Here is a 72,089-nt window from a genome sequence, read left to right on the forward strand (position 1 = left end):
ATAGAGGATATATCTTCCGCATAGAAAAAAGATTTATCTTCTTACATATGAATCTCCCGATGGATCCTACGATGGTCATTTTAGGATCTATGCGTATAGATGATTGAAATGGTTTGAAATATCTTGAGAGTCGTGTAGAATACGATCCAAAAATCGACGTTGTGAAAGATTAATTATTTTTTTACGCGAAAGGCAACCTAAAGCCTCCTCCTTATATCCAGCAAACCTCATCCAAGCTCGAGTACGGATCTTTGAGCAAACCAAGCCACTAATTATAAAACTAGAGCCTAGCATAATGATGATCCAAACGAGGATCAACGCCATGCAGAATCAAACCCCCACCTCCTGTCTAAAATGGCAAGGTTTCGTGCTATCCAAACTAAAGGTCTATGCTTGCTAGCAGCAGGGATGAGAGGCACCTTTCATGCTACATGAACGTTGATGTAGCCATGTGGAAAGCATCTAATTAAGTTTTGGATATAAAAGCGCCTAATTAAATTCTGAATATATATATATATATATTCACAAAGGAAAGGTTAGCAAAGCAAATTTAGAGGAAAAAAATTTACTACGTCTTCCTTACTCTCCCAATTTTACAATCTAGATTAGGAATTTTGACCTTCTCTAATTCATTCACTACGCATGCAATGGCTCCCCACGAGAGTATTCAAAAAAATATTTAAAACTATTTGATCGTTGAAACCTCAGAATTTCACTTATAAAAATATCTAAAAGAAAAGTTAAAAGGATGAAAGATCAAATATTAGGGAAGATGATCCCCTTAATAGGAAAGAGGACACAAACAGAGCCGGTCCTGGGGCGGGTCAAACTGAGCGACCGCCCTAGGCCTTCGATTTTTTTTTCTGGGTAAACCAAATGTTGTTCTCTCTCTCCCGAGTCCCGGCACCCCAATGGCCCCCAGCAACAGCTTTTTAGCCCTCGTCATCTCGATTTTTCTCTTAATTTTTCATCATCTCTCATCACCTCGCAATGCCTCCCCTGATTTATTCCTGTTTTGCTGTTCATCGGTGATTCTTCCTTGATTTGGACATAAAAAATCAGATCAAAATCCATCAAAAAGTCAAGTAAATCTTTTCAATCCTCCTCTTTCATTCTGCTATGAATTTTAAACTTGATTTTTTGCCGATTTATTATCAGAAAAATTTTTGAAATCCTAGTTCAGCAAGTTCTCCTGTTTTCTCTTTTTTTTTATCTTTCCGGCACCATTAGGCCGTCATCGGTTACCAGAGCCTGTGATTGTTGTTGTCCGATCGTCGAAGACCGCCTCTTTAATTGTGGGTGGTGTTGGCTGGGGAGGAGGATCTTCCTTATGGCTTCGCCTCAGGAACAGGGATGAGTCCTCTGTTCCGTTAAAAAAAAAAAAAAGAGAGAAAGGGTCCATGTTTTATCGTGGAAAAAGAAGGAAAAAAAAAAGCTGTGATGACTGTACTTGTGCGACTTTTTGTAGTTTGTTTACCTATTATCCGTTTGGTAGGCTCGTGGTTTTGTTGTGGACTTGTGGTTACTCTGTTTGTCTTTTGGTAATTGATCCCTTGGATTGTTTGAGTATTTCATAGATATCAATTTAGTTTTGGTTTGTATATTAATGGTTTTGGTACTTTCGTTATTACTGCTTTGCTTCATAGATTCTTGAATCTGCAAGCACGGTCATAATTATCTATCTTCTGAAACTCTAATATCTTCAATAGCTGTCCCTTTGAAGACCAAAATTTTTCATGGTTGGGATACTAGAACAAGCTCCATGTCAAGGCTATCCCTCATGAAAAGTTAAATACTTATCGACCACATGATGTTAAATGCCTGTTTTCTTCTGACCATCTGATCTTGTATTTTTGACTCTGTTGCTATTATTCGACCACTATTTGCTAAATTAAATTTTTTGATGTTTTATATATGAGTTTTTTTATTTTTATTTTTAGATCCTTGAATATGTTGTACTCTCAGCTTCTCTTGTTCTCAGCTCATTGAGTCTTCCAGATGAACTTTTTCTCTAACCATTCTCTATGTGCATGTAACAAATTTAAAATTAAAAGAAAAAATCACCGAAGCCTGTGGTTGTCGTCATCCGATCATCGGGGACCGCTCATTTAGTTGTGGGCGGTGTTGGCCGGAGAGGAGGATCTCCCTTACGGCCTTGCCTCAGGAACGAGGGATGAGTCCTCTATTCTGTTAAAAAAAAAAAGAGAAAGGATCCCTGTTTTACCATGGAAGAAAAGGAAAAAAAATGATCCACAGTCCACATAATAAAAAAGAAGAAAAAAGATGATCCACACTGTTCCATTAAAAAAATGAAATAATAAGTCCTCTATTTTACTATGAAAGAAGAAGAAGGAAAAAAAAAAGATGGTCCGCAGTCCACACAATAAAAAAAATGGTTCACACAATATAATTACATGGATTTGTTAATTATAATCCGATGGGTTTAGGCATATGAAATTTGGTCCGTATATGTGAGAGTCTCAATCAATAGGTCAGTATTCTTGCATATGGTGGAATATATTTAATTTTGTACACCTACGACTTACTTTTTTAAATAAATATAATTATGATCTTTATATCCATCTTATTTTTTTAGATAGCTTGTGGTTTCACTTTATTTTTTTATTATATTTTATTCTTAAAATAATTGATTAATTATCATATTTTATTTTTTAGTTTAAATTCTTATTACAATTACAGTAGCTTTTGCTCAAATTTTGTTCCATCAAAAAAGTCTTCAAGCAAGTTCTATTGTTCTATTAAAAAGTTTTAAATCAGATTCTATTGTTCTAAACTTCAAATTTATTGATTATTAATTTTAGCTAATATTTATTATTTTATTTATAAAAATGATACCTAAAAAATATCCTTCGAGTCATGAAAAATTTAAGAAAAAAAGAAAACAAGAACAATTGACTCAATCATTAAAAGGAGGTCTTGATAAATTTATTATAAGTAAAAAAAGTGATATAGTTGAGAATTCAAATAATATTGCTAGTGAATTTGTCAATGAAAATATAAATATTACTTGTGAATTGGATAATAATAATAATATTATTAATAATGATAATACTAATAATAATACTAATAGCACAGATGATCTCATTAGTGGTGATAAAAATTTAATGAATGAAAAATTAAGTGAATCAAATACCTTTGACATTTATGATCCTAGGATATGGGATAGTCTTGATACAAATTTTAAACATTTATTAATTAAAAATGATTCTAAAAGAGATATTAATATAAAGTTTCTTCTTGATCAATATAATAGATATTTTTCTTTAACACATTACGATCGAACTTTACCAAATGGAGAGCAACATGACCGAAAATGGTTAGTATATTCAAAAGAGTTAGATAAATTATTTTATTTTTGTTGTAAGCTATTTAAATCAAATGATAATAGTAGTAGAAGATAATTAGTAAGTGATGGCTTTAGAGATTGGAAATACTTTAGTGAAAGATTTAAAGCTCATGAAATTAGTAATGATCACATTCATAATATGACTACTTGGATTGATTTACTGAATAGATTTAAAAAAAATCAAACAATCGATAAACATATTCAAGAGCAAATTAATAAAGAGAAAGGACATTGAAAAAAGTACTATTAAGAATAGTAGCTGCTGTTAAATTTCTTGTTCAAAGTTTTCTAGCTTTTTGTAGAACAAATGAAAAGATTTATCAAAATAGTAATAGTATTTTTTTATGATTAATTGAAATGATTGCTGTTTTTGATCCAATTATGCAAGAATATTTTAGATGTATTCAAAATAATAAAATTCAATATCATTATTTTAGTTATAAAATTTAAGATGAGTTAGTAATTGCATTAGCATCTAATATAAAAAATTTAATAATTAAAAGAATTAAAGAATAAAAATATTATTTCATTATACTTGATTGTACTCCAGATGCAAGTCACCAAGAACAAATGTCTTTGATCATACGATGTGTGAATATTTCAAAAAGATCAATAATAATAGAAGAATACTTTTTAGAATTTTTAAAAGTAGATAATACATCAGGTTTAGGTCTTTTTAATGAATTACAATCTATTATAGAAATTCTTGATTTAAACATTGATGATATAAGAGGACAAGGATACGACAATGGATCTAATATGAAAGAAAAAATCTTGGAGTACAAAAAAGATTATTAGAAATAAATTCTAAAGCATTTTATACACTATGTGCTTGTCATAGTCTTAATTTAACACTTTGTGATATGGCTTTTACTACGTATATATAATGCATTTGGTGGTTCTACAAAGAGATAAAAAATTTTACTTGATAATGTACCTAATTGAACATTAAAGCCATTGTCACAAACACGTTGGGAAAGTCGCATTGAGAGCGTCAAAGCAATAAAATTTCAAACTCCACAAATAAGAGAAGTTTTATATCAATTAGTTAAAATTTGTGAGGATTCAAAAATAAAGAGTGAAACTGAATCTTTAGCACAACATAAGTTTGAAAATTTTTAAATTTTTATTAGGAATGATTATTTGGTATGATATACTATTTACTGTTAATTTAGTTAGCAAAAATTTACAATCTAAGGATATGCGTATAGATGATGCCATTGATCAGTTAAAAGAATTAGTTTCATTTTTTGAAAGATATAGAGAAACTGGCTTTACTTCTGCCATGATTTCAGCTAAGAAAATTACAAATAAGATGGGAATTGATCTTATATTTCGTATAAAATGTCAAGTAAAAAGAAAAAGATAATTTGATGAAAATATTAATGTAGATATTGAACAATCATCAAAAGAATTATTTAGAGTTAATTATTTTTTATATTTAGTAGATCAAGCTATCTTTTCATTGAAACATAGGTTCGAATAATTTCAATTATATGAAAATAATTTTAGATTTTTGTTTGATTTCAAAATATTAATTTTATTGGATGAAGAAAGTTTGAAAAAATCTTGTCTTAATCTTCAAATATTTTAACAAATGGTAATCAATATGATCTTGATGGGATTGATTTATTTTCATAATTAAAAATTTTAAAAATAATTATGCCAAAAGAAAAAAATACTGCTATAAATATACTTAATTATATTAATGAAATGAATTGTTATCCAAATACATCAATTGCATATAGAATATTATTGACCATACCTGTCACTGTTGCCTCTGGTGAAAAAAGTTTTTCAAAATTAAAATTATTAAAATCATATTTACCATCAACAATATTACAAGAAAGATTAAATAGTTTAACTATGCTATCTATTGAAAAATAATTATTGTCAAATATTGATTACAAAAAAATTATAAAAAATTTTGTATTACAAAATGCACATAGATTAATTTTTTAATAATAATTAATATTTAAAATATATTAATTTTTAATAGAATTTTTTTTTTTATTTGGGCCCAGATCTAAAAAATATGAGGATCGGCCCTGGACACAAATAAGATAGCAATCGTGATTGGTCCAAGGCTAGAAAAGAGCACATAAAATCATTTTATTTGGGCATCCAGTGCGCTATACCATCTTAAAAAATTAACAAGAAAAAAAAAAATCTCCCTTATGCAGCGCATTGAATTCTTTCAAGAATACAATTACCAATTTGTGGGCTATTAAGCCAACCATCATTTAACATGTGGAACCTTCCCTAACGGCCTAATATTGCATTTGTACAAAATTAGGGACTTTTGGCAGTACAATCTCCATGATAACATAGGAAAAACTTTTGGACATTAATTTTGATTTTTTTTGGGTTTGGTAATTATCACTATTTATATACAAACATTTAGCAAGTAGAATTATTTTCAGGGTTCCTATGCCTAAATCAGAGGTGACCAATAAATATTCACCCACATGGCTGCTACTTCCCCCAAATGGGGCCCTGACTTGATCAGAACCAATCTATCAGAACCCGTTGTGTGGCCCACTACTCCAAAGGTGGTCCAGAACTGTCCAACAAAAGGTGGCAGTTTGGCCTACCACTGAAGTTAAGCAGTTGAGATCCGAGGTTAGTTGAGCTCCTCCTCCAGCGGACCCTCAACAGAACCCAATGAACCTTAACGGATTCCAACGAGCTTCATTTATAAATAAGACTGCCTGGAGGCTCCAGGTATGCTGATCTAAGGCTAGTCTATCACTCTCTTAGATCTCTCTCGGATTTCCTCTGTTTCCAATATACTATGGCAAGTGGAGTTCTTCTGCCCTGTTTCAGGTCAGAGTTGGCGTCAAAATTCTCATCCAAGCACGGCAATCCTCATGTAGCTCTTCTTCCTCAAGCTCGGTGTTCAGCAAGAAGCCCACATCGACCTCGCCATTCTGTTCAGAACCTTCATCAATCTCTTCAACTCGGTGCCAACGTCGCGCCGGATTTCAATGGCAACAGCGGTCAAAAAAATTTCCTAGATCGTCTTGACTGCTGAAGCTATCGTGCCAAATTTTTTGGATCCCTGATTGCTCCTAACTTGCTTACTTGAAACAAGACCAACCAGGAAGAAAACTAGTTATGACAGGAAGGAAAAACAGAAAAAATGAAAGGCTGAGGGCAAATTAGCGAATTACGCCTGATATATATAAGGTTGCAGCCAGCCGCTGGAGAGACGCATGGAGTAGTTCACGCTTCTGTGACAAGGATACCACGACAAACGGAATTCTTCGGTGCTATGCATATGATAAAGCTTGTACGACTCTAGACCCAAGGGATAGTCGCAACGCATGGAAACCATACCACGAGCCCAACCTGTCGAATGGAGGATGGGACCGCAGGGCGTTGTTGCTCAGAGCACACGCTTGATGCTATGCATATGATAAGCATTATCCATGATTGCCCGGCTTCGATAATATTCAAGATAGGACTGGTACTCTTGGTGAGAATTTGGAGGGCCGATTGGTGTGCTACGACGAGCACACGAGCACGAATTGGTTTTCCAAAGGTGCTTTCAGAAGATCACTCTGCATACGATGAAAGTAACACCTTCGTTTCATTTATGATGGAGAGAGAAAAAACCAGGCAATGTATTCTCTCTCATTTCCTCCAAAAGGAGAGACCATCTAGAAAAAGAAAAGGATGCACTAGACCAAAAATCACATTTAGCTGCCTCGAAGTTGAAGGCTACAACAACAGAGAGGCTATCTAGTCATGACACTGAATGGAATTAGAATAATCCTCAACAAGAAAATCTTCATCTGCCGCTCAACTTAGCTACTCCTATAAACCCACTAAACGGTGCATCAAACGTCAGAAAACAGCAGCAGAAAAATGAGAATCGTCATGCTAAGAAGGGAAAGAAAAAACAAACATAACAAATACTTTAAACATCTAGAAATTTCGGTTTGCCAAGCCCACGTCTCGTAGCTCCCAAAGAGGCTTGCTTTCTTTTGCCATGTCCTGCTTTATGGCTTTCTGGATCGGTTTCACCACGAAAAAGTACTGAGATATAGACAGAAATCAGGAAAAATAAAATATAAGCTCATTTCTGTAGGAGAGATTCTATTGTTTCAAATTTCAATGATTTGATGTAAGATTGAAGCTGACCTGGAAAGCCAGGAGAAGAGGTATGAACAACTTTCCCCTTGCATTTGGGTTGGGGCCATCAATCAACTTCTGGTCAACTGTAATAGGTTTGCTCCCATTTGCGATAACAACTGTTAGTACTTCAACCAAGTTTGGAATCCATGGAGTACCATCAGGAAGAATCTGCCATTGTACAAATTACATTAAAGCAATGACTGAGACAAACGTGAAAGAGATTTAAAAGGAAAACAGCAGCGAGAAAGAGGGGAGGAATAGGACATACCTTCTCCCCATTCTCGTTAGTTTTGCATCTCCCACTGTTCTCAACCAAGACCACAGGAGTGACAGATTCCTAACATAAACAAAAGATATCGTATAATCAAGCCCCACATTGTACTGTAAACTAGTTTATATCATGAAATTATATTACAGCTCATACTTCAAGTAGAAGACATCAACAAATTCAAATACTTGAACTGTCACTCCTGTTTGAGGATGTAGAATCTTAATAGCAAAAATTCGTGATCCTTCAAAAAATAATACCCCACAACCAAGATCTATTCGAGCTAACCTCAATGTACAAAAACTGATTGAATAAAAAGGCTTTTCTTAGTACAGATATATGAGACTAATGGATCGATGTGGTTTATACATGAATGGAGCAATCAAACTTGAGAGGTCAAGCAGCTGTTCAGACTTGATAAGCACAAAATTTTAAATTGCCATCTTACTGAAGCAAGAGGTAGTTATAAAATTAAAAGAAAGTTCATACAAGATGAATGAAATTGGCTAAATGATAATTCCATCAACAATTGGTGGCATTTACCATTCCTTTGGAAAGGAATACCCAAATTCTAAGTGGAATAAGGGCTTATTCCACCTTATTCCCCCAAACAAGTGAAAAAGTGGTGGTGGGCCACCCTGATTTAGCAATTCCGATCAACCCTCCCTAATTCCAGTCAACCCTGGTTTGGCAATTCCATAGTGGACCATGGAATTGCTTATTCTAGGTCATTAATGAGCACCATCTAAGCATAGAAATAACACTGCATTAATTGCACTGGAATAAGAGCTGGAATACCAGATTTCCAACCAAACAGAAATCTGGAATAACGAGGAATAGCTATTTTCTGAGAATTCATATTCTTATTCCAAAAATAAAATTTGGGTATCCAAACACTACCTAACAGTTTAGGACACAGACAGCAAATTTAGTAACAATCACACCCTTGACATACTGGAGCAGGTTGTCACCAACTGTCGTGTTACACATGCTACAGTTAAGGACAATTAGAAGTTCAGTGATGATGTAATCAGACAGTATGTCTAGAGCAAACAACCATATACTGAAATGTCATTGACGAGGTTCAATGTTGTTTAGAGGGGAAAAAGGGGAGAGGAGGGGAAAGAAGAGGGTGGGGGACAAATTCAACATATAATTACAAAGTTACGCTCCAAATCCCTTGGTCATGTTTTTGGAACCAAAAATGCTTTTTTGGGTACAGTAAAATAGGTGCTTCAAGGATAAGTTTGAAGAGTCCCCTGCTGCCAGCTAAATGATATCTACATAAACATGGATATGGACGCAGGCATGCACCATAGTAGTGCATCATAGAATGTCCCTGACATCTTAACTTTGTATCACACTGTTGGGGATCCAAATGCAAGGGTCGGGCATACCCATCTGACAGGATGGGTTCAGGTTGTTCGGTCTCAAATCTTTATCCAAGGAACCTGAATTAAACTCCAACGACCAAATCTGACCCAGCCCAATAATCATATCCATCAACCTTAGAACTCCATTATCTTCCCTGTAAAGTTACCAAATAGGTAACAGGGCTTTTATCTGGCTGAAAATATTATTGGGCTGGTTTGGGCCCTGCAACAGTACAGATCATGTTACCATTGTTCAAATAAAATTCCATATTTTGCAACAGCAGGGAGTGCAATGGTTTTACATCCTACACATCAGATCACTTGCAACATTGCATTGCCTTCATAAAAAAAATTACGTCATCCATCATTGATCTCTTTCATTACCACATAAACATGTTATCTTCTACATGAATCAATATAAACCCATCAACGAAAAGGACTGCCATTTCACTACAAGTCCAATATGAGACAAATAAATCATCCACAAATAGGTGCAGGAGACTACCTAATTATTCCCTGATTTGATGTGCATAAGTCAAACAACAGTCTCGATGGCCATCTCAAAACTGGGTTTGACTCTAAACTGCAACAGTTAAGAGTGCAAAGACTAAATAGTAGAAAGAAATGAAATGTTGATGCAAGGATGGAACCTCGGGTTCAAATATTTTCCTGACTCACAAGCATGGCTTTCATATGGGAAAGAAGAACAATAATCACAAGGTAGCCTGATGTGATAAGGAAGAGCTGGAGTTCAACATCCTTGAACCTCAGTCATCCAAGGTCTTAAGCTCAACCTTCCAAGACCAACCAACCACATCAGATGACAAAGAATTTTTTTTCTGATTGAATGTGATTCTACATTCAAGTCCAGCACAAGAAAGTAGTATATTAGTGGAGAACGGGAATTGTACCAATTTTACTAAGTGACAGAAAATCCAAGAACAGTTATGTTAGTAAGTCCCAACAAATAAAAGTAATAAGATCCATTTCCAAGGGTCTACAAAAAGAAGTGAAACACCTAATCTACTGAGATAAATATTGTGAAAACAGGTTTGAAAAAGCTCGCGGTACAATGGAGATAACCTTAAAAAGAAATATCTGAGCGAACAGATCTTTATACTTATGCTCAAAATTTAAACACTATAAGGTCATTGTGTGTCAACTAAACTACAATTTACTTTATCAATGCAATTTGTAGATTATATCTACAGTCAAAAAGCATATGCTTGTGCTATAATATAATAAGCATGAATTAACAGAAAACGACAATAAAATCTTTCTCTAGCAAAACTAGATAGTAAGTTTAATAAATACCTAAACCGCAGGGGTACATTTAAACCATATGCAAACTGCAAACGTTTCCAGTTATTAAAGAAAGCTGCAAAATGTAACTAAATAACATATTGCAAGCTACAGCAGGAAGCAACATCAGACAAAACTGAAAAATACATGGGTGAAAGTTGATTGTAATGGACATACAAGATGAACAGCTTCATACCTGTAATGCCTGTTTCTTAATATTTGCACCCAAACGAATATATTTTAGAAGTGCTTCTGATCGTTTAGCAAAGAAATCATTATAATTCAGTCCATCTGGTGGTGACAGCTGAGCATGAGTTAATACAACCAGAGCCCTCCACCATATTCTTTTACCAAATGTATCTGTTATGGCTTTAATAACCTGTTTATCCAAGCTATCCACCCTATACGCATCTAACCGGTCCACATACAGAAGAACATCGATAGTCTTGTTCAAGAGAAACCTGGCAGATTATCAGAGTACATATTACTTCAAATTATATAAAGCCATATAAAGCAACCAAGCAGCATAAGCATAGCATTAAAATCCAATCAGAGGAATAATCTTATTCATCACATGGAACAAAATGCAATAAGAAAATCAGATAGCACTTTAGGAAGAGGGAGTAAATAATCTAGTTGCTAAAGGCTTTCAATTATTTCCCCTCATACATTAAGCTAGGAGGCAGCATCTTCTCCTATTCACGTTGCTGCCCAGTATTTCCAGTACATCATCAGCAACAATCATTAGTAGCTGACTTAAAAAAACCATGAGGTTGACCACAATTCCAGCACTATCCTGTTCCATCACCAAGTTGATCAGGAGGACAGACCTGAATAAGCAGTAGGCCATTTAACTTGAAGGACCAGATGAAAGCATGAACTGGAGAAGATCTAAATTCTTAGGAAACAGGCTAAAGATAGCCAACATTTTAAAATTTCACCCTGCCAAAAGAAGTCTTTCGGAGCTAGAACCATCTTAAGCTTTATTTATATTTTTCTTTCATTTTTTTTTCCTTTTTTTCTTTTTTTCTTTTGAAGATGGGTAGGTATAGTCGAATCTCATGGAATTAAATTTGCAAAACGCCCTCCCCCACCAACACAATGCTTACCGTCATCACATTATAACTTGGTTTAACATTATAACTTGGTTTAACTTATAGTACGCCTCCCTAAATCTGGCCATCATTTCTCATTTTACAGAAAAGATTGATAGACTACAATGTCTCTAGGACGAATCTCCGACAGATAAATCAGCTCTGATACGAACCGTTTTATGATTTCAAGAGCCTGTTCGTTGACATATCCACCTTCCACGAGCCCAGGAGTGTCAATGATATTCAAAGTGAATCCCGCTCGCGTGCGTGAACACATCATTGGTCGCAATCCTTCTGACTGCAACAGCAATAACTTATTAATGAATTAAACCAGTGACAATCAATAACCAAAATTGACTGCACGGCATTTAGAAGACAAACCTGGAAAGCACTGACAGCAGCCACTCTCTCGCCCAATATGGAGTTCACCGTGGACGACTTCCCAACACCACCCTTACCCATAACCAGAATTGTCAACGTGCTCACATTCTTAAAGAAACCATGAGTACAATAAATAAATAAGCCCCAAAAAAAAGGAAAAGAAGGAAAGACTGAGAAGGCCATAGATATTGCATTGTGGCAAGATCTCGCGAAGAAGAACACAGACCTCTTGCTTCAGCTTTCCCAGCAATTCGTGCAATTTGCTCTGGGTGGCAGCCGGGAACTGCTGGATTCCAAGCCACTCACGAGCTAATTGGGATGCCATCCTGCTGAATTCCTATAAAGACAGATCACACGAAAATTTAAAGTTTTTATTTTCAAAAAAAAAAAATGAACAGATTACAAACTTAGTGAGTTCCCAGAAAAGGGCAAAGCAAAAAAAAAAAAAAAAGGAAAGAAAGAAGGAAGCCCTATTGATTCATTAAATAACCATCCCAAAAAGAAAAAGAAATAGAAAAATCGCCCATCAGCAAGACGTTAAAACGAAATTTAACAACCTTGAACGGGACTTGAGATTATTAGATGCAAGGAAAACCTAAACCTACCAAGGCTCATGAACTTTTTTACAAAAATTAGAACATTTCAAACACAAAGATCACCGCAACATCCTATTTAAAAAAATTAGGGTCAAGTTTTGAATTAAAACAGATCATTTTGCATGAAATCGCAGTAAACTTGTGTGAATAGGAAAGGAGCGTAGGGTTTTAGCCCACAAGATCTTACCTGAAAGTAGAAGGGGCCGGTCTGAACCCCCTTCCTCCAACGCGGTGGAGGATTTCGAAGAGAAGGACTACGGAATCCAATCCAAAGCCAGGGTTTTGGAGGCGTTCGAAGATGGAGACTCCGAGAGGGTTTGGGGAGGGGGAGAAATGGAAGGGGGGTTTGGGAAAAGAGGGTGATAAGGTCACGTGAGAGACACGAGTCCAGGAGTTGAGTTTTGTCCCCGCCGGTAAGATGGTTGTTTGGCTTTTTTCTGGGGTGGTTTTATTCCTTTATTTGCTGCTAGAGCCGCTTGAACTTGGCACATGCGATTCACGTGCCTGGGAGAGCGGGGCCGCGCGGGTGCGGAGGGGGTGGGCGGCGTGGGGTAGTGGGGCGCGGGGCGTGCGGGGGTTGTCGAGGGAGGGTTGAAACAAAGAAAGAGAGAATATGATAGGGTGTTCTATAATTCTTTTTTTGGTAAAACTTTCAATAATTATTTATCAAAAAATAAAGGTTTAGAAAACAAGATAAAGGCATGGTTGAACTGACATGGTGCCCAGGTGGCGTTGTGCATGGTTATACTGTAACGGTCAATATGCCATTTGAGATGTTGTGCTTAGCATTGACTATACTAGATATTAAAATCCGTGCGATTGAGAGTGTCCGTTGGATCATGAAAGTTCAAACAACAAAAATATGACGGAGGTTCATCTAAACAACTAAGGTTTTCTGAGAGTTAGCTTTGCTTTTCTCAAATTAATATGAGACATTAGATAGGTATTTGTTCTAAGAATCTATATACCTGTTTGTCCTTGAGTCGCCACCAACGTAAAGTACGCTACTGTATTACATATATACCTTAATCTAAGAGGGGAGTAAGCACTAAATACTAAGAATGTCATTTGTCAAAAAATTATCCATATAATTTTTTTATTAAATTATAATAAATAATACTAAACACTCAAAATATCACTTATCGAACATTCAAAATACCATTTATCAAAAGATCACTAACATGATCATTTTTTTTACATTATATTAGATGTCAGTATGTATGTATGTATATGTGTCTATATATATATTATATATATATAATTTAATTATTTTTATTATTTATATAATTATATAATATATTATCTATTTTGAATGATAATTTTTAATTTTTCTTTTCCTTGGCATGTGAGAAGTGTTTGCTTGATGTTAAAGTAGCCGCATGGGTGCGTAAAAGGCTCCTTTTTCAGAAATTGGCATGTGACATTATATGGATGGAGAGTTATAGAATCAAATGAATGTTAGGTTTTGAATATGCAGTGAAAAATAATTTTTAAAAATTTTAAAATAAACAAATCAATAGTCTTATCAAATAAAATTATCGAGTCAAATCCAAAATCTTAGAATCACTTTGTCGATCATAATCAAAGTAAATTCAAGTATGCAAAGAGATAAAAAATTATACTTTAATCAATATAAAAAAATGGCATATTGGTATTCTCCATAAGATTCCAAAATAGAAGTCCTCCAATGATGATCCACACGAAAGTTGGCCAAAGTCCTTCCCAACTGATGCGCTGCCACAGCCTTGTCTTCTTAAGAATACTGCCGGCTTCGAACTTGCGTCACGATCGCACCAAAGTCCAGCTACTTTCAATCTCATTACCAGAATGACACCAAGAAGATACCCTTCAGATGTCATACAATCTAGGATTTGATTTTTGGCTCCAACATATGAAAAAATTAAATCCTAGGGCACTCAAGCAACACTTGCTGAAAATTTTATCACCCTAGTAGCAACTTTTGCCACTCAAATTCTCTCTTTTTTTCTCAATTTTTTTTTAATTTTTTTTTTATGTTTACCACGTCTATTCTCTTGGTCTCAGCCAAAAATCACCGCAAGAAACCATCTGGGACGTCCCCCATAAATAAGGGACCAAGGGATGTCACATGAGACCATGGAGCACCAACCTTTGGCACTCCAACTTTCCACATGCCAAATAAATTCATCAAGTAAATTTTTGATGATTTAAATACTTAAAACAAAAGGACTCTTAGTCTTCTACATGTTATAAAAATCTAAATTAAATTTGATGTCAAATTATAGGAGACCTGATCGAAATTTTAAGATAACGTGTAATAGTTAAGAGCCTTCATTAAAAAGGACTCTCCATTTCTCATGCCAATTTAAGGTAAGTGAAATTTATTTTTTACCGTGACTTCTGGTGGACGTGGAGGACTCCTTCTCCACTTAAAACTCTTCAAGTTGGATAAGGATCCAATCCAAATTGACCCAATCCCATTAGGCCAAAGCCAACTAGTCTAGGTTAGCTCAAACAATTTGATCTAAACCAATTTGGAAACTTGGGTTAATACAATGTGCTAGCATATCAAATTAACCCATAGAATTTATATTAAACTCTAATTAGATCAGACCAAAATCAAATCCCAAAGTGTGTGACCCATTGGGTTCCAAATTTAGCCAGCAGTGGACCAAGACTTTCGACGTAATCCTAATCCGATAAGATTAGATCACCGGAAGAGTCCCAATCAATTTGGACTCTTTCAAATTGACTCCAGAATTAAAATCTTTTAATTTTGACGAGCTCACAAGTCAGTCAAGATTGATGTCTAGCAACATGTCATGACTATCTGGAAGATTTGAAAGTTAGATAAAAAATTATCAAAATATCCTTCAGTGGCAAATTTTCGTGTAATTCAATTCTTCAGTCAAACAACATCTCAGATGAACTGTGGACATGAAAATATGTCAAACCCAATCACTTATCATTATGTATCTCAATCAGAAGATGATGATTTAATTGATGATATATTAAAAATTTTTTTCTAATTATCATCTTGCTTTGGTAAAAAACTTTCAAAATCATCATCCTATGAGATCACATAGGATGTTCGCTCTCCTTATTAGGAGTGACTGATTCCTTATTGATCACTCACAATCTCCATGCATACTTCATCATATCTAGAACACCCCACACAAGGATCAAAGAACCAAGTTAGGTAGTGAACCAAAATATGGATCCAAGTATACAAGGTACCATGGTGACTTCAGGTCTAAGAATTACTTACACAACTTCCACTAGAGAAACATCAGTTGACATATAAATAAGATTTCATCTGATATTTTTTCGTAGGTCAATTCAGTGAACTCATTCTCTAATGAGTATCCATATTCTCGTATTAGTGTCACCACACTAGTGGTTGTGAGATCAACCATTCTCATTTCTAGGCATACATAGGACATGCCAGTCTTATTGGTATCATTGATCTCCGACTCAATGTACCAACGACTAGAAATATTTTAGATCAGGACTATCGAGAAATTAGGTCTCACTGACGTGATCTCATCACGGTCCTAAAATCATTGTCCAGACCTATGGGGTTCATTATAATCTTAAAATTAATTAGATGCAGTATATAATGAATCAGAAATATTTATTTTATTAATTAAATATCAATTTATATGAGTTTGAAAGATAAATTATAAAAATATCCTATCGCATCCCACATGCGATTGGCTTGTAGGACATTATTCTTTCAATCTCCCACTTGCACTTAAAGCCAATCACCCCTATACTTGATACCCATGCTATCAAGATGGCGGTCAAACTGCTGCATTGACAAGACCTTAGTAAACTGATTTACTATATTGTTCTCGGTGTCAACTCACTCCACGATCACATCATATCTTTCGACTATTTTTTGAACGAGGTGGAACCATCTTATGATGTGCTTGGATTTATGGTGAGACTTTGATTTTTTGGCTTGAGCAACTACTCCAGTATTATCACAATAAAGAAGCACTGATTGTTCAATCTTCGAAACCACACCCAACTCTATGATGAATTTCTTCATCTAGACAGCCTCTTTAATTAGGAGCCTTACTTGCAGCAATATACTCAGCCTCAGTGACCAAATCAGCAACAGTTTGCTGTTTGAAATTTTTTCAACTTATTACACCATCATATAAGGTAAACACATATCCAGATATCGATTTGCTATCATCCGGATCAGATTGAAAACTAGAATCGGTATAACCTTTCAGTTTTAAATCAGATCCATCATATATCAAAAAAATATCTCTAGTCCTTCTCAAGTACTTGAGTATGTTTTTCACAGCTTTTCAATGATCCTCTCTGGGATCAGCCTAAAATCTGCTTACAATGCCCAAGGCATAAGTAACATCAGGCCTGGTACATAACATAGTATAAATTATGGATCCTACAGCTGAAGTATAAGGAATAGAACTCATTCTATTTCTCTCTTCAGGTGTCTTAGGAGACATCTTCTTAGAGAGTTATACATCATGACCTATGGGCAAGTAACCTTTTTTACTTCCCTCCATGTTGAATCTCTTCAACACAAGATCAATGTATCTAGACAGGGACAAGCCTAGCATCCTATTTGATCTATCCCTATAGATCTTAATAACAAGTATATAGGATGCCTCACCCAAAATTTTTATGGAAAACTTTTGTGATAGCCAAGTTTTTTGCAACATCGGAATATCATTCTCAATGAGCAATATGTCGTCCACATATAAGATTAAAAAAATAATAGCACTCCCATTAGTCTTCTTATACACACAAGATTCATCCATATTTTTGATAAAGTCAAATAATTTGACTGTTTCATCAAAACGGATGTTCCAACTCTTCGATGCTTGCTTCAATCCATAAATGGATCTATTCAGCTTGCATACCTGATTTGCTCTCCTACTAAAGATAAATTTCTCTGTCTGAGTCATATAGACTTCTTTCTCAAGATTTTCATTGAGGAAGGCAGTCTTAACATCCATCTGCCAGATCTCATAATCATGGTATGCTGCAATAGCAAGCATTATCCGAATAGACTTAAGCATGGCTACCGACGAAAAAGTTTCTTCATAATCAACACCTTATTTTTGTCTAAAATCTTTTGCCACAAGCCTGATCTTATAGGTCTCTATCTGGCCATCTGCTCTAATCTTCTTTTTGAAGACCCATTTGCAGTCTATTGGGGTCACACCCTCAAGCGCATCAACCAAAGTTCATATTTGATTGGTATACATGGAGTCCATTTCAGATTTTATGGTGTTGAGCTACTTGTTAGAGTCACTACTCATGACAGCTTCTGAATAGATCGTGGGATCATCATTCTTAATGATGTGGATTATGTTATCATTCTCAGTGATAAATCCATACCTGAGTGGTATACTGGCGCAGACAGCACCGTGCCATGCCTTGCTGCGCGGGAAGGGGGCTCGGCGCAGCATTGTGCGCAGGGAGGGCGCACATCTTCGGGACGGCACACCGAAGGAGTGCACGACATGGCGATGATGCGCGGCACAGGCACGCAGGCTAGGCACACCTCGGCCTGGGTTCGGGCAGAAGGACTCGGCTCTGTCTGCGGGCATGGGCGCAGCACAACTCGGGCATGGGCGTGGCACAGCTCGGGCACAGGCGCGGCACTGCATGGACGCAGGCGCGGCACTGCTTGCGGGCGCGGATGTGATTGCTCGGGCAGGGCACAGCTCAGCGCGGGGGCACGTGCGTAGGAGCCATGCGCGCAGAAAGCGGAGGTGTGCGCGCGGAGATAGTGGAGTCCAGCTGCGGCACGGTGCGGGCGACGTGCGCAGGAGACGTGCGCGCGCAGAAAGTGGAGGCGTGCGCGCGCAAGTCAAAGGTGCGCGCGGTCGGCACGCACGCATGCTAGGCTGCGGTTGCTGGCAGTTTCTTGCAGTTTCGGGGCGTGGCTGACTGGGACTCGCAGTTGCTGGTGGTTGGGCGGTTCGGCCAACTACCCAGCAAAGTGGGCGCGCTACCAGGGAGTGGGCGCACACTGCCAGGAAAGTGGGCGAGTGGCCCACGACCAGAGATGATATATAGGCCTGTCGGCCAAGGCTGAGGGAGGCAGCCGAGAGAGGGAAAATCAGCCAAGGAAGGGTGTTTCCATAGGCTGTGAGAGGCAGTCGAGAGAGGAAAAATCAGCCAAGGAAGGGTGTTTCCATAGGCTGAGAGAGGCAGCCGAGAGATGGAAAATTAGCCAAGGAAGGGTGTTTCCATAGGCTGTGAGAGGCAGCCCAGAGAGGAAAAATCAGCCAAGGAAGGGTGTTTCCATAGGCTGAGAGAGGCAGCCTACTTGACTTTCGGAGAGGAGGTGTGTGTAGTGGCTGTGCCTCAATAATGGACACAACTGGTTGAGAACTATTTGGTAAATCCTGGATGGATTGTAGATTTTGAACTTTCTCAAGTTCAACAGACCTCCCACTGCCTCCTTCTTGGATAAACTCTTTCTCCAAAAAAATGGCATGCATACCAACAAATACTTTTTATTGAGTAGGATTATAGAAGTAGTATCCTATACTCTCCTTGAGATAACCTATAAATCTGTATTTTTCTGATCTAGTATCCAGCTTATGTCCATTAACATTTTTCATATAAGCTAGACAACTTCAAATCTTAAGATGCTTAAGATTAGATCTTTTCTCTTTCTAAATTTCATATGGAATGCTAGAAACAGACTTAGAAGGTATTTTATTTAAGATATATGTTATAGCCTCGAAGGTATATCTCCAAAAAGATATCGGAAGATCCGTGAAACACATCATGGACCGCACTATATCTAATAAGATGCGATTCCTCCTTTTCGCAATTTCATTTAATTATGGAGTATAAGGAGGTATCTATTGAGACAGTATTCTATTTTATTTTAAATAATCGAGAAACTCACTGGATAAGTATTCTCCTTCTCGATTCGATCGAAGAGTTTTAATACTTTTATCAGTTTGTTTTTCGATCATTCTTTGATACTCTTTAAATTTGTCAAAAGCTTCGGATTTGTATTTCATTAAATACACATATCCAAACCTAGACCTATCATCAGTACATGGGATGAAGTAAGAGTATCTATCTCTGACTTGAGTCGATATTGGACTACATACATCAGTATGTACAAGGTCCAAAATGTCACTCGTCCTATCTCTATGTCCAGTAAATGGAGTCTTGATCATTTTTTCTATGAGATAAGATTCACAAGTTTCATATGATTCATAATCATAAGAATCAAAAAAATTATCTTTGTATAACTTGTTAATCCTTGACTCATTTATATGGCCAAGTTGACAGTGCCAGAGATATGTGACATTCACATCTTCTCTCTTTCTTTTCTTCATATTATCAACATGAAGCACATTATCATTAAGTAAAAAAAATATAAGATCATTATTAATAAAAGTACTTTCATAATATTCATTAAAAAAATAAATAGAACAACCATTGTTCTTTGCAATTATTTCACAATCTTGTTCCAATAATAATGGTACAGAAATAATATTTCTAACAATATCAAGAATATAATAACAGATCTTTAGTTCTAAAATTTTATCCAAAGGTAACTTCAAAATCTTAATTCCTACGGTTTTGATCTGAATGGACTCTTCACTAGCGCCGAACAGCTCGAAGTCACCTTTATTCAGATCCCTTATTTTCTGTAGATCCTGTAACGATTTACAAAGGTGTGAACCACAGACGATATCCAAAATCTAAGAATATAAAAATGAAGTACTTAATGATAAATTAGTTTGTATCATATACAAACCTTTAGCAATGCTTGCCGATTTCACGGTTGCAAGATACTCCTTGCAATTTCTCTTCCAGTGGCCCTTCTTGCCGTAGTGATAACAAGTACCTTTGACAGAGATCTTCTTCACTTTCTTTTTGGAGATGCCAGTCTTAGGGTTCAATTTTTTCTTGAAACTCTTCTTTGCCTTCTTCTTGCTGATTTTATCAATATGAAGAACTTGAGCTTTTTCACCCTTGAAATGGCTCTCTACTATTTTCAGCATGTTCAGCAGTTCTGGCAAGCTGATGTTCAGTTTGTTCATGTGATAATTAATGACAAACTGAGAAAAAGAGTCAGGAAGAGACTGCAGGATCAAATTCTGGCTCAGTTCACCATCCATGATAAAATTCAGTTATCCAGACGAGTGATCAAATCAATCATCTTTAGGACATGCATTTGCACAGAAGAACCTTCAGTCATACGACACGGAATAATTGCTTTGATATCTTATATCGAGCAGTCTGACTTTATTCCCCATATAGCTCCTTAAGATTAAGGAGAATAGAGGAAACGTCCATATCCTCATGCTGCCTCTGGAGCTCGTTGCTTATTGAGGCAAGAATGATATATTTGACAGTCACACTGTCATCTTTTCACATCTTGTATGCGGCTTTATCCTCCTCGAAAGTATCTTTCTCAAGAGAATCTGGAGTAGGTGTATCCAGAATGTAGAAGACTTTCTCCTGAGTGAGAATAATTCTCAAATTTCTTAATCAGTCGACATAGTTAGGTCCAGTCAACTTGTTTGCATCTAGAATATCTCTAAGTGAAAGTGAGGATGCCATGTGGTAGTTAATTTATAATAACAAGAACATAATATAAGCAAACAACTCATGATGGCATGCACAACTAGACTAGGACTTTTATTTAATTATGTCTTCCACTATTTTATCAAACTTCATAGCCCTCAAGTATGAAAATCGAAAAATATTTTAATATTTTTTAATGGGGTTGAGATCTCTATTCTTCACAAATATCTTGTGGATAGCACAACAAGCATTTATGAGTTCAAGAGTAGATTACTCTTTACCAATTGTATCTTTATAATTCTCAACATCATTCACTCTGGCCTCTAGATCACATATAGTCTTGTGGATAGCACAACAAACTATAGTGTTCTAGTTAAGTTGATCCTTCAATCCTATATGGTCATACTTAAATAATGCTTCCTTGTGCATAGCGCAACAAAGCAACACCATTCAAATATGCCATAAGCATCAATATGCACTTGATCAACATCATATCAATTTCTATAGTAAGCCTTGTGGATAGCATAACAAGCTCACTAAGATCTTGACATACTCTATCGACCAAGTTTGAAGGAAGATCCTTGTAATGTCTACATCACTAATCAATCTAAATCCAAAAATCAACAAGATCAAATTGATCAGGTAAGTAGGTGGGAGGCTTTCTGTAGCTTTTTTAGACACCAACAGAGTTGGTCAGGTCAGCATACGGACCTAATTAGAAAATTACCTTTGATACTTTTCTCGATATCAATTAATCTTAAGAATTTAATTTTTGATTAATAAAATAAATCTTGATATTACAACTTAATCTAATTTTTTATGAGAAACTTTAAACTGGTCTCAGCACATCCTAACTATAACTACATAAAATGTACACTACAAATTATACAATTTGATATGCTTCTACTATTCTAAATAGTAATCATATGACATACTAAAATCATATAAGGATGCAATGGAAATCAAAATATATATCAAGCATATCGAAGAAAAATAGTAAACCCTAATCACATTAGGCATGCTTTGCACCCTTAATAATGCATCAATTTGAGCATCACACAATCATGATAATATAAATTTTAAAATTATCATAAATTAATAATTTAATAATTAAAATTATGTATCATGGCATATATAAAGTCAAAATAATTTTTGAGTTTAAAGAATTGATGCTCTAAATCAATGCAAAATTTTTTTGCAAGATATGCACAAGAAAGATTCTATGCACAACTATTGTACTTGTTTGATCGAATCAGATAAAGATGACTCTGATACCACTATTGAATTTTGGCCATGCAGTAAAAAATAATTTTTAAAAATTTTAAAATAAGCAAATCAATAGTCTTATCAAATAAAACTATCGAGCCAAACTCAAAATCATAAAATCACTTTGCCGATCACGATCAAAGCAAATTCAAGCATGCAAAGAGATATAAAATTATATTTTAACCAATATAAAAAAGTGACACATTGGTGTTCTCCACAAAACTCCAAGGTAGAAGTCCTCTAACGGTGATCCACATGAAAGTTGGCCAAAGTCCTTCCCAACTGGTGCGCTGTCGCAGCCTCGTCTTCTCAAGAATACTGCCGGCTTCGAACTTGCATCACGATCGCATCAAAGTCCAGCTACTTTCGATCTCATTACCAGAATGACACTAAAAAGACACCCTTCAGATGTCATACAATTTAGGATTTGATTTTTGACTCCAACATATGAAAAAACTAAATCCTAGGGCACTCAAGCAACACTTGCTGAAAATCTCACCACCCTAGTAGCAACTTTTACCACTCAAAATTCTCTCTTTTTTTTCTCAAATTTTTTTCAAATTTTTTTTTTAATGTTTATCACATCCCTCCTCTTAGTCTTAGCCAAAAATCACCACAAGAAACCATCTGGAACATCTCCTATAAATAGGGGACCAAGGGACGTCATATGAGACCATGGAGCACCAACCTTTGGCACTCCAATTTCCCACTTGCTAAATAAATTTACCAAGTAAATTTTTGATGATTCAGATATGTGGAGTAGAAGCACTATCAGTTTTCTATGTCTCATAAAAATTTGAATTAAATTTGGCATCAAATCATAAGAGAACTGATCAGAAATTTAAGGTAATGCATAATAGTTAAAAGCCTTCATTAAGAAGGACTCTCCACTTCTCACGCTAATTTAAGGTGGGCGGTATTTATTTTTTGCCGTGACTTCTAGTAGATGTGGAGGACTCCTTTTCTACTTGAAACTCTTTCAAGTTGGATAAGGATCCAATCCAAATTGACCCAATCGTATTAGGTCAAAGCCAACTGATCTAGGTTAGCTCAAACAATTTGATTTAAATCAATTTGGGAACTTGGGTTAATACAATATACTAGCATATCAAATTAACCCATAAAATTTATATTAAATTTTAATTAGATCAGATTAAGACTAAATCGTAAAGTGTGTAATCCATTGGATTCCAAATCTAGCCAGCAGTGATCAAGACTTTCGATGTAATCCTAATCCGATAAAATTAGGTCACCGAAAGAGTCCCAATCAACTTGGACTCTTCCAAATTAACTTCAGAATTATTCTTTTAATTCTGACGAGTCCACAAGTCAAGATTAACATCTAGCAATATGTTATGACTACCCGAAAGATTTGAAATTTTGATGAAAATTTATCAAAATATCTTTCAGTGGTAAATTTTTGTGTAATTCAATCTTTCAGTCAAACAACATTCCAAATGAGCTGTGGGCATGAAAATATGTCAAACTCAATCACTTATCATTATGTATCTCGATCAGATAGTGATGATTCAGTTGATGATACATTAGAAATTCTTTTCTAATTATCATCCTGCTTTGGTCAAAGACTTTATGAATCATCGTCCTATGAGATCACATAGGATGTTCGCTCCTCTTATTAGGAGTGACTGATCCCTTATTGATCACTCACAACCTCCATGCACACTTATCATATCAAGAATACCCTACATAAGGATCCAATAACCAAATTAGATAGTGAACCAAAATATGGATCCAAGTACATAAGGTACCATGGTGACCTCAGGTCTAAGGATTACTTACATAATTTTCACTAGAGAAACATCAGTTGATATGTAAATAAGACTCCATATGATATTTTTTCGTAGGTCAATTCAGTGAACTCATTCTCTAATGAGTATCCATATCCTTATATTAGTGTCACCACACAAGTGGTTGTGAGATCAACCACTCTTATTTCTGAGCATACATAGGACATGCCAATCTTATCGGTATCATTGATCTCCGACTCAATGTATCAATGACTAGGAATATTTTAGATCAGGACTATCGAAGAATTAGGTCTCACTAGCGTGATCTCATCACGATCCTAAAACTATTATCTAGACCTATGGGGTTCATTATAATCTTAAAATTAATAAGATGTAGCATATAATGAATCAAAAATATTTATTTTATTAATAATAAAATATCAATTTATATGAGTTGAAAGATAAATTACAAAAATATCCTATCGCATCCCATATGCGATTGGCTTGTAAGGCATTATTCTTTCCATAAATATACTAGAGAATTTTGATTTTAATATTAAAATTTATGGCTATAGTGCTTCCCAAGCTTGAAAATAGGGTAACAATTTCCCTTCTTTCATATTGGCCATTTTCTCCATTGTAACTCTATTTTGTCTACACAAACTGTGAATATACATAAACTTTACCTTGATGGAAAAATAGTGGATAAAGATGGTTCTTCCTTTCTTTATTATTTTTTGTTACTTAAGTATCAGATCAAAAATAAATATAGATATACATGACCACTCAAGATGAGTATGATCATATAATCTCGAGGCACTACATCTAATCAATACAGGGAGCTATATAAGGAATGCATTGTATGTCAAATGTATCTATGGTACTTAGTTTACAATGTTTAGCAATACAGAAACATTTGCGCATGGTTTAGACTAATATCTCTATAGAAATGGAAGTAAAATTTGAGTTGTTCAATGAGCCTTTGATGAACTTTTGAAAGCAAGGGATGGAAAGCTCATAGGAATGTTTTGATTTTTGATAATGATTAAATTGTGGACCTTTTAGCTTTTAACTCCTAACTTATGCATCAACGAGGATTTAGAGAATGATAGTTTATCCGGTGATACAATAGAAGAGAATGTGATAAAGTATAAAGTGTCCTCTATTTAACTAGAAATAAGTGTTATCAGATATCAAATTTATGTCTAGAATTATTATGCTTGATTGCTTATATTTGCTTTGTATATTTAGCTTTGGTTTAAAAAAGCCAAAAAATTGCCTTGCATTGTGATGTCTGTACATTGAACGTGTCTTTGGAAAAAAGGCTTAATAAAGGTTCCATATGCAAAGGACTGTCAACTCCATAGTTGAAAGGGCTGCTCAAAACTTACCAAGGCATTTAAGATGGTTTAAATAGGAGTTAAATGAATCAGGTAGGTTTATGCCTTCTCGACAAAATAAGACGGAGAAGAAGCAGCCACCAAGAAAACATTTATACACCCAATGCCAAACTCCGCCATGATATACCCTTTGATCATGAATGGAGAGATCAAGGAGTATTCAATTAAAGATCTCATGTGGTCAAGCTTCTTAGGGCCTCTCGTAGATAGAGACAGACACACATATGAATTTCATTTATATCCTAACTTGTAAAGGAATGTATTGCTGTACCTCACTCGAACCCGGTACGAATTCGAGAAACTTTCACTGTCTCAAACATCACGTGAATCGCGTGTAAGGCATGTTAAATAGGAAAACCATACCGATCTCTTATGCAGCTATGCATGACTAACAAAAGAAATTAGCCTTGCTGTTTATCACATGCTGTTGCTAAGGACGCTTCAAGTACCCATGGGCAAGCACAAAGCATGGTAGATATTATCAGACACAAGCTTACATTTTCACTTTCTAATTCAATCTAACTCGATCTAAATGAGACTACTGGCTCAATTCTAATTCCACATTAGCTATGTTTGCAGGGCATTACTAAATAACATTTTTGGAGAGTATCTATTGATAGAATCTATATTTTTAAATATGTTTTAGTACTGGCTCAGGTTAAACCATGGACATATTTATAGATCTAAATAATTAGAATAAAACAGACTTGAGTTAAGCATGAAATTAAAAATTAATTAGTGTTGAATACAGCTTAATTCGAGCTTGAAACAATTGCAACTCAATTAAGATTATCAATCTAATTAATTAAACTTATTTTTGCTTAAATTGAAATCAGAATGATGATAAATAATTCAAGCCGATGAGCTCAAGCTGAAAATTAATTTTGATCCGAGCTTGCTTGAAAAAGATCAATTTGATATCTCCCCTTTGAACACCATATAGTTTACTGACGGTTCTCTAGCTTCTTTTATATATATATAAAATCAATGCACAACTTTTACCGAGCTCCATTTGTTATATAGATGTTGATATTAATCTATTATACATATGTATATATTTATATATGTGCATATATATGTATGTATTTATATACATATATATGTATTTATATATATATATTTATGTGTGTATGTGTGTGTATATATATATGTATATATGTATGTGTAGGTTGTGGCATTAATGGTGTTAGCATTGTAGTGGGCTATCATTTAAATGCATTGCTTAATATGCAGTGGACATCAGTATGTATGTTAGAATTAATGTGATAGATTATCACTAAAATTTATTATTTATTATATAATAAAAATTTAATTATTTAATTTTTTTATTAATTATAATTTATTATAATGTCATATTATAGTTTAAAAAGAGTTAGATAAAAGAGAAAAAAATTACGGGGTTGATTTTAATGACTAGAGTTTTTATATGGAAGCTTAATTTATGCAGAATTTGCCATTTCCCAGGGGAACATAGGTAGATACAGTATTACCAATCAGAGTTTCTGCAAGTTAAATTTTATCAATTAATGCATAACAAATTTTGGTTATTAAAATTTTTAATTTATTATAATTTATTGTATCATTATATTGTATTTCAAAAATAATTAAAAAAATAATTCGTATCCGGCGCACAAGTAACATCAATTCTCCACAGGCCCACATGACTAACTTATGCTGCGGGTAAGCACACCGGCGGAGGACCCGACCTAGAGTCGTTCGACATCCACACCGTCTTTACCCTTTGCCGCGGAGGGAGATCGCAGGGTACACCGACTGTGTGAGAGCAGAGAGATGGGGTTCGTTCTCCGAGCTCTCCGGCGCTCCAAACCCTTGCTTCAATCTCACATCTCTCGCTCCAAGCTTCCCTCTCCCCCAAACTCTACCCCCTTCCGATGGATCTCCTCCACCACGGATCTCCAGAAGCCTGAGTCCTCCGCCGCCGCCGCGGCGGAGGAGCTGCCGGTGCCACGGACACCTGTCGGCGGAGCTCGGATCCACTTTCCCAACCCCGACGATGCCATCGAGGTCTTCGTGGATGGGTACCCGGTCAAGATCCCCAAGGGCATGACAGTCCTCCAGGCCTGCGAGGTCGCCGGCGTCGACATTCCCCGCTTCTGCTACCACAGTCGTCTGTCGATTGCCGGCAACTGCCGCATGTGCCTCGTCGAGGTCGAAAAGTCCCCCAAGCCGGTCGCCTCTTGCGCTATGCCGGCCCTTCCAGGTCTAAAAAGATCTCATTTTTCTTGGCCATTCAATCTAAATCTTTCTTCCTAGTCGAAGCAATTGAATTTTTTATTTTTCGATTTTTGGACGGCAGGGATGAAGATCAAGACGAACACGCCGGTGGCCAAGAAGGCGAGGGAAGGGGTGATGGAGTTCCTACTGATGAACCATCCGCTGGATTGCCCGATCTGTGATCAGGGAGGGGAATGCGACCTTCAGGACCAGTCAATGGCCTTTGGGTCTGACCGTGGTCGGTTCACGGAGATGAAGAGGTCGGTTGTTGATAAGAACTTGGGCCCTTTGGTAAAGACGGTGATGACTCGATGCATCCAGTGCACAAGGTAATACATTTTCTCAATATTCCTTGACTACCAGCAGGCTTCACCGCACCCAAATGATAACAATGACTACTTTTTTTTACATATTTATCATAGCAATCATATTAGTCTAGCATATGCATTTAGTACTTGCTCTTATGCAGAGTGTATAAAGCTTCCTGCTGCTTATGAACAGTTACATTTGAATACCAAATTATTATTGGAAAAAGACAATGGTGGAGGAAGCCCTTATTAAACATGATGTAATTTTGCAACAAGCATCTAGTTCATTCAGCATTTTCCTTGCTTTGTGCTGTTGGTCTGGTATTTGAGTTTTGGCATCTTATATATAACCTTCGTTTGTTACCATCAGGATTTAGGGATGCCTCTGAATTGAGAGGACCTAAACTTTCCCACAGATTATTATGGTCTTATAACCTTCAATGCATGATTTCCATCAATACTAGTTTGATGTTAGTCCAAAGCCCCAAAGCACTGATTTTCTTAAAGTCATGGAAACAATTTTAAAATCCATAAATTGATTTTGTTTTGGTAATTATACCTATATATGTAACTAATTTATATGAGTTATGACTTATGACTGATGCTTGGTTCTTGACCTTGAACATTCAGCATGTTTCAAGGTTCATGTTGAGCACTCAAGCTCAAACTCTGAACTTAGCCCAGGGTCATAACAAGCGTGCTTAGGTGAGCTGTTCCAGTAGAACCCTTAATCTTTAGATATGATATGATGCAAAATAAGCATGATTATCGGATTGCTCTTCTATTTACTGGTGCTCGCTTAATATTTGTAAGGTGATTTTTATGTAATTTTAATTTTTTATGGGCAATGCCAACATGTTTCATGATCTGCTCAATTTATTTAAAATATGTGGTCCTTGAAATATGATTGTGCACAAAAGTTACATGCCACTGCTGAAAGATGCAGAACCAGGCCTAAAACATGCTAGATAAACCTTTTATTCTATTAGGTATAGCCTATTTTTTTAATTGTTTCTTGTATTTGTACACGTTCTGAACACTTAAGCACGATTCTCAACCTATCTTAGAAGATCTAGCATATGCTTTACACATTTGATAGAAATCCGAGCAACAAACTAACAAAAGCTAGCATATGCTGTATAAAATGAAGAAAAACAATTATAGCATGAGTAGAATAGGTTGAAGGGATTTATAGGGAGGAAAGGAAGATGGGAAAATGTATATTTTGATCCTTTCTATTTGTTTGGCTGAAAAATTCATGGCCAGAAAGGTTTGATTGGCAGATTGGGGCTCCTTGATGTAGCATGATGGAGATGTGGAGCCTCCACACTGTGTTGTTTATGATCGGTGGCATTGCTCAAGCAGGATCAAGAAGAGGGGGATGGATGGTGGTTGAGAGGTGAGGTTGGAGGAGAGATTGAAGTGTGGCAGCCTAGCCGAGTTTGGAAGTTGCACATGTTGGGCAGAGATCTAGGTGGATTGGGTTAGATTGAAGTTGATGTCGAGATAGAGTTTGGGTTAGAATATGATTACATTGGTCGGAATTGAGGGTGGATGAAATCGGGTTGGTAGGAGAATGGGAAATTAGAGATGGGAAGGGAAAGGTGGATGGACATATTGGTAAATGGGTAGAGGTAAGGTTTAAGATATTCCAATAGTACATGGTGTTGGTTTCGTTTGAAACTGCTATTGAACTATGATTGAAATGCTAGCCCATAATTCACATCTAAAAGTAGTTTAGTCTAGGTCATCGGGTGTTGGACACTGATGGGAACTGAAATAGTGATACTCTATGGTGTCACTTGGCATCACTTTCATTTTTTCTATTTTCAAAAATAGAAAATAAAAAAAAAATTATTTTTCTAATTTTAAAATATGATTATGTTTGATATAGTTACTTATCTTGAAAAACAACCATAGTGATAAAGTCGATAATGATGGTGGTAGCAGTGGAGGCAATAGAGGTGGAGATTGCAAGATGGCGGTAGTGGCATGGCAAAAACAAAATTAGTGGTGGAGGTCATGATGGTGATGATGGTGGGGCATCAATAATGTGGCAGAGGTGATGATGGTGATGGCCATGGTGTAGAGGAGATAGCAATGATAGTGATGGTTGTGGCATTGACAGAATGGTGATGTGGTGGTAGTGATGCTAGTGATATAGCGGTAACAACAATGGCAGCAATAATGTGATGGTGACGACGACGATGATGATAGCGATGGTCTGGCAATAGGGCTGGAAGTGGGCTCGGACCGGCTTCGTGTCGGGCTTCGGGCATGGTTCGAAATCATTCAGGCGGGGCTTGGGCCAAAAAATAGGGCCCGTTTTGCTTTCGAGCCGGGCTTGGACAGACCCGGGCCCGAGCCCGAAACTCAGCCCAAATTCGGCCCGGGTCCCCATGCTATCCACTAACTCACGGCTTTCTCATTCCGCGATCCAAAAGCTGCAGAAGGAGAAATCCCCTCGGAAACTCTAGACTTCTTCCTCCCCTTGCGATCTCCATGTCGTCCTCCTCCGACACTGATGATCGGATCCCCTTCAGCTGGCGATCGGAATGGTCCGATGTCAGGCCTGTCCCCTAGGATGATGGGCCGCACTTGATCTTCCCCATCACCTACCACGATGACTTTCGGGAGACCATGGACTACTTCTGCGCCGTCTACATCGCCAACGAGTGGAGTCGTCGTGCTCTTGACCTTACCACTGAGGCCATCAAGATGAATCCCGGGAAGAGGAAGAGTGGTGAGGGCGGAGTGGATGGACTGCATCGTCGGGAGGAGGGATTGGATTAGGGTGGAGTCATTGCTGGAGAGGACCTCATTTCCGACGGTGATGGCGGCGATGCGGGTGCGAGGGAGGTGGGGATGGAGGTTGGTTTTGACCCAAGAGAGGGCGGCGACGGGGTCACGGACCTTGGGGATGAGGTGGTCGGGGAGGCCCACCACGAACTCCACGCTGGTGTTGGCGAACGCGCGGAGAATGCAAGGGTCGATGTTGTAGAGCTTCACCCGGCCCACACCTAGGGAGCAGAGGAGGGGAATAACCGCCTCCGGCCACGGGAGGTTGTCCGCTACCTAGTCGTAGTTAATGCCAATGGCCGCTGACGAGGAACTGGAGGCGGAGGATGGAGTGATCACTTGGAGGAGTAGGAGGAAAGGGATCAGGAAATGAGCGGATTCGGGCTTGGACGCGGGCCGGTCCTGGGTTTGGGCTCGGGCTTGTATTTTTCCAAAAAAATCGGACCTTAGCCCGGCCCAAAGCCCGAAAAATTATTTTGGGCCGGGCTCGGGTAGGGGTAGGACCCGGTCCGGCCCGACCCAGTTCTAGCTCTATGTGGCAATGGCAGCAATGATGACAGTGATGGTATGGCTATGGCGGCAACAACTGTGAGCATGACAATGGTCGTAGCAGTGTTGGTAGTAGTAATGGCAGTGGTGGGTTGGTGATATAAAAATGAGTTTCTTGTTTTTGAGAATATTGAAAGCATGGATTTTTTTTCTTTTTTTAATAAATATGAAAATAACTTTTAAAAAATAAAAATAACAGAACCAAATATCTTTTTTACTAGTTTCCATAATTTTATTTTTAAAAATAGAAAACAAGAAATAAAAATGAAGCCAAACAGCCTTATATATGTATATTTTTTTATCATGCCCAATGCACGCAATATGGACCAACTTTGATACATATGCTATATCATGCCAAGAACCTTGTGTTATGGTATATATTATGCAAATATGGTACTCATGGGAAGTTATTTTGATCAGGTTTAAGATCTGCTTCACATGCTGCTAGTAGATATTTACATTTTGAAATGAAAAATAAATAACTATTAGGTTTACTGTTGTTAACAGTCTTAGTGCAGTCCACAAGACGTACATTTCCAAGAGGCTTTAAAAAGTCGCTTGATTTCCTGGATGTATGAAAGAGAGGGAATTTGCTAATGGTTATATTTTGTGAAATAAATTAGCTGTGTCTACCTCATCTGATATTTCCTTCAAGGAAGTTTTATAACTCCTGATTATGAATTCTTGATTTTCTTTTTCATGTGCTAGTCAGTGTGATTTTTGAAGATTTAGCTGCACTAAATGTCCATGTACCTAGTTTTTATGATTGTAGTTCAACAATTTATTGTTCCATGCATGAGCAGTAAGGTGGTTGTTTTTTTTTTTAAGAATTTTATCGTGGTGTCTAATGGATGCACAGATATTCAACTTTTTTCCTTCTTCCACTTTGTATATCTTTCTGACTGAAATATGTTTAGTCATAAAGTGTACCCTGGGCTATTTGTTTTGATTTGTCAAGGATATTTTTACTATTTTAAACACCAAGATGTGTTAATTGTGAAGGGTTTGCTTTTTGTCGTTATTTCTGTTTCGAAACTCAGATGTGATAGTGATTTTTTTTTTTTGATATAAAGAAATATATACAAAAGTTTCGTTACCTGTGGCAGGTGTGTAAGATTTGCTACCGAGATAGCCGGTGTTCAGGACCTTGGCATGCTAGGTCGTGGTAGTGGAGAGGAAATTGGGACATATGTAGAGAAACTTATGACAAGTGAACTCTCTGGAAATGTGATAGACATATGTCCAGTGGGAGCTCTCACTTCTAAACCCTTTGCTTTCAAAGCTAGAAACTGGGAGTTAAAGGGTACAGAGAGTATTGATGTCACTGATGCAGTTGGATCAAACATAAGAATTGATAGTAGAGGTCCTGAAGTCATGCGCATCGTTCCACGTCTGAATGAGGTTTTTTCCCCTCCTTTGCCATCATTTTAATGCAATAGATGTTTTCTTGTCACGAATTGATATATTAGTTATTCACTTATTTGTATAATTATGTACATGATCCAAAGCTTCTCTTTCCTTTGGTTCAATTTTCAAGTTGTAAAATTTTGCTGGCATCCAGAGAAATGGCTGCAGTGCAAGTCTTTTTGATGACTGCACATGTTTCTAGAAATTCTAATAGAATAAGTATTAATTAGCTGAAGTGCTTTCTAAAAAGATAAATTCAGGTGCATATGAGTTCCTTAAACAATCAGAAAGCCATCCAATAAAAATATAATGTTTACTGAAATGATTATTTGGTTCTTGGAATTTAACTATGTATGCATGTTTTTTTAAAGTGAATGCACGGTTTATTTACTAGAACATTCAGCATTTCCCTTCTAGGCTTCAACTTGTAAGATCATAAAAACCTAAGTTTTATGCTTTGCGTTGCATTTCTTTACATCCATGTTCTCTTATACCTTTGTTTCTGCAGCTTGCATGAAATTTACGGTTGCATTGTATTTTGGCACATGGTTAATTGGTATGTAGTATGAAAGCATAATATGTGGGGCGATTTGGCCTCTGAAAGAGTGTATGTCTTAGTTGAGCTTCAATGCATGTGATTTATTATTGTTGCGATGTGACATTTCGACACCTCTTAAGGTTCATGACATCATGATTTTAGCTGAAAATCATTGTTCCCCACTAAACAAATTTTACAGCCTTTTGAGGTTGAGTCCACATATTTATGCACTACTGATGTTGTTAGCATTGTCCTATCCTGCCACCACCTAGTGGCTGTAGCCCCTCAAACTAGTTTCCATCATCTGGCACTGAGTCTTGTTGACACAACAGTCATAGAACTCCTCGAGTGACATCACCACAATCACCATCTTCAAGCTGTTTTAAAAATATCTCTATTCTGGGAGTCCAATAAAAGATGTGGCTCACTTTGATCTCAACATCGGTTTACTGCCAGACAAGATTTGTCCCAATAACATCTTTGGTTAGTGCTGAGGCTTGAATTTTAGGGCAGATCCATGTGACCGATAGAGCCTGTGCCAAGCTAGCCATGTCTTGATTAGCATATATCTACATACATTTAGATTGATAACTTAAAGAACTATGAAGTGTTAAACTAGCAGTGTCAACAAGTTTAGCTGAGCAAAGCTTTGCCCAACTAGATTTTGAGTTGAAGCCCTATTGCATTTTGCATCAACTCTTGAAGATTTTCCTTGATTCAAGTTGAACTTGGTTCTTTGGATCATGATTCGCCGTACCGGACCGAACCGCCCGATACGGGGCGTACCGAGCCGGACCGGTCCCTTACCGGTCCGGTTCGGGCCTTTTTTTTGGAACACAACTCCGAACCGCACCGAACCGCCCGGTTCGGTGCAGTTCGGGCCCATATCTCCCGGAACTGGGCGGTATGGCTCGGTTCTGGACCGGTTTGGGGTGAACCGAACTGTACCGCCCAAGGGAAGGGGGGAGGGGGAAGGTGGGGGCCTTTTCACGTGATTGGGGGGAAAGAGGGGGGAGAGAAATGGGCGTGGCCCACTTCACATGGGGGGAGGGCCTGGTGTTTTAATAAGCACCAGGCCTTCGGTGTTCTTTGAGAGTTCTCAGAGAACACCCATAGCCGTGGGCAACTTAATCGTTGAGACCTCCAAAAAAATTAGAAAAGAAGGCAAAATTTCGTGAAATTGGAGGAGTGATTTGAGAAGAGGCTGATTTTTGGTCGGAGGTAAGATAATCTGTTATTTTGTTAGTAAATATTTTTTTTTGTTTTTGTTGTTAGAAATAGGATAAAAATGAGATAAAATAAAAATAGAAGAAAATCATGTCAAAATCTTATGATTTTGGTATGATTTAATTATATGTAATAGATCTTTGGAAGATCTTATGATTTATTTTTTTAATTATTTAAATTAAAAAATTTAATTATAAAATAAAAAATATATAAAAATAGTGTTATATTTTAGTTAATTTAAAAATATTATTTGAAGCATATAACATATTTATTTTGAATTTATAAGTTTTAAAATAATTATTAAAATTATTTTAAAATTATATATAATTATTTTAATTATCATTAAACTATCGTGTTTTGTTATACTTGCATATATTTTAATTATATATATACTGCGGACGATCTTACACGTGGAGTAGGGTCCATGGATGTATCTGGATCATCCCGCATTATGGATTCTATTATCCACAGCCACCTTATGATCCATATGCATATGGTGCATCCGAGGCATCATCTTCTAGTTGTTACTATCCTATGCAGTCTGGAGCATCTTACGGATCAGATTTTGCTACTGGCATATTTGGATGGACTTCTCCACAACCGTACCATTATCTCGAGGATACTTCTCAGAGTCAGAATTTTAGCGAGAGGTCTGAGATGTCTTACAATACAGAGAGGATGCTTTATGGGATGATGAATACTCGAGAGTACGGTGTAGCTTGGCTAGAGGATTGGACTGATATCCCTTCAGACAATGTTGATGATCCAGACATCTACGAGCGTCACAGACACTCGACAAGAAATTAAATGCAGAGTACATCTTAAGGTTCGTATATCAGTTATTGCACTTTGTACTTAAATATTTAGATACATTGTAATGCGTATTTTATATATTTTTTCTTTAGTTTTAAGATGATATAGTTGAAATATAATGTAAATAAATATATGTTTGAAATTTTGGATCAAGAGTCTTTGTACCGCAACCTAACTCCAAATTGAACCCAAATATGTCAATAATATGCAATATAATGCCATATTGAAGTTGTATTTATTAATTATTAACTTAAAAAATCTAAAAAAAAATTTGAAAATCGAAAAAAATATTATGTACCGGTACCGGACCGGTACGTCTAGGCATACCGTGTGTCGGTACGGTACGGTACCGGTACCATACCATACCGGTCCGGCGCCGGCACGCCGTTCGGTACCGGTACAGCGAACCTTGCTTTGGATTCTATTGGGTTCAGGCTGGGTGCAGCAGCGTACATCTAAGATTTAACGTACTTGGTCCCAATTCTGGATGAAATGTCCTGAAGCCAGTGAGCTAGTATCATCATTTCCCAGGCCTTCCACCACCAATTCAGGGTCTCCTGTGGAGCTTACCTTTTAGCTGAGAAGGATTGATAACAGTGTTTACCAAGAGTACTTGTCAACTTGATATCAATCCTGTAAGAATGGTTCCAATTTCGTGGCCAAGGCAACTTTGGATGCAAGTGGACCTTAAGTTACCAGAAGTCAAAAGAGTGTGGTAAACTAGTAATGGATTTAGGTGTGGGTATAGGGAAGCGGATCTCTTAAAAAAAATAATCACAATGCGTAAACACTTAGGAAACAGGTCTGGAGATGAGTTTCCCAAGTGGGTGTGACATCTTAAGTTGAAGTCTCTGGCTACTAAAAGCAGGCTTGTCCTAAAACTAGAAAACCAATTGGTTAGAGACTTGCATTATTGGAAGAGCTTGCTTATGCAATTTGTGAGACCCTCTAAATTTTCCTAAAGTTGGGGAATTCTTAGGTGAAGAGGGTTCTTGAAACATTAGCGTAGAGCCAGCTTGAGACATTAGTGTCCTCCATAATGTGATGTCATTGGATATAATCAATTTTATATTAGTTTTTAGGCATATGAAAAGTCTAACACCTGCTTGGATGGTTGGGCCTAAAATCCTATGGGATTCGTGGCCCAAAATCTGTATTTTTGATGGTTGGGCCACGAATCCCATAGGATTGTGGGCGCAATCATCTAGACAGGCTCTAAGTTGTTACAAAGCAAATACTAGGTTTTCAACTCACTGGGTATTCGTCTATCATATCTAGATAAATACAAATTCATGTGAGCCTATATTTAGCCTAGTCCATAAGCTTGATTCAGGCAATTTTTAACCAAGCCTGATTTAAGCTTGTTTTCAGGTTATGAGCCCAACATCTGAGCTCAGTCTGAGCTCACAATAAGCCAAGCTAACTTGATTCTTTGATGCCCATATAGTTGATGGACCACATAAAATAATCCCGGCAGAGAACTCAGAAGCAGCCTTTTTGGTAGTTAGACCAACAAATTTAACTTTTTAAGTCAAATACTTTTTGTTCGCTACCTTTATTTCTTTCAGCATCCTATTACTTTCCACTGGGAAGCTTGGCTGACTAATAAACTCAAGATAGATATGTTTTTCTTCATTTTTGCAACTTAACACAAGCTTACTATGCAAGTTTCAGATTTTGATTGCTAGTTGAGAATACTGCCTGCCTCCTGCAAAAGTTGCCAACTGGTTCTGCATTAACATGGTGAAAATATTTTATGTGCCTTCACAGTGTGCAAGCAGAACAGAGTATTTTCATTCTCCACCCCCAAAAAACATAAAACACCCTCCTCTTTATTGCACAATTAACCACTTTGGCAAGAAGAAATGGCTTTCCTCACTTATGTAGGAGAGATGTTTATATTGACCTTCATTGCAAAATGTGATGTCAAGAAATACTGGAAGTCCTTTCTCCTTTTAATGAAATCGAGTACGTAAACATATGAAAGCTGTGCAGGAATCAGGAAACATTTTGAGCTTGGTCCATGTCAAACTCAGCATTAGTGGTATATGATGATCCAATTGGATAAACCCTTATTTGTATGGAAGAGGTGTGTTAGGAGACATGAGTGTGCATATCTGTGCAAAATGTTCTGTTTTCAGTGATTGGGTGGACAGTGAAGACTAACCTGGCTTTGCTCAAGTGCCAGATGAGTATGGAAAGGTCTTGCAGGAAGTTGGCATTGGCATGAGGCCATCATCTGGTCATTATTCATGTATGCAGTTTGGCATTTTTGTGCTGTACTGAACTGGACTGGTCGGTTACTAGCATGGCTCAGTCCATCAGAAACACAGAGAGAGGCGGGGGGGGGGGGGGGGGGGGGGGGTGCTCTCATCTTTTTGGCCTAGGTTGCCCCAGTTTTGTTTCAAAATAGGGGAGGGGGACCCCTTTTCTTTTTCCTTTTTTTTTTTTTGGAAATTTCCGAATTCTCTCCCTCTTTGACTCTCCCTGTGTTAGTATGCCTCGGAACGGCATAGTATGGATCCATATCGTGCCAAACCAGTCATTGGTCAGTGCACTCTTTGGTACCGGTTCAGCGAACCCTACAACTTTGTCTATATGCAAGACACTATTCTCTTAAATAAGGTTTTGATTTTGAAGCAGTTTATTTTATTTGTTATTGAGAAAAGCTTTTTTGGGGAAACTCTGCCATTAGTTATTTAAAAGACATTCACAAACAACCCCCTTCCCCTCTTCCACATTCCTATGTGTTGCATGTGAAATTATTATGACTTCCTGTTCTCAAAGCTTATAATTTACCTAGTGTAGGTAGCACAGTTTGTCCCAAATGGTGGAACTCTTAAACTAGACAGTCTTAATGTTATTATTATCAGGTTTCTTTGTTATACTTATCTGGAAAAAATATCTGCCAAGGTTGTTTTATCAGTGAACCATATTGGTTTTGCAGGATATTAATGAGGAATGGATATCTGACAAAACACGATTTTGCTATGATGGCCTCAAGAGGCAAAGATTAAATGACCCTATGATTCGTGGTCCTGATGGACGATTTAAGTCAGTTACTTGGCGTGATGCCCTTGCTGTGGTCGCTGAGGTTGCACATCAAGTTAAACCCGAGGAAATTGTTGGGATTGCCGGTCAGCTTTCTGATGCTGAATCAATGATGGCTCTGAAAGATTTCTTGAACAAAATGGGTTCGAATAATGTATTATGCGAAGGGAATGGCTTAAGTCCTCAAGCAGACTTGCGCCCTGGTTATCTTCTGAACACAAATATTGCTGGTCTTGAAAAGGCAGATTGTTTCCTTTTGGTTGGTACCCAGGTATTGCACATTTGACTAAAGCTCTCTCTCTCTCTCTCTCTCTCTCTCTCTCTCTCTCTGTGTGTGTGTTGTATCTTTCTGAATATTGTTTACTGGTTGCCATTATGTGTTAAATGCCCTACTCTACCAAACTTTTTCTTTGCATGAAAGAATAAATTTTCAAGATGTGTTTTGGGCTAAATGGACCCTTGACCATATATTAGAAGTCCTCTGCAGAAAATGAAATGGGGCCTCGATCCACATTATAGAGTTCCTTTTCTCTGCAGAAAAAAGAGAAAAGAAGTTATTAGAATATTTTGAATTTATAATTGTTTATGGGATGCCTTTGTGTCCCTTTCAACTGCTCTTGCCTTCTAGGAGCATATGCAATGACTATTGTAGTGCTTTATGTTAATAACTTAAAAAAAACGTAATAGTTAATATAGCTTGTATGTATAAAGAGGGATCTTGTTCAAGACTATTTATGCTTATCCTACTTTAATCAAAGCCAAAAACAATTTAGATAATGCTAAACCTCTGGACCATATGTGAAAAAAATTCAGAGATTTGCTTTTTGATTTCAACATGTTCTTTTTGTGTAGCACGTGTATTTCAAAAAATGTGCTAATAGAAACTACAACTTAATTGGAAGCAGCTCACTGCTATGTGAACTTTTAGCTGTCAAAGATTTACAAAATGAAAATGCTGTGTCTAACAAATTGATAATTCATATTTTTAGTAGTAGTTTATTAACTATTAAGAATTGAATCATGGTTATTGTGACCTAAGTAAAAAATATATGGGAAGACTAGAGCATGTGGTGATAATCTGGCCCTTCAGCCAGTTCTATCTGATTTTACAATCCATTTTTGTGCTTAGTTGTGTAGAGCTAAAGATATAGCCTTATGCAATATCTTCACATGAGTATGTATAGTTAAAATTACTGATTCTAACAATGGTGTCACCACATAATTGTTTTCCAGAAATATACTGCTGAAAAATCAAAATTCTGGCATCGTACTTTGTTGTATTTATCATATAGAGAAGACTTGTTGCTTATGAGGGTGAGCATTAGTGCGGTGGTAAGGTTGGCTCAATTGAGACCCTGGTGTCGTGGGTCTAAAATATGCAAACAGCCTCTAGATGTGCGGAGGGGGGGGGTGTGGGGGTGGGGTGAATACATCAGAGTAAATCATTGCTTATTCTGTAAGTAAAGGAGGCAAGCAAATTTTGTGTTACAACAAAACAATACTTAGGAAAACCAGCTCACAGTTGAAGTGATAAAAACAAGTTTTCATATTGCAGTATAAACATTGATTAGTTAGTTACGACGCAATAGATATTCTGGAAGCACCACCTATCATATTTCTTTCCACATTTTATGTACAAACATCATAGATCTTGAAACTTTATTCAGCTTAAGAAACAAATATGCCCTCAATAATGAGCCTGTAGATGTACAACTAACATGAATTATGCAAGAATGGAGGACTTCCCCCTTAGCAATCATCCATTTAACATAGTTGGGTCACAATATGGCACATCAAATCTCCCTGAGAATAAATACAGAACCTGATAGGTAAAATTGTTATTGGCTTGGGTTCTATTTCTGATCAACAAATAGGACTCTGAAACTAACTTTGATCGAAACCTTGGACTAATCTGGGCTACTATCAATTTTTTTTTCATTTACGATCAATTTTAACCTTGGGTTTTTATTGGGGGAAAAAATGAAAGGAAGAATGACTAGAATTCACATAATAACAGCTTCATGATCTATAAAGAGTTAATCCCATGATTCATGGAAAAAAAGGTGAAGTGCAATCATGCCGTATATTACATGCTTTAAAGAAATTCGAAGAGTTAAAAGGTGATATTTGTTGGTCAAGGCTGCATCCTGCAAACAGAATTCCATATCAGAACATCTACATTTACATTTTATCCTTTTGCGCTTGAATTAAGAGGCATAGGTTTGCAAGAAAGGTGTGCTAGATACGTCAGTCAACTGTTTACCAAATATGTTCACTTTGTATTAGTTGCCCCGAATATATTTGCTATCTGTGCCCTCTTTTTGTACAGATATCTAATTCATATATGTGATCCATAGCTGCTTTTTGTACATTGCTGTTGTTCATGAAATCTATTTTTTATTATCTTTCTATATTACCTTTTCAGTCAGTGTCTATGTTTATAAACTACCAACAAGTAATCTAGGACCTCCAATGCGATCATTTGGAAATACCATCCAAGCCTATAATAGCCTGTTAGTATTGACTTAGAATCTTATGCCATGCATGATTTATCATGCTGGAATGTCTATTTTATGTTGTTTCTACTTTTCTTTCTGTTGTTCTTCAACACTGAACTCTGTACCATGATGCCAATGGCTTTCATATTATGTTGTGATTATCACCCTATTCTGTAACACAATCAGACAAATGCAATAATTTTCATGAAAAAAATTGACTTATCAGCAACAATTTTAATTTTTGCTGATCCTGTATTTTTTTTTTGTTTTTTTATAAATGGCAGCCAAGAGTAGAAGCCCCCATGGTAAATGCTAGAATACGGAAGATGGTTCGAGCAACTCAAGCAAAGGTGGCATACATTGGTCCCCAATCAGATTTGAACTACGACCACCAGCATCTGGGTACAGGTCCCGAAACCCTTCTTGAGATTGCTGAGGGCCGTCATCCTTTCTGCTCCACTCTCCTGTCTTCAAAGAACCCTGCCATTATTGTGGGGGCTGGATTGTTCGAACGAGAGGACAAAGATGCCATATTTTCTGCTGTTGAAACCATAGCAAAGCTTGGTAAAGTCGTGAGACCTGACTGGAATGGCCTCAGTGTCCTACTCCTCAATGCTGCTCAAGCCGCTGCGCTTGACCTTGGCCTTCTATCGAATCCCACTGACAGCATCCAGTCTGCAAAGTTCCTCTATCTGATGGGAGCTGATGACGTGAGCTTAGAAAAGCTTCCAGATGATGCATTTGTAGTTTATCAGGGACACCATGGTGACAAAAGTGTTTATCGAGCCAATGTCATTTTCCCTTCTGTGGCTTTCAGCGAGAAGGAAGGCACATATGAGAACACTGAAGGTTGCTCCCAGTGGACGGCCCCAGCAGTCCCCATGGTTGGTGATGCAAGGGATGATTGGAAGATCATTCGAGCACTCTCAGAGGTGGTTGGGGTCCGGCTTGCTTATGACAACGTCGATGCTGTAAGGGCCCGCTTAAGGATGGTGGCCCCCAATCTACTGCATGTGGATGAGAGGGAGCAATCAACAGTTTCTGCAGCACTGAAGCCGGAGTTCCACCAACAGTTGAGCTTCGCTCGATTTGGCACTGCAGTGGAGAACTTCTACATGACGGATTCAATCACCCGTGCTTCAAAGATTATGGCACAGTGCAGTTCAATGCTGTCGAAAAAGTGATGTTTTTGGAGTCACTACTATTATAGATGTGCTTATGTTTCCAGACATCAGATGTTACTTCAATTTATGTTATTGAATTCTTATAAGTCCGTTCTTTCAGCTGCCTTATTCATTGGTTCGTATAAAAGGCAGCCAAACTAAACTAATTTTTTTGCTTATTTTGCAATGTAAGAAAGCCAGAGCCTCTTAATAAGCGGAAGGCTATTTTTGAGGCATAATCCTCAGCAGTCAGAACCTGTGATTTCTTGTTTTATTTTCTTCTTGGCTGATCTTTCATAAACATAGAAGAATTATACCTCTTTTCTTTGTATGAATCTATTTCCATTTTTGAAGATTTGCAGATTTTGTTCAAGGGACCTGTTGTTGTTGAACTAAATTACATGTATTATGTAAATTAGCAGTTAACTCGCTTTCGACACAGTCCTTTCTCATCTGAAATCTTCCTCTGTTTGCCTGTCTGTTCATATTGAGGAGCTGAAAAAGTAATATAATTAATTGACAGCCAGAATTGAGTGCTGGTTTAACTCTTAACCTTGCGACCTTGGATAAGCTAGAGTCCGCTATTCTTGGAAGCGAACAGTTTAATTTAGAAGACGAGGCTGAAAAGTGTTTAGCCTTGGTCCATTTATCTTTGGTTTCCTCGAGAAATCTCGTCAGACTCGGCTTTGGTTTTCCCCCAACTTTGTATGAGGACGTAAAAATAATTACGTATGATGGTGAGAGAATGCGAAGGGAATGTGGCAATGCCAACAAAAAGCAAGCTCGTGCTTTGGTTCTAATTAACACATTACTGTACTCGTTAAGCAAGAAGAGGCTGAATAAAATAGTCCTATCCATCTGTATTAACAAAAGCGTTGTTATCCTTGAGAAGATTCTCCGTTGAGGTTTGATGAACAATTTCTGCCTTCTCACACGTTCCGAATATTGGAAGGAGATTACTTGAGCACTTCGCATACGCTATCTTAGTAGCAAAATTCTATTTGTTAACCTTAAGACTGTTAACATGAATGACTCCTGGCTTGTTGGCATATTGCATCCCATGTCACCATCCCCCTTTAGCTCCACATCCTTTCACTTGGCATCTGGCTTCTTGAGATACCTTAGATGCTGTATTTTTCCCTTTCACTAAATATAGTACTGTACAGTCTCTACTATGAGTAACTCAAATGTCACTGTCTCTTGACCGACTCTATTCATATCCTTTACCATTTCTACCAGAGAATCTTGTGGCTTATCCATGTTTGACACTAACATAGCATGGCTCCAATCTTTTCAATAAAAAAGAAAAAGAAAAGGAAAAAAGTAAAAAGATCTTATATTCAAACGAAGGAAGCAATCAATTGATTCAGCATTGGTAAAATGCATCCTGTTCATCATCACTCCACCAACGCTAGCTGTAGCATCTCGAGAGAGTCATGTTGCCACAGTAAAATTACGCACTTGTTACTCAACCAACAAATAATACAAAAGATTATGTGATAATCCGGCCCAATTGGGCCCAAAACCAGCTCACAAAGCCCACTAAGCCCATTAAAAAAAAAAAAAAAAAAAACAGGGAGGAAGACTCCCGATCGGAGTCTTCCTCTTCCCCGATTCCGATCAAGAATCGGAGTCCTAGGGCCATTGAAAGACCCTAGGACAAGCTCTATAAGAATCTCCCTCCCCTCCTCTAAGTGTAGAACCATCAGCCACCGACGATCGCCGGAGTTTTTCTCCGATTTTCCCGATTGAAGCCGCGGCCTCCTATTCTTGTGCTCGCCGGAAAACAGAGGCCGAAGACGCCGCCGGAGCTCAGGTAAGGCTCCAACCTTTCTTCCTCTCCTTCTTCCGTTTCCCCTCTGGCCCCTCATTGTCGGTCGCCGACTTTGCCGGAAATCGAGAAGAAAATGATGCTCTGTTTTTTCCCTGTTCGGTCGAGTCATCTTTCACCCTTTTCCGACCATCGACGCCGTCGTTTGCGGCATCTCACCCTTAGGTTTGGACCCCTACCCCTCTATCTGTCTTTTCCGAAAGACATGGCCGCCGGTGATAGGTCAATGACCGGAGAAATTCGTGGAAAGGAGGCGGTCCCCTGTTTTTTCATTTTTTTCTAAATCTCCCGCCGGCCGAGCCTCACCGCCGGCGTTCTGTTGCTCCCTGCTGTCGGCCGCCGCTGCCGGACCATCGATCGTGTCGCTGCAGCCGCCGGACCACGGGCGACGCCCCTCTGATCCCCTCCCGTTCGGCCAAAGAAGAGGAACAGAGTTTCTTCTTCCGTGAAAGAAAAAGAAAAGAGAAAAGAAAAAAAAAAGAGAAAAAGAAAAGGAAAGAAAAAGAAGAAAAAGAAAAGAAAAGAAAAGAAAAGAAAAGAAAAATAATAAAAATAAATATATATATATATTTATATATATATATATATAAGTAAGTAAATAAATAAATAAATAAATAAATAAAATAAAATTGATGAGAGAGAGAGTTTCTCTCTCTTCTTTCAGTCTGAACCCTGATTTTTTCTCTCTGGAATTAGACTTTCTCTCTCTAAAATTTTCTCTCTCTAGCTTGTTTCTCTCTCTTGATGGATTTCTCTCTCTCTAAAGTTATCCTTCTAAGATTAGCGTAGGGGAATGCTTCATCTGATGATTTTGATCGAGTTTAGAGACGAGTCTGATTTTAAGCGAGATTTTGATTTTGGGATTTGTTAAATTTAATTTTGAATTAAAATTAATAAAAAAATATAATTTTGGATAATAGGCACGGAAGAATCTCCTAGAAGTTAGTCGATCCGTTCATTCAGTGCTCCGTGAAAGGTAAGTAATGAATTATCTTCTCGAGATATTCCATATTTATTCTGAAAATAAATAATTATTCTCTAAAATTATGCATGATTTATGAAATTATGTTTTGAAAGAAAAGTGCTTTTGAAATGTTATGGTATATCGGTTTATGCACATGTTTAGTGAAAGATTATGATATATATTGTGGTACTAAGTGTTTTGATATAGATCGGATTTATGCTCTCAGCCTAACTATGTTTCAGTGGGCCCCGCCAATGGGGATTATACGTTGGTACTTTGTGGACCCTGCCAGTGGGGGTTGTGCGCTGGTATTTCTGGACCCTGTCAGTGGGGGTTGTGCGCTGGTATTATGTGGACCCCGCCAATGGGGGTTAAACGTTGGTCATAGTCGAGGCTGTTGAGTTTCGAGTGTTTTGAATCGAATCGGATTTATTATATGTGAATATTTGAAAATATTGGATTTGCATTAAATTAGCATGAAATATACTCTTATGTTTATTTACAGCATTATATAATATCGAAAATATCTGGTAGAGATACTTGTTACTTACTGGGCTGTCTAGCTCATTACTTTTCTTTCTATTTTTCAGATTTAGATAATTAATTTCGAGCGTGGGAAGAAATATTGGGACAGAGCTTTTAGAGGCGAGATTTAGCGTTGTCAACTTCATTGAACTTAGATTTTTTTGTTTTAGCAAAAATTTTATTGGATGTAAGACATTTGATTTAATTACTTGAATTACAGTTGAATAATAATTATTTGAATTTATTCCACTGCGATGCATTGATATCGTGATGAGATACCTTGCATGCTTATGGAGAGAGTTCTTCATAAGTATGCGGCGGTTGCCGCGACCCTCGATTCGCAATCTCGGGTCGGGGGCGTGACAATTAATATGGTATCAGAGCATAAGTGGATAAATTATGACACATAGAATTTGACATAGTATGAATGTAGGTGGGTAAACATTAGGAATATTGGGACGTTAGAGTATGAACACCATAATAAACCCATCCTAACAAATAGATAAATGAATCTAATAAGGTTTTACTACTACAAGGTTACCATGCCTCTCCGTAGAATGACAAGAACTACTCAAGGAATTGCAAGAGAGACATCACAACCACGGGATGGTAGCACTCCCCATCTGACCAGTGGCACCCCTCAGGAGGAGGGAGTCGTAGATCCTAATGGGAGTGCTTCGAGAGCACGTCAAGAACCAGATATGGCTCAGTTAATGCAGACCCTAATCATGATGGTACAAGCGCAACAACAAATACAGCAGCAAATGTTTGAACAACAGCAGATACAACGAGATACACAACAACATCAGCATCCACCACCACAACATGGAAAGCAACCAGTACAACGGAACAACATTTCAAAATTTAAAAAGTTTGCTCCTCCAGCTTTCAAGGGGACTACCGAACCTTTGGAGGCTGATAACTGGATAATGGAGATGGAGAAGGCTTTCGCTGTCCAAGAGTGTCTTGATGAAGAAAAGATTCGATATGCAGCTTATTTACTACAAGGAGAAGCATACAACTGGTGTCAGCGACTACAGCGCAAGCATGAACAAGACGGCGAAATACTTACCTGGGAAAGGTTTCGGATTGCATTCTATGATCAGTATTTTCCTTGGAGTATAAGGATTCAGAAAGAGCAAGAGTTTATTTATTTGAAGCAAAAGGGTATGAGTGTGACTGAATATGAAGCAAAATTTACAGAGTTAGCCAAATTTGCTTCGAGATTAGTGGATGGTGAGCAAGAACGTGTTCACAAGTTTGAGATGGGACTGAGAACTGAGATTCGAAAACAAGTGGTTCCATATGAATTGACAACTTATGCAGATGTGGTAAACAAAGCACTGATAATTGAAAGGGAAGTCAATGCAGAATGCATGGAAAGGGAAAGAAGGTAAAGAAAGAGAGCAAGATCAAATGATACACAAGGGCAGAATAATAAAAACATCAAAAGATCAGCTAAGGGAACAGTAGACAATAAGACTCAACAGATTGATGGTGAGCCGTGCTCCAGATGTGGCAAAAATCATGCAGACAAAGATTGCTATTGGAATACCGGTGCTTGTTTCAAATATGGTCAGAAAGATCATAAAATTGCTAGCTGCCCGCTAAATACTGAAAATCAAGCTGGCAAAAGAACTCATGAAGGACAACATAAGGATGGCGAACAGATTTCTAAAACCCAGGGAAGAGTTTATGCGCTTACTCAACAGAATCCACAGGCTTCCAATACAATGGTGACAGGTATGTTAAATTTCGAGGATGAAATTTTTTTAGGGGGGTAGAATGTGATAATCCGGCCCAATTGGGCGCAAAACCAGCTCACAAAGCCCACTAAGCCCATTAAAAAAAAAAAAAAAAACAGGGAGGAAGACTCCCGATCGGAGTCTTCCTCTTCCCCGATTTCGATCAAGAATCGGAGTCCTAGGGCCATTGAAAGACCCTAGGACAAGCTCTATAAGAATCTCCCTCCCCTCCTCTAAGTGTAGAACCATCAGCCACCGACGATCGCCGGAGTTTTTCTCCGATTTTCCTGATTGAAGCTGCGGCCTCCTATTCTTGTGCTCGCCGGAAAACAGAGGCCGAAGACGCCGCCGGAGCTCAGGTAAGGCTCCAACCTTTCTTCCTCTCCTTCTTCCGTTTCCCCTCTGGCCCCAAACATCATTGTCGGTCGCCGACTTTGCCGAAAATCGAGAAGAAAATGATGCTCTATTTTTTCCCTGTTCGGTCGAGTCATCTTTCACCCTTTTCCGACCATCGACGCCGTCGTTTGCGGCATCTCACCCTTAGGTTTGGACCCCTACCCCTCTATCTGTCTTTTTCGAAAGACATGGCCGCCGGTGATAGGCCAATGACCGGAGAAATCTGTGGAAAGGAGACGGTCCCCTGTTTTTTCATTTTTTTCTAAATCTCCCGCCGGCCGAGCCTCACCGCCGGCGTTCTGTTGCTCCCTGCTGTCGGCCGCCGCTGTCGGACCATCGACCGTGCCGCTGCAGCCGTCGGACCACGGGCGACGCCCCTCTGATCCCCTCCCGTTCGGCCAAAGAAGAGGAACAGAGTTCCTTCTTCCGTGAAAGAAAAAGAAAAGAGAAAAGAAAAAAAAAGAGAAAAAGAAAAGGAAAGAAAAAGAAGAAAAAAGAAAAGAAAAGAAAAGAAAAGAAAAGAAAAGAAAAATAATAAAAATAAATATATATTTATATATATATATATAAGTAAGTAAGTAAATAAATAAATAAATAAATAAATAAATAAAATGAAATTGATGAGAGAGAGAGTTTCTCTCTCTTCTTTCAGTATGAACCCTGATTTTTTCTCTCTGGAATTGGACTTTCTCTCTCTAAAATTTTCTCTCTCTAGCTTGTTTCTCTCTCTTGATGGATTTCTCTCTCTCTCTAAAGTTATCCTTCTAAGATTAGCGTAGGGGAAGGCTTCATCTGATGATTCTGATCGAGTTTAGAGATGAGTCTGATTTTAAGCGAGATTTTGATTTTGGAATTTGTTAAATTTAATTTTGAATTAAAATTAATAAAAAAATATAATTTTGGATAATAGGCACGGAAGAATCTCCTAGAAGTTAGTCGATCCGTTCATTCAGTGCTCCGTGAAAGGTAAGTAATGAATTATCTTCTCGAGATATTCCATATTTATTCTGAAAATAAATAATTATTCTCTGAAATTATGCATGATTTATGAAATTATGTTTTGAAAGAAAAGTGCTTTTGAAATGTTATGGTATATCGATTTATGCACATATTTAGTGAAAGATTATGATATATATTGTGGTACTAAGTGTTTTGATATAGATCGGATTTATGCTCTCAGCCTAACTATGTTTCAGTGGGCCCCGCCAATGGAGATTATACGTTGGTACTTTGTGGACCCTGCCAGTGGGGGTTGTGCGCTGGTATTTGTGGACCCTGCCAGTGGGGGTTGTGCGCTGGTATTTCTGGACCCTGCCAGTGGGGGTTGTGCGCTGGTATTATGTGGACCCCGCCAATGGGGGTTAAACGTTGGTCATAGTCGAGGCTGTTGAGTTTCGAGTGTTTTGAATCGAATCGGATTTATTATATGTGAATATTTGAAAATATTGGATTTGCATTAAATCAGCATGAAATATACTCTTATGTTTATTTGCAACATTATATAATATCAGAAATATCTGGTAGAGATATTTGTTACTTACTGGGCTGTCTAGCTCATTACCTTTCTTTCTATTTTTCAGATTCAGATAATTAATTTCGAGCGTGGGAAGAAATATTGGGACAGAGGTTTTAGAGGCGAGATTTAGCGTTGTCAACTTCATTGAACTTAGATTTTTTTGTTTTAGCAAAAATTTTATTGGATGTAAGACATTTGATTTAATTACTTGAATTACAGTTGAATAATAATTATTTGAATTTATTCCGCTGCGATGCATTGATATCGTGATGAGATGCCTTGCATGCTTATGGAGAGAGTTTTTCATAAGTATGCGACGGTTGCCGCGACCCTCGATTCGCAATCTCGAGTCGGAGGCGTGACAGATTAGACTTGAAATCAAATGCAGGTAGGCATAGGCTTTACATTAACCAGGGTTGGTCTTTCACTCTTTTGTCTGGTTTTATTAAGGGGGTTCTCCTATGATCCTCAGGTCTCCTCCAATTGCTAACGTTTGGAGTGAATAAATATGAGGACGAGGTGGAAGCAGTGGAAGTCTAAGGTGGCCGTCTTTCCAACCAAATCATGTCCACAGGCCCTGACGATGGACTCCAAAAGGGGCTGGTGACAAGGATAAATGTGAAATGGACGACTTATCTCCGACTTCTTAATAATTAAAAAAAAAAAAAAAAAGAAGGGTGTTGGGGTAAACCGGTTGACTTTTGATTTTGGCTACTATGATTTCGACTGCGCATCGGCTGAATATGTGGTTCCGACTCTTCATCGATCGACTGAGCGAATCGCACCGACTTACTGTTGGCTGACCGATTAATATCGGCTGACCGACTAATGATTCGACTACTACCGATCGACAGCGAACGACTTAGACCGTCGGTATAACAGAACTACTAGCCGACGGTCGCTCATAGATTCTATCGACATATAGTCGGTTTTACCGACATATGACCGGTTAATCTGTTTAACATACTATAACTGTCACAAACGGTTATCAACTACGTGTCACGGCTATTAAGAAAAATTAACGTCCCACTAATTCCATATTTATAGCCCGATAATTTGGCGCCATAAAAAATGAGACCACGTACTCAACGGTTACATCAGAATCATCTATAAAAAGGGGATAAGTGAGCAGTACTGGTAAGCATCTCGGGGCCAGAACTCTGCTACTTTCTACATTCAAAAATTACTGTTCACCAACTTCCTTTTCTGACTTAAGCATCGGAGGGTCCCTGCCAGACACCAATCCGATCTGTGTGGATGTTGTCTTGTAGGTGCTAGTTATCAATGACAGGCGATGGAGAGTTGACCGCAACAGATTGGCGCGCCAGGTAGGAAAAAAGATCATATACACCATGATGAAGACCAAAGCCCAACACTCGATTGCAACCGAATCAGCGAGGCACTCTTCCTGTCGGAAAGAGATTCCTCCCCCTCCTCTAGTAGCAGAGCCTCGTTCCTCACGTCCCGTGATCACCACGGACGTTTAGATCACTGCGTTTATGCAGCAAATGAATGTTCTCACGGAGGCAGTCAAAAGCCTCCAACAATAGCAAACCCAGCAGCAGCCACCGACGGAGCAACCGGTAGCACAGTCGGTGCTGTCCAGGCATAGCTGCCGTCATCCACGATGATCACCTTCTCCTTCTCTGAAGTGATCGTCTCGGTTCTCCCGTCGAGACGAACAGCAGCATTCTCGACACTCTCGTTGTGCCACCCACTACTCGCGGCATTCCTCTCCTTCCCATCTCGATCGCATTAGGAAGGAGAAACGGCCGCGGATACCTTCTGCTTCTCCTTCAAGCTCGTCGGGGGGTTCTACCCCCAGAGTTTCTCAGCAACGGCTGTTCGACGACTACGAATGCAAGTTTCAGAAAATCAACCGCCGACTCATCCAGCTTCAGGTGGAAGGTCGGAAGTCCTCCAACGACTATGACTTTCACACCGTCCAGCCTCTCTCTTGGCATATCTTGGACGAGCCGATCCCATCTCGATTCAAGATACCGTAAGTGGAGCCATATGGCTCCACTGATCTGATCGACCACCTTGAGAGTTACAAGGCTCTCATGATGATTCAGGGGGCGACCAACACCCTCTTGTGCATCGACTTTCCAGCGATTCTTCAGAAAGTTGCTCGAGCTTGATACTCTGGGCTTCAGTCGAAAAGTATATACTTCTTCGGACAGCTCGAACACTCTTTCGTGGCTCACTTCAGCAGCAGTTGAAGGCCGTCAAGAACCTCTGATAGTCTCTTCTCGATCAAGCAAGGAGAGATCAAGACACTTTGAAATTTTGTAGCCCGTTTTAATGCAGCCACGCTTGAGGTCAAGGATCTCAATGAAGATATGGCCATATCGACCATGAAAAAAGATCTGAGGGGATCTCGATTCACATATTCTTTGGACAAGACTCTCTTTCGAACTTATGCTGAACTTTTGGAGCATGCATACAAGTATATGCGTGCGGACGAAGGAGCTTCTAACCGATGCCAGACAGAAGGCAAAGGTCAGAAGAAGAAGAAACAGAAGAAGGGAGGAGCTCTGACCGAATCAAGTCGGCCGCCATCCAATAAGTGAGCTTCGCCCCGACGACAGAGTCCAAGATTGAATTACGATAGGTATGACTCCTACACTCCTCTTTCTGCTCTCCGTGCGCAGATCCTCATGAAGATCGAAGGAGCAAAATACCTCAACACCCTCCATCGATGAAAGCATCGTCAAGGAACTGCGATCGGAGGAAGTATTGTTAGTTCCATCATGATCATGGTCACGATACCGAATAATGCATCCAACTTAGGAACGAGATAGAAACCATGATTCGACGAGACTACCTCGAGAAATACCAAAGAGATCCACCAACTCAATCTCCCATCGATCGACGATCTTAGCCGACTGAGGAAGCTGTAAATAATCAGTCGACTGCAGGGATGATCAACATGATCTCCGGACGATTGGACTGGAGGACAACTTCAGAAGAAGAGTCGGTGAAATGGCGACGACTCAACAATGTAATAACTTTTTCGAAAGAGGATGTTTGGAGAATTCAGACTCTCCATGATGATGCTGTTGTTGTCTCGGTAATAATAGCAAATTATGATGTAAAATTTTTTTTTGTAGATAATGAAAGTTTCACTGATGTTCTGTTTTATTCGACTTTCTCTCGAATGCGACTGACCGACTCAGGAGAGTCTCGACGCCATTAGTCGGTTTTACAGGAGATGCTGTCACAGTAGAAGAAAAAATCTTTCTTCCCTTAACCGCTGGAATCGAACCACAATAGAGCACCGTCTTCATAACATTCATGATGGTTCGAGTATCTTCAGCTTATAACGCCATACTCGGACGACCTAGACTCAACACTCTGAAAGCAGTGGTTTTGACATACTATTTATTAGTCCGATTCTCGATGAGAAATAGAGTCGGAAAGATGTGTGGAGATCAGCAACTTGTCCGACGCTGCTTCCTTCTCTTCACCCAAAATAATAAGCCTGAAGACTCTCTGCTTGTCGATAAATTAGACTAAAGAGAGAATCAGGAAAGGGGTGAACCAGCTGAACAACTGATTTCTATCCCGCTGAAAGAAGAAGATCTCAAGAAAATGATCCAAATTGGATCACAACTGTCCGACTCAGAGCTGCAATAATTAATAAAATTACTCAGAGCCAAAGTCGATATTTTTGCTTGGTCGGCCATAGACATGTCCGAGATTTCTTCAGAAGTAATAACTCACTGACTTAACATCAACCCGAACGTTAAGCCAATGAGATAAAAAAAGTGATCTTTTGCCTCTGAAAGATAAAAGGTCATTGATGAAGAAGTCGACAAGCTCCTCGTAGCAGGCTTCATTAGAGAAGCTACATATCCCGATTGGCTCGTCAATGTGATAATGGTGAGAAAAGCCAATGAGAAGTGAAGAATCAGCATCGACTATACGGATTTGAATGAGGCTTGTCCGAAAAATAACTTTCCATTACCGAAGATTGATCAACTGGTTGATGCAACTTCAGGTCATCGACTTTTAAGTTTCATGGATGCCTTCATCGGGTATAATCAAATTCGGATGGCACCAGAAGATGAGGAGCACACAGTTTTTGTAATCGACAAAGGCATATACTGCTACAAAGTATTGCCTTTCGTTTGAAAAACGTCAGAGCTACTTATCAACGGCTCGTCAATAAGATCTTCAAGGCCCAGATTGGATAAAATATGAAGGTATACATGGACGACATATTGGTGAAGAGTCTCCAAACTTCAGATCATGTTTAGGACCTGGAGAAAGCCTTTGGCATGGTTCGACAACATCAGATGAAGTTAAACTCGACCAAGTGTGCATTTGGGGTAACCTCTGAGAAATTTCTCGAATTTCTTATTTCACAATGAGGAATCAAGGCTAATCTCAAAAAGATAAAGGTCATCATCAACGTGAAGCATCCGAGCTCAAAGAAAGAGATACAGCAACTCAACGGAAGGATCGTCGTACTCAATCGATTCATTTATAGATCGGCCGAGAGATGCTTGCCATTCTTTAGAACTTTGTGGCAGACAAAGGACTTCTTATGGTCAGATGAATGTCGATAGTCCTTCGAAGACTTAAAAAAATACTTGGCTTCTCCATCTTTGCTTACAAAATTGAAGGTTGGAGAGACATTGTATCTCTACTTGACGACTTCAACAGAAGTAGTTAGTTCGGTGCTCGTCTAGAAGGATAAAAATCGAATTCATCGACTAATCTACTATACCAGTAAAGTACTTCACAATGTCGAAGTCCGATACTTCTAAGCACATCTAATTGGCACAATGATCATTTTTTCTGCTCTAATCATATCGGCACAATGACTTCATCCGTACTTTCAAGCACATCCAATTATGGTCTTGAAAGATCAGCCGTTGAAGGTGATCTTATATCGACCCGATACGTCAGGTCGCATGGCGAAGTAGGTAGTGAAGCTTGGCAAGTTCGACATACAATATCGCCCATGACTTTTTATTAAGGCACAAGTTCTAGCCAACTTCATCGCAGAATGTACAATATCTGACAATAAGCCAGAAGATACAGATGATAATACAATAAAGCAGGTTACAACTCTCGAATCCGACCTAAGGTCGATCTGGGTGCTGCACATCGATGGAGCATTTAATGCACAAGGTAGTGGAGCCGGCCTTATACTCATAAATTTTGAAGGAGTAGTCACTGAATATGTCCTTCGGTTCAACTTTAAAGCCTTAAATAATTAAGCCAAATATGAAGCACTCTTAGCCGGCTTGAAGATAGCCAAAGAGCTTGAGATCGACAGTTTGAAGGTCTTCACCGACTCACAATTGATTGCTGGACAGATCAAGGGTGGATTTGAAGCCCGAGACCCCACTATGATGAAGTACCTTTAAAAGGTGGAAGATATTACAGCGAGCTTGAAATATTTTGAGATCTTTCACATTTTCAGAACCAAAAATGCTCGAACCGATATACTTTCATGATTGGCTACTACCGCTTTCAACTCGCTGGGTCGGACATTCGTTGAATACCTCGAACAGTCAAGTATCGACAAAGTCGAAGAAATATTGCAGCTCACTATCGAACCAAGCTGGATGGATCCGATCGTCCAATACTTGACTGATGAGATTCTTCCTGCAGATCCTTCAGAAGTCAAACGACTCTGATGGATGGCCTCTCAATATGTAATAATGAATGATCATCTCTACAAAAGATCGTTCTCACTTTCCTTGCCAAAGTATTTGGGATCTACAGATGCCGACTATACACTTAGAGAAGTACACGAAGGGATTTATAGAAATCACTTGAGGGTAAATCTCTAGCTTATAAAGTCTTACGACAAGGATACTATTGGCCCACTATGAAGAAAGATGCAGCTGAATTTGTCTGGAGATGTGAACCATGTCAAAAGTATGCAAATATATAACATCAATCGGCTAGTCAGTTGACATCTATTGTAGCACCATGACCCTTTGTACAATAGAGAATCGACATACTTGATCCTTTTCCCCCAGCATCTGGTCAGAGAAAATTTATAATGATTGCTATTGACTACTTCACCAAATGGATAGAAACTGAACCTCTAGCCTAAATCACTGAAAATAAAATGGAAGACTTCATTTAGAAATCCATCATTTACAGATTCGATTTACCACACATCATCGTCACCGATAATGATCGATAATTCGACAATCAAAATTTCAGAGAGTTCTGTGCGAAGTTTCATATCACACATAAACTCATGTCAGTCAGCCATCCACAGTCAAATGGAGAGGTGGAGGTAACCAACCGAACAATCTTGCACGGACTCAAGACCTGACTGAATGAAGCCAAAGACCTCTGGGTGAAAAAATTATATCCGATCTTATGGGTGTATCGAACAACTCTCTGCATACCGACTGGAGAATTCTCCTTTAATTTGGCTTATGGAATAGAAGCAATGATCCCACTCGAGATCGGACTGCCATCAACAAGGGTGGAACAATACAGTGAGTTAAGCAATTTTGAATGTCGGAGAGCCGACTTAGATCTCCTTCCAGAACTCCGATAGCAAGCTCAAGTTTGAATGACTGCATATCGGCAAAGAATAGCCCGGTATTATAATGCAAGAGTCAAGTCGAAGGTCTTCCGATCAGGAGATTTGGTTTTAAGAAAAGCAGAAATCTCAAAATCTTTAGACCAAGAAAAACTATCTTCGAATTGGGAAGGATCTTACAGAATATCTGAAACTCTTAGATCGGACGCATATCGCTAGAAACCCTTGAAAGGTCGGCAATTTTTTGAACATAGAATGCCAACAATCTGAAGATGTATCACCCATAAAGTTGTTGATATATACATTATTTGAAATACAATACAGAAATTTCAGAATCACAAATCTTGATCAAGTTCTATTAACAATTGACTATCGACTGTACTTCGACATGGAGTTTATTTCAGTTTTCACTATAAAAGTCAGAGAATCAACTGCTTTGATGTCGACTATATTTCGATTCTTTTGTAAAAATCGACATACCGATTGCAATCTCAAACCGACATCAAATATATAGGCTTTCACTGCAAAAATCGTAGTACCGATTATATCTCAATTTTTAATGTCCGCTTTTCACTGTAAAAGCTGACTACAGTTAAAAGACTAATATGCCGACTTAGTCCTAACTAAGCGGAATAAAATATCAAAATGATCAAGATCGGATTGAAATTATACCGACATAGCTATGATCAGTCGAAGGATATTCGACTTGCCATCGATTATCAAATGATCTGAGGTACAAATCCGACCAAGCATCGGGTACAGAATATTCGACTTACCATCATTATCCTAACTTCTATTAAGCACGTCAAAGACTACGCGACTAATGGATATTCTACAAGTTCTACCGAATGATCGGATCACCGATTAATGTTCGATGGCTACTTTACATTGCAGATATTGCAGACTTAATATTCCAGACATACAATTCTAACTTAGAAGGAAATACTTTCATTCATTGTCAAAAAAAAGTTACAAAATTGAACCGAAGTTCGATTACAGATATATGATTATACAAAAAGGAAAGCAAAATACACCGACTAAGCTTCATCGCCGTTCCTATTCTTTTGCTCTGGTGTAATGTTGGCGATTTGAACAACTTTAGACACGGTCGGTGCTTCATCTTGAGTCGGTACGATTTCTTCTTCAGTAACCCGTCTTCCAATCTTGGAGGAACGATGCTACTCAAGTTGAAGTTCGGATATAATTTTTCGATCGCATCTCGATCGTTTTCATATCCGACGCAGTACGAGGCGAAGCCACCTTCGAGGATTCCTTCTTTGAATTCTTTCGAACTTTGAAAATCCTCGATTGCTCGACTCAATGCCTCCCTTGCCGACTCCGCTTCCGCCTTTGCCAAATCAGTATCTGCTCGAGCAGAGGATGACTCTTCTTCGGCCAGTGCCAACCTTTCTAGGCTGGACCGATGACGTCCACGTTTGGCTTCAAGTTCTTCGATGCATCCATCTCACTCCCGTCGAAGCCGATGGATAGAGTGCTTTTTGCTCTTAACCTACAACTCAAGAGCTGAAATAGTCTCGCGAGCCGATTTAAGTTCGGCCCCCGAGGATGTTAAGTCATCAGTTAATCGAAAAACCTCCTCCTGAAGCTTGGCTTCCCGCTCTGCTGCCGACTTAAGTTGTTCTAGTGTGATCACTTTCTCAGCATCGGTGGATGCCACCTTATTCATCCACGACCTACGAAAATCGCCGACCTTCGCGTAGCCGGCTTCCAGATCGAACATGTCATGGATCAACTGCAAACAGAAGATAAGTCGAGTTAACAAAAAAAAGAAACTTACCTCGATTATCATCGGGTACAAGGATGAAAATATCTCGGCCACCATCCATTTCTTTCGATGCTCCCGATCAACCGAAAAAAGTGCGGCTTGGCACAGTCGCTTGGCCAATGTTGGATTGGCCAGGGTCGATTCATCACTAGACACTTGAAGGTTGAAGTGAATCGTGTGGCCCTCCAACACTGCATCTTCCACCGAAGTCATCGGAGCTTTTCCTCGGTCCCTTGTCGGCAGCCCTACATTTGAAAGCGAGGGGAAGTTTGAACTCGACTGCACCCCAGCTGAAGGAGCAACTGGTGCAGCCGCAGATTGTTCAGGTTCTTCTGTCTTGACCCGAACCTCCTCAGTTGATAGAACTACCGATGGTGCTTCGGCAGTTCTCCTTGTCGTCCTTTCTTCGGACGATGCAGTAGGGAGCACTGTCGAAGCCGACAATGCCAAGATCGGCTCAGGAACCGATGTAGATGGAGCATCGGGTTCCTCAGTCGGCATTGAAGCGACGACTAGAGCTGGTGCCACTTAAACTTGCACCAAAGTTTGATGCCTCTTTGGTGGTCGAGAAAGTCTAGCCTCAGATGCTGCCCTCTTTCTGACAGTGTACTGACAAATATCGATGCTCGACACTCACACCCTCGACTGTATGGCTGCAATTACAACAGAAGTCAGTACAACTCAATAAGTAAAAGAAAAGTGAAGTCCAAAATAACCAACCAACTATACTATACCTAGACGGGCGATCGAGCTAAGGCCAACATTATAAAGGGCCTATTCGGTCACAAGCTCCTTCTGCACCGGGACTGCCATATCTTTCAACCGATGGAAGTCCTCTCGATCGCTGACCTCTACTCGACTATTGTCGTTGGGACCGATTCGTGGATCGCCCCAATGAAAAGAAAAACCCCAAGAAAAAGTAGAGGAAGCAAAGAAGAATTGGTTCTTCCATCCATGAATGGACGATGGAAGATCGATAATAAAAGAAAAACCTTTTCGAAGGTTGAAGAACCATCATCCTTGGGCCTTCGGATGAGGTCGGAGGATGAAGAAAGCTTGAAAAAGAGAAGGACGAGGTTCAGTCGGTAGGAACCGACACAACAAGGCAAAACTATTTATCAGCCGGATCGAGTTCGGTGCCAGCTGAGCCGGACAAAGTCCGTAGTAATCCAAAATATTTCGGATAAATTTCGAAATTGAAAATCGAAGATCCATCCGAAGATCTTCGACATAAAAGGCCACCTGACCTGAAGGAGGGGTATTCATCTGACCATTGGTCCTAAGGACGAAAAGCTGAAACTGCTCCAGGATACAATACTGTTCTCAAAGTCGCTCGACATTCGGCTCCGAAAGTGAAGAAACCTCCACCTCCAGATCCGACTGGGATTCATCAATCAAATTCTCTGACCGACCGTCTCGAGAAGGAGAAGTCCTAGCCATAAGAGACAAGACTCTAAAGAAGGTAGAGATTCTAAAGGAAAAGAGACTTAAGAAAAGACAGAAACTTGACCTAAAAAAGATGAGAATAACAACCTCAGATGCTGGAGCGACCGTCCGGCAGAGTTTCAGCACCAAGAAAGACAAAATAAAAAGTAGAAGTTTGGTTGACAGCGATCCTATATATATAGGATTCCTCAACGACCAAGATGAAGGCGATCGAATCAAAGATTTATCAGATGATGATACGTGGCAACATCTGGACCGACCATTGATCGGATAGTTCGACGCACCTACCCCAGATCGAGCCATGTCACCCTAATCCGCGTGAACAGATCTGATCCAATAACATTCGGACACATGGCACAAATCTACTTGTCAGAATCATATCGTCCAATGCTGAATCGACTTCTCAAAATAATGTCTGACACTGACAACTGATACCAAATCGTCCGATCAGTGTGACAGTTTAAAGACGACCGTACCCATCAAAATGATAAAGCAGTGATCGCCCATATCTCAGAGAAAGCGGCGTCAAAATCGAGGTTCTATGTGACAGAAATAACTCCCTTCGTCCAATGTGATGAACCACGTGATAATATACACATTGGTTCACATTGGACTTGAGAGTAGGGGGTAACTGTTGGGGTAAACCGACCGACCCCCGACTTTGGTCACCACAACTACGACTGCGCATCGGCTGAATATGTGGTTCCGACTCTTCATCGACCGACTGTGCGAACCGCACCGACTTACTGTCGGCTGACCGACTAATGATTCGACTACTATCAATCGATAGCGAACGACTTAGACCGTCGGCATAACAGAACTATTAGCTGACGGTCGCTCATAGATTCTACCGACATATAGTCGGTTCTACCGACATATGGCTGGCTAATATGCTCAACATACCATAACTGTCACAAACGGTTATCAACTACGTGCCACGGCTATTAAGAAAAATTAACACCCCACTAATTTCATATTTATGGCCCGATAATTTAGCGCCATGAAAAGTGGGACCACATGCTCGACGGTTATACCAGAATCATCTATAAAAAGGAGATAAGTGATCAGTACTAATAAGCATCTCGGGGCAAGAACTTTGCTACTTTCTACATTCAAAAACTACTGTTCACCAACTTTCTTCTCTGACTTAAACATCAGAGGGTCTCCGTCGGACACCAATTCGGTATGTGTGGATGCTGTCTTGCAGATACTCATTATCGATGACAGATGATGGAAAGTTAGCCGCAACAGGAGGTCATTGTAGAAGAGTCCCAAACCAATTGCTACCTTTTATTTATGCACTGGATTGATAGAATCTCCCTTTCTTAATCAGTTTGTTAATTTCTTTGTTTCTTCCTTGATAAGTTTTTGTGTAATGTTTTTGACTAGACTGGTGAGCAGGTGAGCACATTGGCCAGATGGCATGCATGATTGCGCCATGCACAGTGCAGAAGTTGACATGATTTATATTTTTGTGGCAAAGCAAGGAGGGTTCCTCTGGAATATTTTTAATGTCCCCCACATAGTTTCTAAGCAGTTGTCTTATTATAATTTAACTTGGTGACCTATTGGATTTAGCCACTACAGGGGAGAAACAATGTATAAAATATGTTGCACTTCTTTTAATGGAGATGACTTGAGGTCGCTTTCCGTTTTAGAAGGACTAGGCCTACTATAGAAAATAAAAAATATCTGACCCTATGATGACGGGAACGTAGGACTAGTTTATATGGGTTCCACTTTACTTCTTATACATATACAAGAAGGCATCCCCTGAAATAGTGCAGAATATAATTGTGGCATTTACTTTGGTCTTGCAGATATACCAGGTTTTGTGTGATTCAGATGGATTTAGATAAGCAACTATGTCTAAATTTGGGTTCAAGACAAGTTATGTCTGAGGTAGCTTCAGGCAAAGTTCCATCCTTTTTTGCAGTCCAGTAATTGTCAACATGAAAGCACTTCATATATCATTCCTCCCTCAGGTGCGTAGTATTTGATACATCACAACTTCGGAATAAATTGACCTTCTTGCCAAGCACATGCAGTCACAATGAAATAATTTGGAAAGCTACCACTAGGATGGCAAGTTGCCAAGTGGTAGGAAAGACCAACGATGACCCTATTCAATGACCCTCAAAATATTGCATATTATAATTGTGACAGTTATTTTGGTCTTGCAGATATACATGGTTTTGTGTGATTCAGTTGAATTTAGATAAGCAACTAGGTCCAGATTTGGATTCAAGACAAGTTATTTCTGGGGTAGCTTCAGGCAAAGTTCCATCCTTTTTTGCAGCCTGGCAACTGTCAACATGAAAGCACTTCATATGTTATTCCCCCATCAGATGCATAGTATTTGGTACATCACAACTTTGGAATAAATTGACTTTCTTGTCCAGCATATGCAGTCACAATGAAATAATTTGGAAAGCTACCACTTGAGATGGCAATTTGCAAAGTAGAAGGAAAGATCAACAGTACTGAACCCTATTCAATGACCATCAACCCATCTACTTAAATTTTTTATAATAGTGATATCATCATTATCAAAATAATATTTGGATTATTTTCATAGTTCGAGGACCGGAAATGGCTTGGCTTATTATGTAGTACATGGTGGACATGAGATATTAAATTGCCTTGCACCTTGAGGCTCAATGGAAGCCTTGCGCATAAGGTTCCGTTGGATAGGTTCATTATTTCAATTTTATAAATTCTCAAACTTGTTTATCTAGCGACCATTTGATTTATTTTGTTTGTCGTTCCTTCCCAGCATGCACATCAGTGTAAGCTTTTGCCACGGGGCTTTAGTAGCTTTATGATGAGAAATAGTAGTAAGAGTGCATCACCATTGGCTGATTAGCCATCTCTGCACTTCTTGTCTTTTGATGACAAAAGGAAACCTAACTTGGTATGCATATAATCCTATCAGATTGTCACTACCCTAACAGTGTACACTAACCATTAACTAGGGAAGGCTCTTTTGTCTTGCTTAGGCTTCTTTAATAATTTGATCTAAGAGAAATAAAAATGTTTCTTAAGGCACATGTCATGCTTGGAAGAAAATGGTCGGGGTTTTAATGGTCATGCAAACTTTTTATCTCACCATTGAAATGGAAATGTTCCCTCTATAGGCATGCATCACATGGAGAGAAGGATTGGTTTTGATGGTCATCCAACCTTTTTGTTTTATTATGGTGATGATAGCTAATATAGTTTGTTCATTTTGATGTCTTTCAATTATTGTTCGATCCCTTTCGCAAATAATGCCAGTGGGAAGCAACATTGAAACAGACATTTTAATATCCTCTGTTTCTTGATGGCTCCATTTTGATGTAGACCTGTGTTTAAAACTAAATTATCAAGGCGATTCCAGATTCAGAGACCTTGAAATCTATGTCCTGTTTAGTTTCTGTGCTCTTGGACTAACCAACTTTCAGTGCCAACATAAGTTAAATGCTTAATACTTCAGCAAGCCTCAAAAGTCTCCAACGCTCTGAATTTTTTATTCAAAAGCTAATCCTCATTTTTATTTCCTACGAAATGACACTGTAGAACAAACAGTTATACCCCTCATACAGAAATTGAGAGACTTTAGTGTGCCTAAAGTTCTTGCAATCTTATAGAGCTCTATAATTCGGATAAGGCATAAGGTGCAATAAGAAGGACTACTCAATATTTCATTTCTATGATTGCACGAACTGCTCATAACTCATTATTGGGCGATGACTCGTGCAAGTGGAACTACAAAAACTTATCATCTCAGAGAGCTTATGCTGTCTCATTACAAAAAAAGAGAGCTTATGTCATCACCAAATCTGGTGATTATTCTTTGGCCTATTTTAATTAAGCGCATGATGGGATATCAACTGCAGTAAGTTCCTAGTTGGACGTTCACTTTTAGTCAAAGACCACCTTAACCACATAACGTGCTTCACCAATGCAGTGCATCGTTTTAGTGGTTTCTGCCAAAGGTAGCATAGACATCATACAGATATGTGAATTTTTCATTTGCCCGGATGGATATGTGACCTTGATGTATGAAGTGCTTATCTGATATTGTAGGGTTATTGCATTGGCAAGGAAATATATTCTCAAGAAAATTATGCATATAGTATAAATTTTCAGGCCCCTGTATATATATGGTATCATATTGTGAGTAATATTCCCTGATAACAGATGCATATAGTATATATAAAAAATAATATATTTTATATGTGTCACTATTTTGTGATGACACATTATATCATATGCGTAAGTCTAGCATCCATTTAGAACCAAAATTGATCCAACATATCTTCAGCAAAGGTTAGTCTAAAGGATAATTGAGATGAGGCTCTAGAAGAAATTCCTAGGGTTTATGGAGGACAATAATCGGGTTTTGCCCGAGAAAAAAATTTTGAAAAATACAAGGCTAAAATTTCATAAAGAAATATATTCTCAAAAAAAAAAAAAAGCATATAATATAAATTTATTTTCAGAATTTTCAGGCCCCTATGTTATCATATTTGCAACGTTCGTGCATGCATAAGCAACAAATCACTTTTTTTCTTCCACCCTAGAGAGACGTGTAAGCAACATCATCTGTCTTTTTGATGAAGTAAACCGTGGTGTTGTTTCTTGCTTTGTCTGCAGGTCAGGATATGAAGCTAGGTTTCACCATAAGGAAACAAAGGAAAGGTTCTTTATCCTCCTTTTTCCTTCTCTTTTTTTTTTTTTTTTTTGGTGGTGGCAAAGTTAGACTTGTTCTTGTTAGTGTGACAACCATAATGGATATGGAACCAAATGCAAGTGAAAGGATGTCACGAATGTCCATCAACTTTCAGATATAAAGTTTGATTGGTGGTAGCAAGTGGACAACCGCATGGAATGAAAGAGGTATGACTATTTTAAGCAGCAATCCATTCTTAACGTGCATAAAATATTTTGTGATGGTGCAATTACTGTTATATACAAATGTATTGCATAAATAATGTTTGATGTCACATAAACATACATTACATGCATGTAACTCTCCAAATGTCACTTTTCTAGTATAAATTATGACCAGGGTTGTATGAACATTAAACTAAATGGGCTGCACTGAACGGTTGGATATGTACTAATTTATTGATACGTAGCAAAGAGCCATTTATTTGAGTCATATCATCAAGTAACTAAATAATTGCTCATTTTGAATGCATTAATAGATCAGCAAGTTAGAAACTTGAATATATATCTCTTTCGATTAGATTTAGATTGGACTCGAATTCGTTTTGGATCTTCAAAAGAAAGAGTTTTCCACGTAATTAACTCATTGCAGTGTTATACAAAACCTAGAAAACTGAATATCAATCTTCCAGGTAGCATTAAACTATTAGAAGAATTTGAGTACATAAAATATTTTGGACAACGACCTTTATCCACAAAGGCAGGCACGCAAGGAAAAAAAAAATCTAACTCTGTTGATACTTTTGATCAAAATTCGTAAATATTGGTGTATCTACCTAATCTTATATATTAATTTGGTATAACCTATTAAACCTGCTAAAGTAAAAAAGATCTAATAAGTACAATCTAAGTGCAATAAGAATTTGGCTTCCACGAAAGCAGTAGATAGCTACGTTTTAATCAAAAAGATAATAGAAGAATCTTATCCACTCCATGGGAAGACGGTGGGGTGAAGCATAATCGAGACCTAGAACCGACTGCACCATCTTTCGGTTTCCACGTACAATAAAGCCACCAATGCTGACAAATACGTTAAAAATTTAATCGACTCTCACGACTATTTAAATGCCAAAATTATCACCTCGATGCTGACAAATAAGTTAAATAATTAATCGACTCCGTCTATTTAAATGCCAAACTCATCAAATACCACTTTTACAACGCGCTCAGACTTATTCTAAAACAATCCTACAAAGAAACCATAGATAATTTGGACTCGGAAACATAACCGTACGTGTGCATGAAAATGCAATGGTGTGACAGGTAGATGCATGATGATAAAGAGATAGTCTATTATTCTTCCAAAAAAGAAAAAAGAGATAGTCTATTATTTTGCTATATTTGGTGTGTACTGATGCTATTAGGTATCTGTTGGACTCCACTTGATGAGTTTTATTTCTGTGCCTGTGTGTGAGCAGATGCCTTCCATGTATCAAGAAAATTAATATGTTTGTGGAAATGAATCCACAAGAGAACTATGTCTCTTTTCATACGTGTTGACAAAAAATGTTAGATTATGTGATGTGCAACAGCTTGCTGATTTTAAATAGTTGGGAATGAGGATGATGTTTGACGGCCATAATTAATTATAATATCGATGTTGAGATCAAGGAACTATATATTATAAAGATAATTATTCTATGAATGGAGTGATTTTATGGTAAAGTCTTTAAATAGTGCATGGATTCAAATAATTGTTCATCCATATCTTTCTCTTTGATGTCCGTATGAGGCATTGGCAATTAAGCTATCTGATATGTTAGTCTCCAAGTGCATTTATTATCGAAGTTAGCCGACATGTCATGTGAGCCATGTCTCACATTGTCCCATCTGATTGGCATGCGGGCCTCATTCCATATCTAATCAGAGTTTAAAGGTCAGTCCACAACGTTTCGTAACAAAGTGGGAGGAGGGGAAAGTTCCAAGTTTCGGGCTCGTTTGGCTTGCGTAGGCCAAAAAAAAACAAATATAATTAAAATTAAAAAAATTAATAAAATAATATTTTTATAAAAATATAATTTTTATATTTTATGGGTTGACTTTAGAGAGTTGAAGATTTTTTTTTCAAAAATATTATAATATTTTAAATCCTCCTCCCCTGTCAAGATTTACTATAAAAATTATACTAAATTATTATAATTTTTTATCTATAAATAATAATAACATACAGAATAAGATAAATTTTATGTATCGGAGATATAATAGATATTTTATATAATATTTTAAAAAAATAAATATTTTTAAATAGATTATTTTTTATAATTATTAAAATATATTAAAATTATTTTTTTAAAATATCATATTTTTAAAAATTAATTTTTTGAAATAATATTTTTATAGAGGAAAGGTTTTTCCGCAGATCAAACGGCATCTTCGCTTGTCTAGAACTTAAAGAGGGATGTATTGGATATAACGATGTCCTGATATAATAAATTTCACCATCTTGACATTGTTAACAGCACAGATGCTATGCATCTCGAATATTACAAGTTTGACTTGTTGACTGGAAGGTTGGTCCTTTCCCTTTTTAAAAAATATAATTCTAAGGTACAGGACGGACCCCCAGTTGAGCCTTTACCGCTTTGCGTGAAGTAAAATGCTCAACGCCAGCTTCCTTTCACCGGTCATATCAAATCCTATGTGGCAACGTATGACTCGCTACCCATGCAAAATGTAGCCAATTAAGCGCAGCCACATAGAAGTGGTGATATAAGAATGAAACGCCCACACTCCACACCGCCACCGTCCCCTCGTCCACTTCGTTTTGTCCTTTTACACGTGCTCGACACAAGCCGCGGTGCCCAGGCTGCCCGGGCCCCACCACCCTTCCCTGTCGCGACACGTAAGCTCAGGACAGCTGGAACGCTTTAAATTCTTGTCTCACACTTTCGACCTCGTTGGGCCATTCATGTAGCGCCACGTGGCAATGTAGCATGTACTGTCTGGTCTAAAAGAGTCATTTTGTCGATTGGTCACTAATTGTCGAAAAGATTTTGCATAAAAGCCCTGTATAGATTTAAATATCAGAACCAGGCTCTTTAGTTGTTTGTAAAGTCCCCCCTGCCGCCAATATTCCTTAATAAATATTATTTTCAAGCATCAATTATAGTTAATTCAACAACTTTTAGAGCCATCGCTTCCCATTTGCCTTTTTTTTTTTTTCCCCCTCTCAAAAAATCAAGTTCTTTCATGGGCGACAAATAATTAGGCTTGTTCTGAACTTGATAATATTAATTGCCGCTATTATTTTTTTTGGTAGATGTTTGCAAACTAGGAGAAAAAGCAAGCGATGTGCGTGTAAAATGTCAAAAATCCACGATTGGGTGTTTTGGGATAAATTTGTTAGACAATTTTAATTTTTTTGATTTATATAATAACCTCACAAGAATCTTTACGGATATATATTTAATATTATATTGATTATGCGCTGGATGAATTTTGAACAAATATTTTTTATTTTTTTAAGACGAAGTCGATCGTTGCATGGGCAGTTCCAATTTGGGTCGTATCAATGTTTCTCCTTCTTTCACGAAATCAATCATCAGATCACGCAATAGATACTTTGATCTGTGTAGACATAGGCCCAAAGAGCCTCGAGTGTTTTGAAAGTTGTGCAAGATACGATCCAAACGGTTGATGCGGCGAAAGAAGGAGAAGCATTCTTCCGCGCGAAAGATACAACCCGAACCCGTGTGGGCAACGAGAAAGGTGGGCTGAATATTTGTCAGAATTCGAAACAAATTTTTAGAGATATTTTCGATTTTTTCGCGCTGCTCCATTGTCGGGTATTTAAAAAAGCCGCAGCTCTTCACTCCCCCGAAGAGCAACCTCAATTTTCTAGTTTTGTGAACTTTTTCTTTCGGCTCCCCTCCGCTTCCCCCCATCTCTCCCCCCCCAATCCCACCTCTCTCTCTCTCTCTCTACGGAGCTCGAGATCAGAGTGAGGGAGAACAACGACTGGCAATTTAACTAACTCCCATTATATTTTTCTCTTCTTTTTCTTTTTTCTCTGTTTTATTGATTTCCAGAGCTCTACTTTTCTTCCGAGGCTTTATATGCGATCTCTTCCTTATCTTTTCTCCTAAATTTCAGTAACTTTCCTGCTTGGTTAACAATGAAAGGCTTAAATTCCTGTTTGCAATTGGTTGTTCTTGGAAAACATCGGATTTTACTGGAGTTCTGATTCTATTCCTGGCGAAAATTTCTAATTTCTATTCAAACTTTGAGCTTTTCCTACTCTTCTCGGATCGATCGATTCCTCTCCCAAGCTCGGATTCCTGTCAACTCCCACTTTCTCTGCTCTCTTATCATCACCAGAACCTCTTCTGTTGGCTTTCGTTAGAGAAAACTAGGGTTCCAAAAGTTCCCATTTTGGTGAGAAAATCACATCTTGGAGCTCTTCTCCCAGGATTTCTCCTCTGTGAAGTGGTGATACAACCTTGGTTTCTCTAGAAAGATGGTGTCTAGATCCTATTCGAACCTTCTTGAGCTGACCTCCGGCGAGCCACCGTCCGTCGGCCGGATTCGCCGCCGGATCCCCCGGGTGATGACGGTGGCCGGCCTCATTTCCGACCTCGACGAGGACTCCGACTCCGATACCTCCGCCGGCACGTCCTCCTCCCCCCACGACCGCACCATCGTCGTCGCCAACCACCTCCCAGTCCGCGCCCACCGCCGCCCCGACGGTCGCGGCTGGACCTTCTCCTGGGACGAGGACTCCCTCCTCCTCCAGCTTAAGGATGCCATCGGCGACCACTGCGACATGGAATTCATCTACGTCGGCTGCCTTCGCGACGAGATCCCCCCCGCCGACCAGGACGAGGTCGGCCAGATCCTCCTCGAGACCTTCAAGTGCGTGCCGGCCTTCCTGCCGCCCGACCTCCTCGCCCGCTTCTACCATGGCTTCTGCAAGCAGCACCTGTGGCCGCTCTTCCACTACATGCTCCCGCTGTCGCCGGAGCTCGGCGGCCGCTTCGACCGCTCCCTCTGGCAGGCCTACGTCTCCGTCAACAAGATATTTGCCGATAAGATTCTAGAGGTGATCAATCCTGACGAGGATTTTGTCTGGGTTCATGACTACCACCTCATGGTCCTTCCAACCTTCCTCAGGAAAAGGTTTAATCGGGTCAAGCTCGGATTTTTCCTTCATAGTCCATTCCCCTCGTCGGAAATCTACAAGACTTTGCCCGTCCGGGAGGTGCTCTTGCGGGCGCTGCTGAATTCCGACTTGATTGGATTCCACACCTTTGATTATGCTCGCCATTTTCTGTCCTGCTGTAGTAGATTGCTCGGGCTGTCGTATGAGTCCAAGAGGGGCTACATTGGATTGGAGTATCATGGCCGGACGGTTAGCATCAAGATACTGCCGGTTGGAATTCATATGGGTCAGCTGAGGTCGGTGCTGGGCCTACCGGAGACCGAGGCGAAGGTCGCAGAGCTCGTCGAGCAGTTCTGGAATCGGGGAAGGGTGATGCTTCTCGGTGTTGACGACATGGACATCTTTAAAGGGATCAGCTTGAAGCTGCTGGCCATGGAGGAGTTGCTCAAGCAGCATGCGGAGTGGAGGGGGAAGGTGGTTTTGGTTCAGATTGCTAATCCGGCAAGGGGGAGGGGGAGGGATGTCAGGGAAGTCCAGGAGGAGACCCAGGCGATGGCGAGGAGGATCAATGAGGCCTATGGTGCGAATGGGTATGAACCTGTTATTTTGATCAATGAGCCGCTTCAGTTCTATGAGAGAATGGCTCACTATGTGGTGGCAGAGTGTTGTTTGGTAACGGCGGTGAGGGATGGTATGAATCTTATCCCTTATGAGTACATTATTGCCCGGCAGGGGAATGAGAAGTTGGATAGGTTCTTGGGCTTGAATCCTTCCACACCGAAGAAGAGTATGTTGGTGGTTTCGGAGTTTGTCGGGTGCTCACCGTCATTGAGTGGGGCTATCCGGGTGAATCCATGGAATATAGAAGCCGTGGCTGATGCAATGGTGTATGCACTTGAAATGTCTGAGCCAGAGAAGCAGCTACGGCATGAGAAACATTACAGGTTTGTCAGCATTCATGATGTCGGCTACTGGGCAAATAGTTTCTTGCAAGATTTGGCAAGGACATGTCACGGCCATTCCAAGAGGAGGTGTTGGGGAATTGGGTTTGGTCTAGGGTTCAGGGTTGTCACTCTTGATTCAAACTTTAGGAAGCTGTCAATGGAGCACATTGTTTCAGCATACAAGAGAACTAAAACCCGGGCCATCCTGTTAGATTATGATGGTACGCTGATGCCACAAGCGTCGATTGATAAGAGCCCGAGCTCAAATTCCATTGAAATCTTAAACAGTTTGTGTGCTGATATGAATAATGCGGTCTTTCTTGTTAGTGCTAGAAGTAGAAGCACTCTCAGTGAGTGGTTTTCGCCTTGCGAGAATCTGGGCATGGCTGCAGAGCATGGTTACTTTCTGAGGTAGTTATCAGGACTTCGTTACTTCTTTGTCTTAACTTTTAGGTGGTTTGGGATGGAAGTTATACATAGAGCACTGTCTACTTTCAGGTTGAAGAGAGATGCAGAATGGGAAACCTGTGCTCCTGTGGCTGACTGTAGTTGGAAGCAGATTGCAGATCCTGTAATGAAGCTATATACTGAAACAACCGATGGCTCAACCATCGAAGATAAGGAAACTGCACTTGTCTGGTCCTATGAGGATGCTGATCCTGACTTTGGGTCTTGCCAAGCCAAGGAGCTCCTTGATCATCTTGGGAGCGTCCTTGCAAATGAGCCAGTATCGGTGAAGAGTGGTCCGCATGTTGTGGAGGTTAAACCACAGGTTTGGAACCTGAGTCTTAAAACTGGCTTCTTTTCATCCAATATGATTCTGCTTTAATGATAATTAAGGTTGATCTGCATTATTTTTGCAGGGTGTGAACAAGGGCCTGGTGGCCCAGCGCCTACTGTCGGTCATGCAGGAGAGGGGCTTATCACCAGACTTTATACTGTGTATTGGAGATGATAGGTCTGATGAAGATATGTTTGCAATTATTAGCACTGCCATGGCAAGCAGTTCTGTAACTCCTGCAGCAGAAGTGTTTGCATGCACGGTTGGTCAGAAGCCTAGTAAGGCCAAATATTATCTGGATGATACAGCCGAGATTGTTAGGCTGATGCAAGGATTGGCTGCAGTCTCAGAACAAGTGCGCAGAAGCTCGCAAATGGTTTAGTACTACACTTGCCATCCAAAAGATGGCAAGATACATTCTTTCTTTTGTCTTACGTGACTTTTTGAGTACCTTGTGAAGTATCATGCAGTAGTGTAGTGGATCTTCCTTTTTCATGTTATCAAGTAGGGTGTATATAAGTTAAACCCTTGAAAAAAGTTGTTGTGATGATACCTCTATGGTTTTTGATTTCTCTCTGACAGACATGTACATATGATATGTCAATGCTTGTGTCCCCTCAATCTTCTTGCCAGGTTTGGAGCTTGTAGTAACATGACAACTTTGAATAGTATTTGAACATTGTGATCACATGTCATGTGGAAAATCTAGCGACACCTTAACTTCTCCCATCTGCATCAAACTCCTCTGCAGCCTCTGAACTTCAATAATATAGATGGAAGCAACCAGATTGGTTATTTCCTTCTGCAGGTCTTGTAAATTGTTATAAATTTGATTTCAGTTAGGTTTTTACTGCCATTTGCTTGTTCAGCCTTGAATTTGATTGTCTGAAATCATATGTATATAATTGGGCCTAGAACCTATTGATAGCTGATTTTTGTATGTGTAATTACTGGAATGCCCTTGTCATATGTTAATGGCAATACCTTGTCATGTTTCAGGGTGCTGCTATACTTGATGCATGTGTGAGTAATGCATGTACGCAAGGTTAAATGCACACATGGCAGTGGTGACTGCATGGGCCATTGACAGGGTGTTTGGCCAAACATGTTGTGGCTTGTCAGCATGTAACTTTATGTGCGTAGGACCCTTTTTTTTATGATTTCTTTTTTAAAAATGGAAGTCTTAATGCCGCTATTTCTTACAAAAAAGTCTTTAAGCCATGCTGCATATACATTGAGATTGTTTGAAGTTTTTAAATTTTGCATTCGAACTAGATATTGTAAGTTTAGATAGGAGATTGATGGCTGTGATGATATATTGATACAACCATTCATAGTACACCATCTCAGTAGAGTCCCATATCGGTGCTGCCTGTCATTGTGTCAATATGCATGATACAGGGGTCTATTTGGCATGCTGAGTGTCAACATGCCCCTCGTATCATGTGTTGGTATCCAATTGGTATGGTATGGAATGCTCCATACCTCCTAATTTAGAGCTGTATGGTGCATCTTGTTGCTGTTATTTTTCATCAAAACTCTTGATGATATCTTATTCAAGGTTTTAAGTCTTGGCAGGATGGGGGTGTCCCAGTTGTCTTGTTCCGTTCCTACAAGAAAATATGACTGGGACAGGGTCGGAAATCGGAAACCCATTCATGTAGGGGAGAGAAGAAGAAAGAGGAAAGAAAAAAAAGAAGGAAAGGTGGAAAAAGGGAAAAAGTGAAAGGAAAGAAAAAAGAAAATTAAAGAAAGGAATGGAGAAGAAA

General features: G+C 38.7%; 3 protein-coding genes across 4 annotated transcripts in view; 2 read left to right on the forward strand and 1 right to left on the reverse strand.

Moving 5' to 3' along the window:
• Window positions 1–7,051: 7,051 nt before the first annotated feature.
• On the reverse strand, window positions 7,052–12,862 carry LOC105041118 (translocase of chloroplast 34, chloroplastic). The gene is made up of 8 exons (XM_010917934.3): window positions 12,709–12,862; window positions 12,152–12,262; window positions 11,926–12,033; window positions 11,718–11,842; window positions 10,647–10,911; window positions 7,776–7,844; window positions 7,514–7,675; window positions 7,052–7,408 (listed from the first exon to the last, which is right to left on the reverse strand). The coding sequence occupies exons 2-8, from the start codon at window positions 12,248–12,250 to the stop codon at window positions 7,298–7,300; spliced, it is 939 nt and encodes a 312-aa protein (XP_010916236.1). The 5' UTR covers window positions 12,251–12,262; window positions 12,709–12,862; the 3' UTR covers window positions 7,052–7,297.
• Window positions 12,863–27,201: 14,339 nt separating this feature from the next.
• LOC105041117 (NADH dehydrogenase [ubiquinone] iron-sulfur protein 1, mitochondrial) lies at window positions 27,202–42,291 on the forward strand. Its single transcript, XM_010917933.4, has 5 exons — window positions 27,202–27,685; window positions 27,782–28,028; window positions 32,462–32,756; window positions 38,288–38,662; window positions 41,174–42,291. The coding sequence occupies exons 1-5, from the start codon at window positions 27,256–27,258 to the stop codon at window positions 42,071–42,073; spliced, it is 2,247 nt and encodes a 748-aa protein (XP_010916235.1). The 5' UTR covers window positions 27,202–27,255; the 3' UTR covers window positions 42,074–42,291.
• Window positions 42,292–67,351: 25,060 nt separating this feature from the next.
• The window catches only part of LOC105041116 (alpha,alpha-trehalose-phosphate synthase [UDP-forming] 6), an 8,080-nt gene continuing 3,342 nt past the window's right edge, over window positions 67,352–72,089 (forward strand). For both annotated transcript variants that reach the window (XR_012139921.1, XM_010917932.4), the window contains exons 1-3: window positions 67,352–69,950; window positions 70,038–70,311; window positions 70,403–72,089. The exon at window positions 70,403–72,089 is cut by the window's right edge. Coding sequence is in view for 1 of the 2 variants with exons in the window: in XM_010917932.4 (XP_010916234.1) it covers window positions 67,954–69,950; window positions 70,038–70,311; window positions 70,403–70,702 (2,571 nt within the window). In the remaining variant the exon portion in view is untranslated. The remainder of the gene's footprint in view (window positions 69,951–70,037; window positions 70,312–70,402) is intronic.

Source organism: Elaeis guineensis, chromosome 3, assembly GCF_000442705.2.
Source record: "Elaeis guineensis isolate ETL-2024a chromosome 3, EG11, whole genome shotgun sequence".
NCBI lineage: Eukaryota > Viridiplantae > Streptophyta > Magnoliopsida > Arecales > Arecaceae > Elaeis > Elaeis guineensis.

Excerpts from the sequence above, each read along its gene's own strand:
- LOC105041117 (XM_010917933.4), top strand. The coding sequence starts at position 27,256 with ATGGGGTTCGTTCTCCGAGCTCTCCGGCGCTCCAAACCCTTGCTTCAA. Across the intron at positions 28,029-32,461 it reads CGATGCATCCAGTGCACAAG|GTGTGTAAGATTTGCTACCG; the intron begins GTAATACATTTT and ends TACCTGTGGCAG. Across the intron at positions 38,663-41,173 it reads TCCTTTTGGTTGGTACCCAG|CCAAGAGTAGAAGCCCCCAT; the intron begins GTATTGCACATT and ends TATAAATGGCAG.
- LOC105041118 (XM_010917934.3), bottom strand. The coding sequence starts at position 12,250 with ATGGCATCCCAATTAGCTCGTGAGTGGCTTGGAATCCAGCAGTTCCCG. Across the intron at positions 10,912-11,717 it reads GCTCTTGAAATCATAAAACG|GTTTCTCTTGAACAAGACTA; the intron begins GTTCGTATCAGA and ends ATAATCTGCCAG. Across the intron at positions 7,845-10,646 it reads TTAAGAAACAGGCATTACAG|GAATCTGTCACTCCTGTGGT; the intron begins GTATGAAGCTGT and ends TGTTTATGTTAG.